Raw genomic sequence first — 71,701 nt, forward strand, 5'->3', positions numbered from 1 at the left:
AATACTTATTATTTGCTTGTTACTCAATTTGGAACTTGATTAATAAGCATAAATGCACTTACCAATATGTTCATAAAAAGAAAAAAATTGTTAGTAGTGGTTGGGAGTGGAAAATATATTACTTCATATTTCCTTATTGTTCTGAATATTTTAACCACTAATACATATTACTATTAGTACCAGAAAAACACACACAAGAGATTCCTAATCTGAACTATTCTATATAACACAGATTCTCTAGGTCATTGTATTGATTCTCTATATCTGTGGTAGTAGTCACAGACCTCTTGAGACTTCTGTTTTTGGAAAGTAAATGCACACATACACTCAATAGCAAAATCTTGCATAGAATTTCACATGACCACAGAGGTGGCCAGTTGAGAATGCCTACTCTAGGTTAATCAGGTGGTCAGTGGGGATAGTCCTTTGGGGCACTGCATATATTTAGTTGTGGGGTCACCAAAGTGGGTGTGGGCTGCAGGTCATGACCCTGTAGCAAAGCTAGGTTCTCCATGAGTGCCCTGCAGTGAAGAGGCCAGAGGTGAGAGGAGGCTGCATCTCTCAGGCCAGGTGGTAGCAGCAGACAGTATAAAGAGCAATGTTAACTCTTGCACCTTGAATGAGGGCAGTGCAGGCAGGCCTGGGTGTTCCCCCAACAATCACTTCTCCAGGTTTTATGGAAACCCACAGCTGCAGGGGTAGGTGGGAACAACAATCCCTCCTATGCATTCCTGAGTTACCTGTGTGGGAATTTAGGGGAGAGAAGGATGGAAGAAGCCAATGACATTTACTCAGTTTGGTCACCTGAGTAAAGGTGGCATTTATCATCTTGGTCACCTGTTTATGTATACCTCTGAGTTAGCAACAGTCAGGTGCCTGACTGCAGGGGATGAGAAGCTCTGGCAGATAGGAGTGGGTAGAGAGGGAGCACCTTCCTCTGTCCCCTTGAGGATTTGACCATCTCTGCATCCCTCACATCAGTCATTTCCTTGGCCTGACAGCTCTTCCTTTTGCCTAGAGCTGAATCACAAAACTGTAAACTAATCCAAGGACAGGTGTTCAAAACTGTCATGGTTACAGCCACCAAATTATAGGAGGTTCACACAGAAGTCAGCAGTGGTTTGGGAACATTAAATAAATGTGCCCTCTAACAACAAGAGAGGATCATTTATTTGTCCAACTTAAAAGGTGTCCCAGAAAGAGAAAAAGAAGGATATTATTTGTCCAACGTAAGATCAGACAACTGAACACCTCTCCATGGGCCAATTTACAGATCATATGGAAACATGTTTATCAGAGAAATTCCATTTTTAAATGTTTAAATACATTAGCGTGTTTTGAAAACTATATTCCATGTGGCCAGTAGAATTCATTTTCTATGTGGTAAAAATGAACCAATATTAATGGTGCCTTCCAATATTAGTATGAAATCTTTTTTATAAAACACCCACTCTTTTTTGTTGCTGCTTCCCACACCGAACTCTTGTACTTACTATTATAATGAAGGGTGGTGATAGCTTTAAAAACAAAACCAAGGAATGTTACAGAAGTATAGCCCCACTCTCACCTCCTGTCTCCTTTCCTATACTCTGACCCTTACCTATACTGGAGTAGGGGCCCAACTACAGGGGAAGTGATGGGCACCAGGTGACCAGGAATTGGAGGTGGAGCCAGGGAAGAGTGTCCAGTTGCCTAAAAGAGAATGAGACAATTCCCCAACAACAACAGAAAAAGGTTAAAATTGTCAATAACCCCAGAAGATACATCTCCCTCCCCGGTAGCCAGAGAAAGGCAAATTCTAACACATGGAAAGGGGACTACTTTTGGCTTCTGGGACTACAAAGACAAAAAAAAAGAAATGAGTGACAGGACCTAATGTGTTAGGGTGAAGTGAGGGTGGGGGTAAAGGAGGAGGCTCGTTCTTTTGGTGGGAGTGGAAACTGGAGACTCAAGCTTACTGGCGACGCGGCCCTCACGTGACTAAGAGCTGACGTGGGCAAAGGTACTTAAAGCCCTGATCGTTGTCCTCCGTCCTCCTCTGGGTACCAACTCTATTTCGCTGCGCACTGCCGTGCGCTTAACCCAGGCGAGGAGGAGGAGAACATTCCCCCAGATCCGGGCAGGTGGGTGTGAGGGTGGGCATGACCTGGCACTCCTGAAAAGGGTAGTCCAGAGCTGCGGGAGTTTGAGGCCACGGGCACCACCGCCTCGCCTGCTCCTGGCCGGCTTTCCAGACCCCCCGCGCTCAGATGCATTTCATTTTGGTGGGCGGCGGGGAGTAGGGGAAGGGGGACATAAAGACTGATATACTTGGGGAGAATCCGCTTACTTCCTCTCCCAACCAATGTGTTTTGGTTTTGGTTTTGACACCCAGGCCCTGCACCCCACATCCCATCTTGTTTTGAGAGGAGCAGGGAAGGGAAATAAACGTGGCAGCGCAATAAGGCCTTGGAGAAGTTGGGAGAAGGTAACCGGAGGGAAACGCTTTTTGGAAACAATCTGGCAGGTTCACTCCCACGCTCACTTTGCAGTTACCTTCCCCCACCCCAGCATCATCCCTGAACCCTCCCCTTTTCCCTCAGCCCCCGCCGGCTGTGTGTCCTTTGGGGGTGCTGGGAATGGGTGTGCCAGCCTCTGTAGGGGAGATGGAGGGTTTGGCTCTGGGCTTCACAGGAGGGGGGGCCCTGAAAGAATCTGGTATTAAACCACGGTGCTAACTCCCAGGCTGCTTTCCAGACACCTCCGGCCCACACAGTCCTTCATCTCCGTTTCTGCAGTCCTGGAAAAGAAGTCTGATTACCCTGGCAGGAGAAATGGCGGTTAGCGTGGTATTTGGAGGGGCGGGGGGGGGGGGGGGCGGATCCCAGATGGAGCGGAGAAACTGGAAAATCACTACCCTCCGACACTGGGGCTCCTGTTCTGCAGGTTAATGCTAGGCCTGGGGGGCTGGGAACTGAAGGACTAATGGTCACGAGGGAGGGACAAGATTGCTTGTCAGTAATGCCTGGTCCCATGTCCCATCCAGCTCTCATTGCATACTCGCCCCGCCCCCTCCTACCGCAGCCCTGGAGAAGGGGTGTGGCAGTCTGTCCGGGAGAAATGGCGAACAGGGGGGCGGGGCAAAGGGAAGGAGGGGTTGAGTACGTGGGGAGACTACGCAGGAGTTGGAGATTGGGGTGCTAAGGGGGGAGGTAAGAAGAATTGAGAAAATTGGGAGGTGGACCCATTTGTCATTCTCCTTTGTAACTGCTAAAAGGCAATTGTGGGGACGCATCCTGGGTTTGTTATATTCACCATGCTCCAATGTCGACTGTGTATTTCTGCTCTGCAGTCTGCCCTTAAGATGAAGCTCTAACTGAACCGAAGGAGGTAGAAATAGTCCTGAATCTTTCAGGTTAGTGTGGGAATGAAAACTGTGGGAACCCCTGGTGTAGGTGTGGCAGAAATCAGAGCAGATCTGTGACCAGGGGAACCTCTTCCCCCATCTTCTTTACAAGACAGCTTTCCCTGGTCCTGTCCTTTCAGTAAAGAGAAAGGGGTGTGGCATCTGCCTTAATTAATGGTTAGCGAAGGAAGGGATACGGGTGGAAAGAAGAGGCCTGTGAGAGAGAAACTTGGCCCACAGAGGGTCAAATTAGAAAAGGAAGTAGAATCCAGCTACCAAAGACCCCAAAAACACCCTTTATGTGATCTCTTCACAGGTCTGTCTGCCTTTTGGGCCCTACAGAACTATAAGCCTGTTGGAAAAGGACAAACTGCTCCTTCTCACAGCAGATTGGTATGTGAATGAGCACCATTTGGAGACCTGTGGGGTCGTGGGGAGAGTATCAGTGCAGAATCTGGGATCTCTGAGTTACCTACTCTCATCCAGCTTTACTGATGTCAGTACTGCCTCGTTCCCCATTTAGGTGCTGGGAAAGTATGTATTTTGGCATTGGGCAGGGCAGGCTAGGGGTGAACATGTAGAAAATGTTGGATAACCAGAGTATTGAATCAGCAAACACAGGCCTGGACACCTGTATCTGAGTACTAGCCAACCCACCAAGCATTATGTCCCCCAAACTCTACTTAAAGTTAGGCCTGATTAGGCACAAAGTGAGCCAGAGCCCTAAGCCTCATTTCTATCCTTAACCTCAGGTCCTGCTTGGCTTGCAACCTCTGCAGAACTTGTGAGCCTTGCCCTGACGGGCACACATCCTGCTTGGGCAAGCCAGCTCCACGCCCTGATCAGAGAATCATTTGAGCTGCACCATGAGCCGAGTTCGGGATGCTGGCTGTGTAGCTGCTGGGATAGTGATCGGGGCAAGTGCCTGGTACTGTGTCTACAAATACACCAGGAGAAGAAACCAGATGAAGAAGAGACTGACTAAGCCCAAGACCAGGGCTCTGGCAGGGACTGGAGCCAAGGCTAGATCCGGATTAAGGGCTGGATTCACAATTGACCTTGGGCCAGGATTCCATCCTCCAACTCAAGTCCGCACTGGAGCAGAGGACAAGGCCCAGGATGAAGCCTCTGCCCTGTACATAGCTGCAGCTGAGGTAGTGGCCCCGGCTGCATTCAGTGCTGAGGCTCAGAGTGGGGCTGGAAGTCAGGCCCTGGAAACAGAAGGGGCCTGGGTTGGGCCTCAGTCCGAATCAGTAGTTGGGGTGGAAGTGGCTTCTACAATGGCACCACCTCAAGGGGAGGCAGAGGCCCTCATAACTGCAGAGGTCCCCACAATGGCAGGGGCTCCCAAAATGACAGACACCCCTGGCACAACAGAAGCTCCTCGAATGCCTGCGGTGCCTCCCAGGACTCCAGCACCTACTGAGGCAGCAGCACCTACTGAAGCAGCAGAGGCTCCTGTACTGGCTGCACTTTCTGAGGCTGTAGAGGCTCTGGGGACCTCAGGGTCCCCTAAAACAGTGGCAGCCACCAAGAAAGCAACTCCTGGGTCTCAGACTGGGGCTATACCTAAAGCCGGGTCAGCGACTGGAGCTGTACCCAAAGGTGGAGCCAAGGGTGGAACCAGGTCCCGGACTGGAGGCAAGGGCAAGGGCAAGAAAAACAGCAAGGTTGAAGTAGACCAATTGGGGCTGGGATTCCGCCCTGGGGATGGAGCTGCAGCAGCTGCTGCAGCCTCCGCTAATGGGGGACAGGTCTTCCTGGCAGAGGTCCCTGATTCTGAGGAAGGGGAATCTGGGTGGACTGACACAGAATCAGAGTCAGACTCTGAGCCTGAGACCCAGCAAAGAGGAAGGGGGAGGAGACCCGTTCCCATGCAGAAGCGCCCCTTTCCTTATGATATTGATGAGATTCTGGGTGTCCGTGATCTCAGGAAAGTACTTGCTTTGCTTCAGAAATCGGATGATCCTTTCATCCAGCAGGTAGCTTTGCTCACTCTGAGCAACAATGCCAATTATTCATGCAATCAAGACACAATTCGCAAATTAGGAGGCCTCCCAATTATTGCAAATATGATCAACAAAACCGATCCCCACATTAAGGAAAAAGCCTTAATGGCCATGAATAACCTGAGTGAGAATTATGAAAATCAGGGCCGGCTTCAGGTATACATGAATAAAGTGATGGATGATATCATGGCCTCAAACCTGAACTCAGCAGTACAGGTAGTTGGACTAAAATTTTTAACAAATATGACTATTACTAATGACTACCAGCACCTGCTTGTCAATTCTATTGCAAACTTTTTTCGTTTGTTGTCTCAGGGAGGTGGAAAAATCAAGATTGAGATTTTGAAAATACTTTCAAATTTTGCTGAAAATCCAGATATGTTAAAAAAGCTGCTCAGTACCCAAGTGCCATCATCATTTAGTTCCCTCTATAATTCTTATGTGGAATCAGAAATTCTTATTAATGCTCTTACTCTATTTGAGATTATCTATGACAATCTCAGAGCAGAAGTATTCAACTACAGAGAATTCAATAAAGGTTCCCTTTTTTACTTATGCACTACATCTGGGGTGTGCGTTAAGAAAATTCGAGCCTTAGCAGATCACCATGACCTCTTGGTGAAAGTGAAAGTTATAAAACTAGTTGATAAATTCTGATTGGCTATGTGCTCTCAAAAGACTTAAAGACATTTCTTGGTTTTGCAGTCTGGAAGCAATGAAAATTGAAAGTTACTGCTTCTCTATTTGCTCCTATAGTAAAGTGATCCTTTCAGCTGCCAGTTTTGAATAATGTATCATCCAGAGTGATATTATCTGTGACAGTCTCCAGCTTTAAGCTGAACCATTTGATGAATACCAAATAAATAGTCCTCTTGTACTGAAAACACACTTGTGACTAATTATGCTGCTTGAATGGAAATATTTTTATTGGCTCCTCTGTGAATTGACAGTGAACTTGTCCATTATTAATAGCCTACACTTCTATCATTTGTTTTTATTTGAATCTATCCACCAAAGACTTCATTTGTGTAACATCAATAAAGTTGTATGTTTTGGCTAACAAAAAAAATTGTTCTCGTGCTTGCATTTAAAATCTAACTGGAGAGATAAGGTGCATAAATACAAAAGGATTGCTAACAGTATCTAAGCACATGCCCATTGTGAAATATGCTGTCTGGCTAAATGAAGCAGAAGTTGCTAGAAAGCTTCAAAGAAGAAGGGCACACTTAAGCTGGGCCCTGGAGAACAGCATGAGAAAACAGAAGGGCATCCAGGAAGTGGGAAATAGCTTGAATAAAGGTACAGAGGTGAGAAATCTGTTCCTGTGATAGGAGGTAACCAGATTGACTGGAATGGAAGCTGTAGGTAGAGCAGTAATAAGAGAAAAGGTGGAAATGTAGGATGAGAAAAGCTTGGGTAAGATTCTAACCCCAAGTTGAGATATTTAAATATTATCCTGTCATATTCTGAGAGTTACTGGATATTTTTGACAAAAAGAAAAATAATCTGGTGACAATGTGCAAAATAGATTGAAGCTGGGCTGGGGTTATATGTGGAGACTGGAAACAAGAACATTTGTTAGGAACTTATGATAAATCAGGCATGAGATGATGAAGAGTAAAATAGGGTGGTGACTATAGAAATGGGTAGGGAATGATGGTAATAAGAGACTCTTACCAAAGGAATACCAAGATCTGCTATCTTATTTGACTGTAGGTTGACAAAGGAAGGATTGTATAATCTGGTGCAGGTCCTAACAGAGAAAATTATCTTTCTTGGGCAATTCTGGTGACCAAGTAATGCTAAAGTGAGTTATCATTATTAATGTTGAGAAAAAGCAGTGTGACAGATAGAATGACTTTGGATGCAAAGAGTGTTTTTCCCCTTTGGGTTAGAGGTCTAGGGCTGCCTTCTTTTAGAAGAGGGGCATGTGGTGACACTTTTATGGGAATTCTACTCGCACTCCTGAGTTCACTTAAAAGCAGATCCATCTTCCTTCTTCTCCTCACTGGCCCACTGAAACAATGAAAGAAGAAAATGGAAAAGGTCCCAGAAATTTAAAAAACCCAAGACCACTTTCTTGCCACTCATTACAAAATCCTCATTTGTGTTCAAGTGTGTGGTTGGCTCTGGCAGGGATAGAGATAGGGACTCTGGGGAATTGGGCACATAGAAAAGGGACAGATTTGCTTTATATAGTGGTACAACTTATCTGGAAGACCATTTGGTAATCTTCATAAGAAGTTTTAAAGATGTACATGCCTTTCAACTAAGCATTGCACTGGTAGGATTTTTTCCTAAAGAAATAATCAAATAATTGTACACGGAAGAATATATAAAGATGTTCATTTGAGCACTGTTTCTAAGAGAGAAAAATTACAAGCAACTTAAATGTCTAACACTATGGAATTGTCTAAATAATAAGTGGTATGCCCACACAATAAAATATTATGCAACTATTAAAAACTGCTGTACTTCTAAAATTTGGAATGAAAAGACATTTGTTTGCCAATTGTAAGAGTCTGTGGATGGATTCACAGGCAAGTTTTACCAAACATTCAAAGGAGAGCTGCACCTAAATCCTCAAACTATTCCAAAAAAAACCAAGAGGAAGGAAAACTTCCAAACTCTTTTTATGAGGCCAGCATTATCTTAATTCCAAAACCAGATAAAGACACTGAAAAGAAAGAGAATTACAGGCCAATATCCCTGATGAACATAGATGCTAAAATTCTCTACAAAATATTAGCAAATCAAATCCAGCAATATATTTTAAAAAATCATACACCATAACCAAGTGAGATTTATTCCAGGATGCAAGGCTGGTACAATATTCACAAATTAATAAACATGATACATGACATAAATAAATTGACAGACAAAAATCACATGATCATATCAATAGACACAGAAAAAGCATTCGACAAAATCCAACACCCATCTATAATAATAAAAGCGTAATATGCTAATTAGACCAGACATCCTTTCAGATGAAGGCCGGGCTGTGAGGGAAGCCCAGTTCCCGGGTGCCAGAGGGAAGTCAGTGCTGGCAGCGGGGGAAGGAAGGCCTACTCTTGCACAAATTTTGTGCATCGGGCCTCTAGTTTTTGCTAAAAAAAAACTCAGCAAAGTGGGAACAGAGGGAGCATATTTCAACATGATAAAGGTCATTTATGACAAACCTACAGCAAACATCATACTCAATAGGCGAAAACTAAAAGCATTTCCCCCAAGAACAGGAACAAGACAGAGATGTTCACTTTCACCACTCTTATTCAACATAGTACTGGAAGTCTTAGCCACAGCAATCAGACAAGAAGAAATAAAAGGCATCCAAATTGGAAAGAATGAAGTAAAACTCTCATTATTTGCAAACGACATTATATTGTACGTAGAAAACCCCAAAGCCTTAGCCGGTATGGCCCAGTGGATAGAGCATCGGCCTGGGGACTGAAGAGTCCTGAGTTTGATTCCTGTCAAGGGCACATGCCCAGGCTGCTGGCTTGATCGCCAGTATGGGGTGTGCAGGAGGCAGTAGTCAATGATTCTCTCTCATCATTAATGATTCTATCTCTTTCTCCCTCTCCCTTCCTCTCTGAAATCAATAAAAATATTTTTTTAAAAGAAAACCCTAGAGACTCCACCGAAAAACTAATAGCTTTAATAAATGAATTTGGCAATGTAGCAGGATACAAAATCAACACCCTAAAATCAACAGCTTTTTTATACACTAATAATGAATTCACAGAAAGAAAAACTAGGCAAATAATTCCATTTACCACTGCAAAAAAAAATTAATATACTTAGGAATAAACTTAACCAAAGAGGTAAAACTCTGAAAACTACAGGACATTGAAAAAAGAGATAGGAGATATAAACAAGTGGAAGAATATACCATGTTCATGGATTGATAGAATCAACATCATTAAAATGTCCATACTACCCAAAGCAATCTACAGATTCAATGCAATCCCTATTAAAATACCAATGGCATACTTCACAAATATACAACAAATACTCCAAAAAATGTATATGGAACCAAAAAAGACCCCAAAGAGCTGCAGCAATCTTGAGAAAGAAGAAAAAAGTTGGAGGAATCACAATACCAAATATCAAGTTATACTACAAAGCCACTGTAATCAAAACAGCCTGATACTGGCACAAGAACAGGCATATAGATCAACGGAACAGAACAGAGAATCCAGAAATCAACCCAAGCCAATACACTCAATTAATATTTGAAAAAGGAGGCAAGAGTATACGATGGATTCAAGACAGTCTCTTCAATAAATGGTGTTGTAAAATTGGACAGATAGCCCTAACCAGTTTGGCTCAGTGAATAGAGCTTTGGCCTGCAGACTAAAGGGTCCCAGGTTCAATTCTGGTCAAGGACATGTACCTTGGTTGTGGGCACATCCCCAGTAGGGGGTGTACAGGAAGCAGCTGATCAATGTTTCTCTCTCATTGATGTTTCTAACTTTCTATCCCTCTCCCTTCCTCTCTGTAAAAATATCAATAAAATATATTTTAAAAAAAAACAAATTTTAAAAATTGGACAGATACATGCAAAAAATATGAAACTAGACCACCAACTTATACCATACACAAAAATAAACTCAAAATGGATAAAAGACAAATGTAAGTCATGAAACCATAAAAATCCTAGAAGAAACTATAGGCAGCATAATCTCAGACATCTCTCATAGCAATATGTTTATTGCTATGAGAGATACACCTCCTAGGGCCGTGGTCAGCAAACTGTGGCTCGCGAGCCACATGCGGCTCTTTGGCCCCTTGAGTGTGGCTCTTCCTAAGCCTTAGGAGTGCTCTAATTAATTTAATAACAATGTACCTACCTATATAGTTTAAGTTTAAAAAATTTGGCTCTCAAAAGAAATTTCAATCATACTGTTGATATTTGGCTCTGTTGACTAATGAGTTTGCCGACCACTGTCCTAGCGCAAAGGAAACTAAAGAGAAAATAAACAAATGGGACTACATCAAAATTAAAAGCTTCTACACAGCAAAAGAAACCATCAACAAAACAAAAAGAGAGCCCACTGCATGGGAGAACATATTTGGCAATGATACATCTGAAAAAGGGTTAATACCCAAAATATATAAGGAACTCATACAATTTAACAAAAGGAATACAAACAATTCAATTAAAAAAATGGGCAAGGGCCGAAACCGGTTTGGCTCATGGATAGAGTGTCGGCCTGCGGACTGAAAGGTCCCAGGTTCGATTCCGGTCAAGGGCATGTACCTGGGTTGCGGGCACATCCCCAGTAGGAGGTGTGCAGGAGGCAGCTAATCGATGTTTCTCTCTCATCGATGTTTCTAACTCTCTATCTCTCTCCCTTCCTCTCTGTAAAAAATCAATAAAATATATTTTAAAAAAAAAATGGGCAAGGACCTTAGCAGGTTTGGCTCAGTGGATAGAGTGTTGGCCTGAGGACTGAAGGGTCCCGGGTTTGATTCCAGTCAAGGGCATGTACCTCAGTTGCAGGCTCCTTCCCAGCCCGGGTCCTGGTTGGGGTACAACAGGAGGCAACCAATCGAAGTGTTTTTCTCACATTGATATTTCTCTCTGTCTTTTCCTCTCTCTTCCACTCTCTCTAAAAGTCAATGAAAAAATATCCTCGGGTGAGGATTTTTTAAAAGTGGGCAAAGGACCTAAGTAGACATACGGATGGCCAAGAGGCATATGAAAAAAATGCTCAAAGTCCCTGATCATCACAGAGATGCAAATTAAAACAACAATGAGGTACCACCTCACACCTTTCAGATGGCTACCATCAACAAATTAACAAATGACAAGTGCTGGTGAGGATGTGGAGAAAAGAGAGTCCTAGTACACTGCTGGTGGGAATGCAGACTGGTGCAGCCACTATGGAAGACAGCATGGAGTTTCCTCAGAAAATTAAATATGGAACTCCCATTTGACCCTGTGATCCCACTTCTAGGAATACATCCTAAGAAACCCAAAACACCAATCAGAAAGAATGTAGGCACCCCTATGTTCATAGCAGCACAATTCACCATAGCTAAGATCTGGAAACAGCCTAAGTGCCCATCAGTAGATGAATGGATTAGAAAACTGTGGTACATCTACACGATGGAATACTATGCTGCTGTAAAAAAGAAGGAACTCTTACCATTTGCAACGGCATGGATGGAACTGGAGAGCATTATGCTAAGTGAAATAAGCCAGTCAATGAAGGAAAAATACCACATGATCTCACTCATTCATGGATAATAGAGACCATTATAAACTTTTGAACAATAATAGATACAGAGGCAGAGCTGCCTCAAACAGATTGTCAAACTGCAGCGGGAAGGCCGGAAAGGGTTGGGGGGCAGGAGGGAGGGTGGTAAGAGATCAACCGAAGGACTTGTATGCATGCATATAAGCATAACCAATGGACATAAGACACTGGGGGGTAGGGGAGGCTAGGGGACTGTCAAGGGCGGGGGGAAAAAAAGGACACATATGTAATACCCTTTGTAATACTTTAAGCAATAGATGAGTGAATAAAAAAATCTGTGGTACGTTTATATCATGGAATACTATGCAGCAGCAAAAAAGAAGGATCTCTTACCCTTTGAGACAGCATGGAGGGACTGGAAAGTATCATGCTAAGTGAAATAAGTCAGTCAGAGAAAGACAAGTATCACATGATAGCACTCATATGTGGAATCTAAGTAACAAAATAAACTGATAAATGGAGTGGATCCAGAGACATGTAAGCATGGAACAGAGTGAGGAATCTCAGAGGGAAGGCAGGGAGGGTAGGTGGGTAGGAGGTAAACAACCAAAGACCTAGTGTGCACATATGCATAACCCATGGATACAGATAATAGGGTGGAGAAGGCCTGGGGAGTGGGAAGGGGCAGGCTGGAAGGGGTCAATGGAGGGGAAAAAGGGACATATGCAATACTTTCAACAATAAAGATTAATTTTAAATCAATCAATCAATCAATCAATCCATGTGTTTGGAAAGTTTAGAACATGTTTCCAAATAATTCATGGGTTAAAAATATAGACTCGTGGAAACTTTAAAATATTGAGAATTGAATAATAATTAAAATATTAAAGATCAAAATCTGTGGGATTCAGTGAAGACAGTACTTAAAGGAAAACTTATGGCCTTAAATTTGTATGTTATATGATATGTCCAGAATAGGCAAATCTATGGAGACAGAAAGTAGAATCATGGAGGATGGAGGGGCAGTGGAGGGGAGATGGAGAGTGATAGCTAATGGATACAGGGTTTCTTTTGGGCGTGATAAAATATTTTAAGGTTGATTGTAGTATTCGTAGCACCATGCTGTGAATATACTAAAAAAATATTTAATAGTATATTTTAAATAGGTAAGTTGTTTAGTATATGAATTGTCTCTCAATAAAGCTGTTATTTTTAAATCTTATGTTAGAATAAAATAAAGGCAAAATATGAATAAGCTAAGCATCCTAATTAAGAAGTTATAAAAAGACCAACAGAATAAACCTAATAACAGAAGAATGAAAAAGACAAGAGCAGAAATAGATGAAATAGAAAGCAAAAATACATTAGATAGTATCAACAAAGCCAAATGATGGTCCTTCCAATGGCATCAGAAAAAAAGGCAAATCTTGGTAAGAGTAATCAAGAAAGAACAGTGTAAATAAACAATATTAGCAATGAACAAAAAAGCATAATAATTAATAAACAGATATTTTAAAGATATGAAGATACTATGGTTAACTTTATGACAGTGAATTTGAAAACATGGATGAAATCATGGATGGATTCCTTGAAAAACAGAACTTACCAAAATTGACTCAAAATAAAAACCCAAAGGGTCTTATAATGATTGAGGAAATTAAATCAGTTTAAAAGTCCTCGGCCACCCAAATAGGCTCCGATTGAAAAGATAATCCCAGTCTTATACAAATAACAAAAATCAATATTATTAAAAACATTTTATGGAACTAGAGATAACCTTAATATCAAAACCAGACAAAGTATTTTTTGGGGAAAAAAGCTATACATAAACCTCACTTATAAACATAGATGTGAAAATTTTAAGCAAAATACCAGCAAGTAGAATCCAGCAATATATAAAAAATATGGCATGATCAATGTTGGAATGTATAATTGCCTTAACATTTAAAGAAATCTATCAAAGCTTGATTGACACATTCTAGCATTTATATGGAAGTATTAAGAATCAGAAAGAGCTGTGTCAATTTTGAAAAAAATAAGTATAAAGAGAAGAGACTAATTCTACCAGATAGTAAGATACCCTACAAAACAATATATAGTAGCCAGGGTAACAATAGGCTATGCTGCAGTACCCAATAAACCCCAAACTTTTAGTAAAGTAAAACAAGTTTTATTTCTTGATTACATAAAAGTTCATGAGTTGTTGGGCAGCTCTTCAGTCTTCTATGCAGTTACTCAGTGATTCAGGCTTCTTCTATCTATCTTGTGGCTCCTCCATCTCAAATGTGGCCTTCAAGCTGCTTTGTCTTAGAAGTCATCAACATTACTTTTCCTTATAGTACCGTCTTCAGATCTAGTCACATGGCCCCAATCTAAATGAAAGGCAGGCTAGGGAAGTAGAGAAGTACAAAGATCATTTGGTGAGTACTAGCTGCACCTGCCATATCATGCTAACAAAAGTAATATGGAATAAATACATAAATGGAAAGTCTTAGATACAAAGACTTTACTTAATGTAGCAACTTAATATACTATAAAATTGGCACCACAAACAAATGGAGAAAAGATGAACTATTTAGTATATGGTTTGGGAAGAAGGGCTCACCATTTGAAGAAAAATAAAACTGGACCCCTGCCTACCACCAAATACAAATCTGAACTCCAGAGGACAAAAAAAACAAAAACAAAAAAAACAAAAACAAAACAAAACAAAAAAAACTAAATATGAAAACTAAAATTATGAAGTTAATAAAAGACAATATAGGAGCCCTGGCCAGTGTTGCTCAGTTGGTTGAGCATAGTCCCATTCACCAAAAGGTGACTGGTTCGATTCTGGGTCAGGACACATGCCTGGGTTGTGGGTTCGATCCCAAGTAGAGGGCATGCTGGAGGCAGCCTATCAATGTTTCTCTCTCAGCAATGTTTCTATATCTCTCCCTCTCCTTTTTCTCACTCTAAAATCAATAAAACATATTTTTAAAAAGATAATATAGGAGAATATCTTTGTGACTTAGAATTGAATAACCATTTCTTAACTAAACCTTAGAAGTACATGCCTAAGGCAAAAAAAGATTAATAGTTTTGATTACATAAAAATAAGAATTTCTGTTAAATGAAGGACACTATAAGCAATTTAATAGATGACAGAAAAATGATATTTGCAGTATCTTAGACTAGCAAAGGATTAATATCTAACATATGTAAAGTACTCTTGCAAATCCAAAAAGACAGGAATACACCACCATAAATTGACAAAATATATGAAAAGTATACTCAGAAAGAAAACCAAAATGCTTAGGAATACATGAAGAGATGCTCAAACTCATTATTAATGAGATAATTGCTAATTAAAAGACAATTACAAATACATTTACACTTATTTGGCTGGCAATTAGAAAGCTGGGGCATGTCAATTGTTAATGACAGTGCAAGATATAGAAATTCCAACATACACAGTTGATTACATTTTATTCTGAAGCTTCTATTCCAAAAAGCAACCTAACAGTACTTAATTAAATTAATTATACATGTGCCCTATGGCCCAACAATCCCATTTATTTTGTATATATTCCAGAAAGCTTCTCACACAAGTCCATAAGGGGACATGAATGAAGACTTTCATCACAGTGTTTTAGGTAGTAGGGAGTTGGAATTCAGTCTAGATTCTGTTTCTAGGAAAATGAATAAGTAAATTAGAGTCAGTAAACACTATTATATATCATACAACAGCTAGAAACTAAATACTACATGTACAGAGTAACATGTAACATTTTTTTTAAAATACCACTAAATGGAAAATAAACAGAATGAGAACCACAGCACCATACTTAAACTAAGTCATGCATAAAAATAATATAAAGTTTAAAAGAACTCAGACAAACAAAAATATACATATCAAATATATTATTTTTTTATTAAGTTATTACATATGTGTCCTTATCCCCACATTACCCCCCATTCCCCCCACTCATGCCCTCACCCCCCTGTTGTCTGTGTCCATTGGTTAGGCCTATATGCTGGCATATAAGTCCTTTGGTTGATCTCTCCCCCTTACCCCCACCCTCCCCTACCTTCCCTCTGAGGTTTGATGGTGTGATTAATGCTTCTCTGTCTCTGGATCTGTTTTTGTTCATCAGTTTATGTTGTTCATTATATTCCACAAATGACTGAGATCATGTGATATTTACCTTTCTCTGACTGGCTTATTTCACTTAGCATAATGCTCTCCAGTTCTATCCATGCTGTTGCAAATGGTAAGAACTCCTTCTTTTTTACCACAGCTTAGTATTCCATTGTGTAGATGTACCACAGTTTTTTAATCCACTCATCTACTGATGAGCACTTAGGTTGTTTCCAAATCTTAGCTATGGTGAATTGTGCTTCTATGAACATAGGGGTGCATATATCCTTTCTAATTGGTGTTTCTAGTTTCTTGGGCATATCAAATATATTAGAACAGCTGCCTGTGGGGAGGAAAAAATTGAGGAATAGAGACGAAAGAAAATAAAGTAGTGGAAAACAGTATGGAGTGTCCTCGAAAAATTAAAAATGGAACTGCCATTTGACCCAGTGATCCCACTTCTAGGGATATATCTTAAGAATCCCAAAACACCAATCAGAAAGAATATATGTACCCCTATGCTCATAGCAGCACAATTTACAATAACTAGGATTTGGAAACAGTCTAAGTGTCCATCAGTAGATGAGTAGATTTAAAAAAGCTGTGGTACATTTACACCACGAAATACTATGCAGCTATAAAAAAAGAAGAATCTCTTACCCTTTGAGACAGCATGGAGTGACCTGGAGAGTATTATGCTAAGCGAAATAAGCCAGTCAGAGAAATACAAGTATCATATGATCTCACTCATATGTGGAATCTAGTGAACAAAATAAACTAATGAACAAAATGGATCCAGAGACATAGAAGCATGAAACAGACTGATGAATCTCAGAGGGAAGAGGGTGGAAAGAGATCAACGAAATAACTTATATGCATATATGCATAACCCATGGACACAGATAATTGTGTTGTGAAGGCCTGGGGAGGGGATTGGGAGCAGGGTGGAGGGGGTTAATGGGGAGGGGGAAGGGATATCTGTAATACTTTCAACAATAAAGATAATTTTTAAAAGGAAATAAAGTAGTAAATAAATGAATAAAGAAAAGAGGAAAAGGATTTTATTAGACCAATGTAGATGTTATGATATGAAGGAAGGAATATGATTAGTGTAATAATCATCATTACCTAACTGGCTAAAACTGTTATTAGAAAAGACTCAAAAATAATATGACTTTATTTATTTTTATTGAATTTATTGGGGTGACATTGGTTACTAGGATCATATAGGTTTCAAGTGTGGATTTCTATGTTATAAGATTTGTATATTGGACTGTGTGCCCACCACCCAAAGTCAAACCATCTTTTGTCATCATATATTAGAGAAAATAGTATGATTTTACAAAAATTATTTCTCACTCACAAAAGAGTCTCAAGTTAATGTCCCAGCTCAGGAGGGAGGTTCTGCTTCATAGGACCATTCAGGATCCGGGTTCATTTTATCTTGCACTCCTCTCTCCTCTAGGTACTTAGTGTTCTCTCCATTTGGCTGGTGCATAAGAAAAGAGAGAGCACAGATCAAGCATGAAGACGTTTTATGAGGGAAAATCTGGAAGTGACAGACATCACTTCTGCCACAATTTATTGTCTAGAACTCAGTTCTATGGCCACATTTATTATAAAGGAAAGTGACCATTCTCATATAGCTGGGTACCCAGGACAAAATAGACAGTATGGATACTGGAGAGCACTAACAGTTTTTGCCACCATGGGCAAGAGCTTTGTGGAAGAAATTATAAAGTGTTATTAAGAGAAATTAATAATCTAGGATGTTGGTTTTAGCATCTGCTTTCTCTGACTATGTGCAACAGTTTTCAAATGTTTTCAGCCTCATTAATACCTTTCTCATGGCTGGTCCCCTCCACCTTTAATCCCACAGGAGGGAGGAATCAGGCAGGGATTGGAGTAAGAGCGTGGGCAGGAGGTCAATAATAGAGTCAGGGAATAAACATGAGATTTGTACTTCCTCATATTTTCTGATACTATTGCAACCTTAAAAAATAAGGATTTCCCAGCCAGTGTGGCTCAGTGGTTGAGCATCAACCTATGAACCAGGAGATCATGGTTTGATTCCAGGTCAGGGCACATGCTGGGATTTCGGGATCAATCCCCAGTGGGGGGTAGGGGGCATGCAGGAGGCAGCCGAGCAGTGATACTCTCTCATCATTGATTTTTCTACATCCCCCTCCCTCTCCCTTCCTCTCTGAAATATATATATATTCAGCATGCAATCATTTTGCCATCAGGAAAAAGCAATAAAGTTATTTTCACTAAAAATAACAAGAAATAAATGTTAAGAAAAATTGATCATTACAAATATTTCCAACTTAAGAGAAGGCTTCATGCAAGTTCATTAGTCCAATTAAATTTTACAGTTGCATTTTTTTCTACATAAGAAGTGTCTGTAAGCATTCTAAGGTATTTGTTAGGTTTTTAGACTGAATCCTTCTAAACAATGAAATTCAACTCTTGGCAAAGGGAAGAGCTATGAGGCCAAGGCAGCTGAGAGTGTGAGGGATGCAGAGACAGTCTGATCCTTCCTGTCTTGCCAAGATGGAGGGAAGGTGCTGTCTTCTGATCCCCTCCCATATTCCAGAGCCCCTTATTCTTTTCAGTCAGGCATCTGACTCTGTTGCTCACTCCAAATATATATATATATATGAACTAGAGGCCTGATGCATGAAATTCGTACAAGAGTAGGCCTTCCTTCCCCCGGCGGCCAGCACTGGCTTCCCTCTGGCACCCAGGACCTGGGCTTCCCTCTGGCCACCGGCAGGCACCAGGGACCCAGGCTTCCCTCGCAGCCCTGGCTTCATCTGGAAGGACGTCTAGCTTAATTAGCTTATTATGCTTTTATTATTATAGATATGTGACTAAGGTGGTGACCTGAGTAAATGCCTTTGGCCACTTACCTCCCTCTCCCAAATTCCCATAGAGATAACTCAGCTCCAGCACAGATGGGAGCACTGGTCTCACCAATGAAAACCAAAATGGGATTCCTCCTAGACCCCTGAAGCTGAAGGTATCCATGAAGACTGGAGAAGTTTTGCTCTGAGGAAGAGCCCCCACACACACACACTTGATTCTTCTCTATTTTTATTCATGGTGTCTCCCTGGACCATGTCTGCTGCCTCCGATCTGGTCTGAGGAGTGCCGCCTGCTAGGTCTCTTATCTCCATTTTCCAGGGAACTCAGAAGGAGCCTAGCCTGACTACAGAGTTGTTGCCTGCCAGTCCACCTCCTCCCTGTTGGCCCCTCAGCCAGGATTAGTCCAGTATCCAAGAAACTCACACCCACTGACTGTGCTGATTGCCCTAGACCAGTTGTTTTCTGGCCAAGTTCAAAGACAACTGAAAGTATATATAAGGCTGTGTATTGTGAATGAAGGGATGCCATGTATGTGGGTTTTTCAGGAGAGAGAAGCTATAATTACCAACACATTCTTAATGGGAAGTGTGACCCTCAAATATATTAGAAATCACTGGCCCAGAAGGTCTATGCTCATATTTGTCCTAAATAGGATAATTTATTATCTTTTAATAATGAAATTAATAGTCATGAAAAGGAACCAAAATGGCAGTGCAGGTAAACACTTATACTTGCTGCCTCCCACAACCACATCAAAATTATAACTAAAAATACAGAACAACCATCATTCAAAACTGCCTGAAAGCTAGCTGAATGAAAGTTCTACAACTAGAGAAGTAAAGAAGAAAGCACATTGAGGCTGGTAGGAAGGGCAGAGGCTCGGAGGTACGGAATGGACTGGTCTGGCATCCATGTGTGGCATTTCTTTAATAAGGAGGGATATCTCCCAGGCCTCCTGTGAGAAGCAGAGAATCCCAGTCCCACACCAAACCCTCAGCCCAGGGCTCCAGAGCTGGAAAGAAAAGTCCCCCCATAACTTCAGTCTGTAAAAATCAGCGGGGATTGTTGCTGAGTGACACAGAGGCTGCTGGAGACCCTGGTGTCCTTCTTAAAGGGCCCACTCATGAACTTAAACAGTCTCGCTTCCTCTGAGTTCCAGCACCGGGTGGCGGGTTTGGGGGAATCCAAGGACATACTGGGGGAGGAACTGGACTCTCTGGCATTGGGGAAGGAACTCAGGGGTGGCTTTCTCCCAGACATGGGTGCTCCCAGAAGTCATTGTTCCGGTCCTGGGACCTTCCTTATCACAGAGCTGATTGGCAGCCATACTTGAGTTTCCATCGGCTTGGCCCACACTATTCACTCCACCCTGGTGATTCCCTGAGACCCTACCCCATTCAATTTGCAGCCCCACTCAAGCTGTTTTGCAGCTATTTTTCCATATGAATGACCTGTCCTTGCTCAGGCTTCAGGCTTTGTGAAAACCTCTTAAACAAGCAGCAGCTGCAGTCACTGTGCCCAAAACCTATCAATAAAAGACCCAAGACTCAGAACTAGCACCAACTTGCCTTGCTTCACAACTGGACCTCACCTGGGCACTTCCTACCCCAACATAAGTAGCAGCCATCTGTAGCTCCTGCCAGGTGGCCCCAAGCAGTAGCTGACTTTACACCTCCCAGGAAGCACCAGAGCCAGTGCATCTGGTGGACAGCTTCAAAACATACTAGATTACAAATCTACATACCCATAATTGCCACATTCAAGGGGCAGACCCAGTGAGCACCAATGCCACACTGAAGCAAGTCTTGCTCCACAGGGGTGTCTCCTGCACAGCAGCTCTTCCACTGTACTTGCAGCTGGTCCTCACAGCCAGTTGGCCTGGGGGTCAATCCCTTCCAGTGATGCCAAGAGCAAGCAAGGCTCAACTACAACAGGACAGTGTACACAGCCCACACAGGGGTGCACCTAGATTGTCCAGCTCAGGTGACTGGGGAAACTGAGCCACTGGGCCTTACAAAACACCTAATATACAAGACCAATCTACCAATTCCAGGAGACATAGTAGCTCTTCCTAATACATAGAAACAAACACACAGAAGCAGCCAAAATGCTGAGACAAAGAAACATGTTAGAAAAGAACATGTTACAAAAGAAATGGAAGCAAGCAAACTACTGGATACAGAGTTCAAAACAATGGTTATAAGGTTACTCAAGGATCTTAATGAGAGCTTCAAGGAACTTAATGAGAGCTTCAAGGAAATTAATGACAATGTTAAAGGACTTAGTGAAACTTTCAAGGATCTTAGTGAGAATTTCAAAGACATGAAAAAGGACCAGTCAGAAATTAAACATACACTAACTGAAATCAAGAATAATTTACAGGGATTCAACAATACAGTAGAGGATTCTGAGAATCAAATCAACTATTTGGAATATGAGGAAGCAAAAAACAATCAGAACAGCAAAAAGAAAAAGAGAATAAAAAAATATGAAGATGGTGTAAGGAGTCTCTGGGCCAACTTCAAATGTATCAATATTTGCATTATGGGGGTGCCAGAAGGAGAAGAGAGAGAGCAAGATACTGAAAACTTATTTGAAGAAATAATGACAGAAAACTTCCCCTACCTGGTGAAAGAAATAGACTTATAAGTACAGGAAGTACATAGAGTCCCAAACAAGAGGAACCCTGCTGAGACTGACAAGTAGACCCTGAGCAATGGATGAATGATTACTCTGACACACATTTCTGTGAAAGAGAGGGCTAAGGGACTGCTTGGCTAAAGTAATCAGATAGTCCCATTCATCTGCCTCCTTAGGCTTTTATCGTAACAACAGTTGAATTAAACTTAACTATTAGATACTATCACCAAGGTAAGTATCCTTGAGAAGACACATGCATCTGTAGTGTCCTTTAAGCAAAGACATCTAAAGAATAAAGATTCCAGCAAAACGCCCAGGGGCTCAGACTTGTTTGGAAAAGTCAAGGCAGGGGCTGCTGCCTTTGGCAAGGTACCCCTAGAGGCCTCCGACCTTTTGGAGAATCCTCCTTACAGACTTTCCAACCAAGTCTCATGCTTCCCCACAGAACCCAAAGAGGCCCACACCAAGATACATGATAATTAAATGCCAAGGGTTAAAGACAAAAAGGAAATTTTAAAAGCAACAAGAGAAAAACAGTTAGTTACCTATAAGGGAGTGCCCATATGACTGTCAGATGATTTCTCAACAGAAACTTTTCAGGCCAGAAGGGAGTGGCAAGAAATATTCAAAGTGATGAATAGCAAGGACCTACAACAAAGATTACTGTACCCAGCAAAGCTATCATTTAGAATTGAAGGTCAGATAAAGAGCTTCCCAAACAAGAAAAAGCTAAAGGAGTTCATCACCACCAAACCAGTATTACATGAAATGTTGAAGGGTATTCTTTAAGAAGAGAAAGAATAAGAACAAAAGAAAAAATATGAACAATAAAATTGCAATAAATACATATCTATCAACAATTGAATCTAAAAATCAAAATAAATGAACAAAAAATCTAATGAAGAAAAGAAACTGATTAATAAAATAGAATCAGTGGCATGGAAACATGGAACAGACTGATGAATCTCAGAGGGAAGGGGGGAGTGGGGAGTAGGAAGAGATTAACCAAAGATTTTATACGTATATATGCATTGCCTATGGACACAGACCATAGGGTGGTGAAGGATTGGGGCAGGGTGGGAACCTAGTGGAGGGGGTAATGGGGGGGGAAACCTGTAATACTCTCAACAATAAAGATTTAAAAAGAAATTAATACAGTCATTGCAAAAATATTAAAATAACACAGAAATGTATTCATTTAATAAGTACTTATTGAGTGCTTGTGCAAGGTACTGAGAATATAATGATGAGAAAACAAACTAGAGTTTTGCATTAATGAAGCTCACAGATTAGTGAGAGATAATCAAATAACCACACAAGTGTATGTATAATTCCAATACAAGAGTATATAGCAGAAGAACAAGACACACTTTGAGGGGGTAGATAGGAGACAGGAAAATATTCCCTAAGCAAAATATGAGCTGAAATAAGTAAAAGTATAGTTAACGAGGCAAAGAAAACAGAACAAATATCTTTTACTCTCGCCTACAGAATGTCATGGCTAATACAGTGTGTATTATGTACTTCCAATTGTTTTACTATCCATATACAAGCATGTATGTGTGTGTATTTATATGTAATTAGAATAATCTTAGTCTACAAACTCAAGTGTGTAAGACATCCAACTTTTATTTTCTATAGCAATACTCATAATTTCCATTTTGTCTTTTCATTCCATAGGTCTGACTGAAACAGTATCATTTTAAGACCTACTGTTTTTTCCATGGTTGTGTCTAACTAAGTTCAAGGATGCTTACAGAATGCCTTACAGTTGTTGGGAGGAAGGAGCCCATGTTATTCTAGCAACATTGTTCTACATAATTCACCACTCTCATTCTGTCCTTGCAGCCCCTTCAGATATGGCAGCTCACTATTTGCTTCTGTGTCATCCTTGAATAATCGACTTTCTCTGATGCTTCCCTGCCATTGCTATTCTGGGATACAGAAAGCTTGGTAGCATCCTATATTATCTGGCTTGAAGTAATATAAAGCAGCAGATGCATTTCCCCCACTCCCCAGATGTTTCTTGAAAGGTATGGCATAAGTCACCTACACAATCTAACAAACCTATCTGAGGAACTTTAAGTCAACAACAGAGTGAACTAATTTGGAAAGTTTCCCCCTTACCAATTGAAATTCACAGAAATGATAGAATGTACACTCCCCTCCCCTTTAAAATCTATACTAATAAAAGGGTAATATGCTAATTAGGGTGGACATCTTCAGGACATCCATCCGTACAAAGCCACAGCAGCTGCGAGGCCTGGGGATTGGGCCTAAGCCATCAGTAGGACATCCCCTGAGGGCTCCAGGACTGTGAGAGGGGGCAGGCCAGGCTGAGGGAATTCCGCCCCCCCCCCCCCGCAGTGCACAAATTTTCATACACCGGGCCTCTAATAGTAATATAGTCAAGCTCATAATCATAAAATGGAAATCCTCAACAAACAAGGAATAAACAACCTTCCTTGAGTGGGAGATAAAGACAAACAGATGGATATTGGCTCTAAGGATTAGGAACCAGGGTTTTAATCTCACATGGTGACAGTGTTACCAGAAAGGAGACCTGCCCGGAGCAGTTCTGCCTTGGGCTGACCTTCTCTTAACTTCCTTCAGGAAGATTTCACTACATGAGTCCAGGTGATTTTGAGAGTACGTTTATTACAGCTGGGACAGTGAAATAAGGAAGGGTTTAGAATAGAAGAAGCAATAGGAGAGAGTCTGGGTGTGGCTGCTTTGGCTCTCTAGAAACTTTATGAGAAAGAAGTGAGTGTGGGCAGGGCTTCTTTGGCTCACTGAGAAGTCACAGAAAAGGGGGCCTTAGAGACAGATTCAGGGAGTTAGCTCAGAATGAGATGTCACTGCCCATTGCTCCCCTGTTTGCAAGTCTCCTAGGGATCTCTTAGAGTTTAGGAGAGGCAAGCCTGTGGGGAATGAAGAAGGGGAAGGGAAAGGTACAGGCATACTCCTGGGAGGGAGAGGGCACACCTTTTGTTTTGAGGGTTTTTAAAGGCTGAGAGTTTAAGGGAGGTCTTAATGGAGGATCTTATGCTGATGTGCCCAAATGAGATTTATTCCCTTAACTTTATCTGCCCTTGGGTGTGGTTGGCAAATGGTACTAACTGTATTTCTACTATCTCCCTGAGTAGGGTGATTTAAATAATTTACCCTCTGGTTGGGGAGGAGAAATATAAACAATTCACTCCTTGGGTAGGGAAGATAAGATTTTGTGATTTACTAGATGGCTATAAACTGCTTGGCCATTTAACTGTCTCAGTTTCCCTAAACCACTTGTACTGGCTTACTAGCCTGTCTCAACTGGAGGCAATGCCTCTAGGCAGTGGAAGATGGGAAGCTGGTACTGAGCTCCTGTCTAAATTCTGATCCCCACAGAAGCACAGCCAGTACACAAAACAATGGCTAGAAAACCTTTTCTCACAGCAAAGATATATGACAAGAAAATGTGTTCTTTATGTGAGGTGAGTGAAGCAATCAGATCCTAAGTCAGTTCCACCCATAGGCCTGAGGTTGAATTCACAGTTCTTACATGTTAGTGAACCCAAAGTACATAAACTAACCTAAGATTAATCTGGAATTGGTGAAAGTTGCATGGCCCAGCAGAGGTAAACTGCAAAGCAAGGAAATAAGACATTCAAAGATAGATATAAAAAAATCATTGTAACAGCAGAGGAACTTCATTTCTTTAATACAACTTTTTCTGTAATTCAACCTAGATTTGTCTTGTCTAATAGCACCATGACATACTGCATGTCTAGTCTCTTAATCATTAAGCACTTAGGACATCAGGTTCTGGTCAGCATCACATTGTCTTAAGAAAAAGCCTCAGCCTGTTCTTGTGCCAGTACCAGGCAGTTTTGAGTCCAGTGGCTTTGTAGTATAACTTGGTATCTGGTATTGTGATTCCTCCAACTTTGTTCCTCTTTCTCAAGATTGCTGCAGCTATTCAGGGTCTTTTTCAGTTCCATATAAATTTTTGGAGTGTTTGTTCTAAGTCTGTGAAATATGCCATTGGTATTTTAATAGGGATCGCATTAAATTAATATATTGCTTTGGGTAGTATGGACATTTTAATGATGTTGATTCTATCAATCCATGAACATGGTATATTCTTCCATTTGTTTATATCTTCCTGTCTCTTTTTTCAACATCCTGTAGTTTTCAGAGTACAGGTCTTTTACCTCCTTGGTTAAGTTTATTCCTAAGTATCTTAACTTTTTTGTTGCAATGGCAAATGGGATTTTTTTTTTTTAGTTTCTCTTTCTGAGAGTTCACTATTGGTGTAAAACAATGCTGTAGATTTTTGGATGTTAATTTTGTATCCTGCTACGTTTCCGAATTCATTTATTAAATCTACTAGGTTTTTTGGGTTTTTTTATGGAGTCTCTAGGACAGTGATGGCGAACCTTTTGAGCTCGGCATGTCAACATTTTGAAAAACCCTAACTTAACTCCGGTGCCATGTCACATATAGAAATTTTTTGATATTTGCAACCATAATAAAACAAAGATTTATATTTTTGATATTTATTTTATATATTTGAATGCCATTTAACAAAGAAAAATCAACCAAAAAAATGAGTTCGCGTGTCACCTCTGACACGTGTGTCATAGGTTCGCCATCACTGCTCTAGGGTTTCCTATAGAGATCAATGGAACAGAACAAAAAAAACACACACAAAAACAAACAAACAAACAAAAAACCAGAAATCGACCCAAGCCACTATGCTCAATTAATATTTGACAAAGGAGGCAAGAACATACATTGGAGCAGAGACAGTCTCTTTAATAAATGGTGTTGGGAATATTGGACAGATACATTCAAAAAAATGAAACTGGGCCACCAACTTACATCATACACAAGAATAAACTCAAAATGGATAAAAAACTTAAATATAAGATGGAAAATCATAAAAATCCTAGAAGAAACCATAGACACCAAAATCTCAAACGTCTCTTGTAGCATTATGTTTACTTATACATCTCCTAAAACAATGGAAAGTAAGGAGAAAATAAACAAATGGGACAACATGAAAATAAAAAGCTTCTGCACTGCCAAATAAACCATCATCAAAATAACAAAAGAGCCCACTACATGGGAGAACACATTTGCCAGTGATACATCTGTTCAGGGGTTCATCTCCAAAATATATCCTAAATAGAAATTTCTTCAAAGTGGACATACAGAAAGCCAAGAGACATATGAAAAAATGCTCAAAGTCACTAAACATCTGAGAGATGCAAATCAAAACAACAATGAGATATTACTTCACACCTGTCAGAATGGCTATCATAAACAAATCAACCAATGACAAGTGTTGGAGAGTTTGTGGAGAAAAAGGAACCCTAGTACACTGTTGGTGAGAATGCAGACTGGAATAGCCACTGGAAAACAGTATGGAGTTTCCACAAAAAATTAAAAATGGAACTCCCATTTGACCCAGTCATCCCACTTCTAGGAATATATCCCAAGAAACCTGAAACACTCATCAGAAAGAATAGATGCACCCCTATGTTCATAGCAGCGCATTTACAATAGCTAAGACTTAGAAACAGCCTAGTCCATCAGCAGATGAGTAGATAAAAAATTATGGTACATTTAAACAGTGGAATACTGAGGAGCAACTAAGATGGCGGCATAGGTAAACACCGGGAAATTATTGACTCACACAACAATTGAAAATTACCCAAAGGACTGAGCAAACATCATCCAGAACAACAGGAAGGCTGGCTGAGTGTAAATTCCACAACTAGAAGGAAAGAAAAGCACGCTGAGAGCCAGAGGCGCTGCGGAGGTGAAGTGCAGAGGTATGGCGGCACGCGCGCGCGAGGAAAGGGGGTAGCACCTGAGGACGCGGCTGTCTTTTTGAGTCACAAACTCCCGACGGCTCTGAACTCCGGTTCCGGGAAGTCTCTGGGGACCCAGGTCTCATACGGGGAGAAGCTGGTCTGTCCGGCAGCGAGCGAACTTGAGGGCGGCTTTCCCTCAGAGGTGCTTGCAGCCGTTACCGGAACACTGAGACGCGCGACTCCGGGCGGAGAATCGGCCATGGCCGCTTTCTCCGCCCTCTGACTCCCTGAGACCCCGCCCCACCCAGGCTGCGGCAGAGGCTTTTGCATGTGAATGTACCTAACTGCAGCCGAGCCAGGCAGACCCGGAACTTCCAAGAGAAGGCCCAAGGCCCCGCAGCGGCTTGCATTGCTTCACAGCTGAGCCTCTTCGTGGCTCCTGCTGTGTGGCCTCAGGCAGAGGCTGAATTAGCACCTCCTTAGATCCAGGAGCCACTGTACCCAGTGGTCAGAGGGGGTCCATCCAGACTGCAACTCCTCAGATCCATAAGGGACGCACTCAGGGAGCAGACTCAGTGAGCACCAAAGCCCCACTGAAGCAAGTCTTGCCCCAGAAGGGTGTCTTCAGCACAGAAGTTCTCCCACTTTAGACACAGCTGATTCTCACAGCCAATTGGCCTGGAGGTCAATTCCTCCCAGTGATTCTACAACAACCAAGGCACCAAGAGTGCACCAAGAGTGTCCACCCCAGGTAACTGGGGAGGCTGAGCTACTGGGCCCTACAGGACACCTGGCGCACAGGGCCACTCTATCAACACAGGGAAGCTGCCAAAATGCGGAGACAAAGAAACAGGTCACAAATGGCAGAAATGGAGGAAAGCAAACGATTGGATATAGAGTTTAAGGCCATGGTTATAAGGTTTTTCAAGAATTTTATGGAAACCGCCAATAAATTTAATGAATCCCTCAATAAGTATAGGGAGACCATGGAGGACATGAAAAAGGACCAACTAGAAATTAAGCATACACTGACTGAAATAAAGAATAATTTACAGAGATCCAGCAGCAGAAAAGAAGATCCCAAGAATCAAGTCAAAGATTTGAAATACAAAGAAACAAAAAATACCCAACCAAAAAAGAAAAAAGAAAAGAGATTCCAAAAATATGAAGATAGTGTAAGGAGCCTCTGAGACAACTTCAAGCGTACCAACATCAGAATTATAGGGGTACCAGAAGGAGAGAGAGGGCAAGATATTGAAAACCTTTTTGAAGAAATAATGACAGAAAACTTCCCCTACCTGGTGAAAGAAATGGACTTACAAGTCCAGGAAGCGCAGAGAACCCCAAACAAAAGGAATCCAAGGAGGACCACACCAAGACACATCATAATTAAAATGCCAAGAGCAAAAGATAAAGAGAGAATCTTAAAAGCAGCAAGAGAAAGACAGTCAGTTACCTACAAGGGAGTACCCATACGACTGTCAGCTGATTTCTCAACAGAAACCATGCAGGCCAGAAGAGACTGGCAAGAAATATTCAAAGTGATGAATAGCAAGAACCTGCAACCAAGATTACTTTATCCAGCAAAGCTATCATTCAGAATAGAAGGTCAGATAAAGAGCTTCACGGATAAGAAAAAGCTAAAGGAGTTCATCACCACCAAACCAGCATTATATGAAATGCTGAAAGGTATTCTTTAAGAAGAGGAAGAAGAAAAAGGAACTCTTACCATTTGCCACAGCATGGATGGAACTTGAGAGCGGATAAATACCACAGGATCTCACTCATTTGTGGAATATAATGAACAACATAAGCTGATGAACAAGGACTGATCCAGAGACGGAGAGGCATTGATTGGACTGTCGGGACTTGGAGGGAAGGTAGGGGAGGGTGGGGGTAAGGGGGAAAGATCAACCAAAGGACTTATATGCAAGCATATAGGCCTAACCAATGGACATGGACAACGGGGGGGTGAGGGCATGAGCGGGGGTGGGGGGGGTGGGGGGTAGAGGGTAACGTGGGGACAAGGACACATATGTAATATCTTAATCAATAAAAAATATATTAAAAAAAAACAAAAAAAAAACAGTAAAAATTTATTTTAAAAAAAGAAAAGTGAACCCACTCCCAAAAAAGAAATATGGTCAAGGGAAACACAACACCATGTTAATTGATTGATTGGCACTTTATTCCTGGGCAACTAAACAAGAGTAGCATTTCTGTTTCTTATATAAAGACATTCAGAATTTTTTTGGAAGAACTTATAGGATGAGCAGTTGATTTTATAAACTATAAAAAAAATTTGTGAGGTCCTTACATTGAGGAGGCAGTCACATGCCCCTGACTTCCCAAATTAAAACAAAACAAAACAAAACAAAAAACAGTGGAATACTATGTGGAAATAAAAAAGAAAGAACTTCTTTTCCATGTGCAACAGCATGGATGAACCTGTAAAGTATCATGCTGAGTGAAATAAGCCAGTCAGAGAAAGATAAGTATCACATGATCTCACTCATATGTGGAATCTAATGAACCAAATAAACTGATGATCAAAAATAGATCGAGTCACAGAAGCATGAACAGACTGTTGAACCTCAGAGGGAAGGCAGGGGAGGGTGGGTGGGAAGAGATCAACCACTGAACTTGTATCCATATATGCATAACCAGTGAACGCAGACCATGGGGTGGTGAGGACTTGGGGGAGGAGGGAGGATTGGAATGGGCTGGAAGAGGCTAATTGGGGAAAAAGGAGAACCTATGTAATATTTTAAATAATAAAGAGTAAAGAAAAAGCTTTAGGTCTGTTTACCAAGGGAACAGTTTCAGTCAAACTAAAGATAGTATCTTGATCTCAGTTGTGTTTAGCCCCAGGCCCATGAAAACAGAATGACCCTAACATGATAACCCTTATAAAACTAAGCAGAATGATGCCACAGCTGATATCAGGACTTAATACAATGATCAACTACTTGCTACCCTGGCCCCAACTAATCAGTAGAGCCCACAACACCAACTCCATTACTCACCATGATTAATGATTTTTCCTGTATGTAATCTCTCCTAAGAGCCATCAGGGAGCCAGGTCTTAGAGCACTAGCTCACTGTTGTCAACCAACTTGGCACAATATCCTTAAATAAACCTTTACTTTCTGTGCTGCAAAAAAAAAAATCACCTAGAATGCAGCACAAAAAGGTGAAGTGGTATAAATATGCATAAGTTAGAAAACATAGCAGAAAAAATAGAAAGTATCAGAATATGCCTGGAGAAAGTTCCATAAATAGAGCCTAGAGCAGGGGTGGGCAAACTTTTTGACTCGAGGGCCACAATGGGTTCTTAAACTGGACCAGAGGGCCGGAACAAAAGCATGGATGGAGTGTTTGTGTGAACTAATATAAATTCAAAGTAAACATCATTACATAAAAGGGTACAGTCTTTTTTTTTTTTTTAGTTTTATTCATTTCAAACGGGCCGTATCCGGCCCGCGGGCGGTAGTTTGCCCATGGCTGGCCTAGAGAGAATTCAGAAAAGGCAATATTTGAAGAGATTGTGGCACAGATTTTCAACAACTGAAGCAACATATGAATTCTCTTACCGAACACAATCATAACTAGAGCATCACAATCAGTGTAGAGCATAACTTTATCTAGCATGATATTTTCATGTGTTTGAGTTTTGGGAAATCACAAAGCCCTTGCATGGCCTTTTTTCTGAAGAAAGGAATGGAGAAAATGAGAAAGTAAGAAATATTGTGGAAGAGAAAATCAAGAGCCTCTTTTTATATCTAAAACATAAAATTATATATGCATATATGTAAATGTGTATATGTTTATAACCTCCAGTGCAATATTAAATCTCTATTTTAAGAATAAATATGAAATCATCTTCAAGAAAGCAGCATTCTCTTTCCAGGATTCCAGTGAAAGAATACATTGAATGTTAAATAGTTTTTGGTGTCTATCACCCCATCCTTTAGTAAATATTTGTATCATTTTGTTCTTTTTGACTATTCAAAAGTTTCCCTTAGAGTCATAAGCAGGATGAGCCCACTGGGAAATGATGTCTATCAGCTCTTGTCAAAGTTACAATTTCTACACAGCTTATTTGCTTGTACCTTGTTCTCTACTATGGAAAACAGTATGGAGTTTCCACAGAAAAATTAAAAATGGAACTCCCATTTGACCCAGTCATCCTACTTCTAGGAATATATCCTAAGAAACCTGAAACATTCATTAGAAAGAATATATGCACCCCTATGTTCACGGTAGCACATTTACAATAACTAAACTTTAAGCTACAAGTAAGGTAATCAACATATCCTATCTAATAAAAGAGAAACATGGTAATTAACCATACCTCCACTACCCTTCTCATTCGCTACTCAGGGCGATATGCAAATTAACTGCCAGCCAAGATGGCGCCGGCAGCCAGGCAGCTTAAAGCGAACATGAGGCTTGCTTGCTTCAGTGACGGAGGACTCCAACGTTCCCCGCCTGCCTTGCCGGCCTCTTAGCTTGCAGTTTGAAACATTGTTACAAATATAGAAGCTAAACAAAACCCCAGAAACCTGCTTTCAGCCAGCCGGGATCTCAGAGCTGGAGTTGAAACAGTGTTTCGGTTATAGTACCCAAACAAACCAGATACCTGCTTTCAGCAGCAGAGGCCTAAGAGCTGGAGCCAAGCCTCAGAGCTAAAGCTGGCCCAGAATAAAAAAAAAAAAGGAAAAAAAGGAGAGGTTGGGAGCTTCATTCATCCGCCAGCCTGAAAACAGCCCTCAGCCCCTCACCCAGGCTGGCCAGGCACCCCAGTGGGGACCCCCACCCTGATCCAGGACACCCTTCAGGGCAAACCAACTGGCCCCAACCCATGCACCAGGCCTCTATCCTATATAGTAAAAGGGTAATATGCCTCCCAGCACCAGGATCAGCGGAGCCGAGAGGCCTCCCGGCACTGGAATCAGCGTGACAGGAGGCAGCGCCCAAACCCCCTGATCTCCCTGCGGCTCTGTGTGTGACAAGGGGTGGGACCACAACCTCCCTATCCGCACTGCTCTGTTCATGACAGGGGAAGGCACCCCAACCCCCTGATCAGCCCTGCTCTGTGCCTGATAGGGGGGAGCTCCTCAACCCCCTGATCGCCCTGCGGCTCTGTGTGTGACAGGCTGCAGTGTCCCAACCCCCTGATTGGCCCTGCTCTGTGTGTGACAGGGTGCGGCGGCCCCCCCCCCCCACGGGCCCTGCTCTGTGTGTGACGGGGTAGAGCCATAACCTCCCCATCGGCCCTGCCCCGAGTGTGACAGGGTGTGGCTCCCCAGCCCCCTGATCTGCCCTGCTCTGTGTGTGACAGGGAGCAGTTCCCCAACTCCCCTATGGGCCCTACTCTGTGAGTGACAGGGGGGAGCTCCTCAACCCCCTTATGGGCCCTGATCTGTGCGTGACAGGGGGGAGCTCCCTAACCCCCTGATTGACCCTGCTCTGTGCGTGACAGGGTACGGAGCCCCAACCTCCCTGATGGGCCCTGTTCTGTGAGTGACAGGGGGCAGCGCCCCAACTCCCCAATCGGCCCTGCTCTGAGCCCGACCAGGTGCTGCACCTAGGGATTGGGCCTGCCCTCTGCCACCCGGGAGCAGGCCTAAGCCAGCAGGTCGTTATCTCCCGAGGGGTCCCAGACTGCGAGAGAGCACAGGCCGGGCTGAGGGACCCCCCCTCCCCCCACGAGTGCACAAATTTTTGTGCACCGGGCCTCTAGTAATACAATAAAATAATGGTAGCTGGAGCACTGAATTATAGGTAACAGTCTAAAGATATTTTCTGAAAAATCTTAAATCTACTATGTAGGTAGGCATCACTAGGTATGTCTAAGAAACAATGTGTGAAGAAAATGCCGATATAGTGAAGAATAACATAGAATCATAATACTGATTTCAATCAAATACGTACAAGGAGATCTCCCAAAAGACCTTCCTTGGAGTTTTATAGTCTCCAAATTTCTCCAGTCCCTTTTATTATCTCCATATGTGACTATTCATATCATTGTGCACTTCAAAATTTAAATTATTTCCCACTGAAATAAAACTATTGAAAGAGTCAGGAATAATCTTTAGCAAAATAAGTAATAAAAGCACTGAAAAGAATACAATTGAAACAGGAAAAATAATTTCTGGAATTGAAAAACATGTTTTCAAATTTTAAAAATCAGATTAAATGAAAAAGGGAATACAGCCTAAAGAAGACAGAATTTCTAGGCACACCCTCTTGTGTTAACAAAATAAAATTAGAAATAAGTAATAAAAGATCATTATAAAAGGTAACTGCATGATAATACAGCACTGTTCACCAAAACAACCCCTGGATCAAAAAGGAAACCTAAAATAAAATTATAAGCTATAAGGAAAGGGAAAAAAGATTACAAATTATATCAAAGCCCATGGGACATGTCTAGGGTAGTACTCAGAGAAAAATAAATGGTTATAATTACCATTACTACTCAAGAAGACCATAAATAAAGAAAATAGCATTTTTCTTGAAGAATTAGAAAAATATGATGGAACAAATTCAAAGATAGAAGAAATTAGTAAAGTTAAAAATAGTGACGAAGAAAAACAATCGCAGAAATGATAAATAAAAAGCTGGTTCTTTTAATAGTTCAATAAAATAAACAGACTTTTCATGAGTATAACTAAGTAAAACATAGAGAAAGTAAAAGTATACAAACTATGAATAATAAAGGGTTGAACTACATAAATAGATGTGATTAAAATAATTATAATTTACATACAAATCTATGACATCACATTTTAAAATTTAAAGGTAATGAATGGTTTCCTAATGGAATAGAAGTTACCAACATTAACTCAAGAAATATAAAATTTGACTGGACAAATTACTAGAGATAAGATTAAAATATGTGATTATAGATTTCCCACCAAAAAAGGAACCAAGGCTTGCGGTCCTTGTAGCATGTCCATGCCCCTCCTATTCTCAGGCTTGTATTTTTGCTCTCTTTCTCCTAAACTCTAAGGGGCCCCACAAGAAACTTGCAACCAGGGGAGCAGCAGGCAATGGCAGTTCGGCAGTTCATCCTGGGCTAACCCTTTGAATCTGTCTCCAAGGCCCTCTTTTCTTTCACTTTTCAATGAGCTAAAAGCACCCCCACCTTGACCCATTTCTGTCACTGTGACTTTCACTTCTCAGTGAGTCCAAGCAGCCCAGTGTGGCTCACTTCCTTCCTATAACATTTCTAGAAGGTCAAAGCAGCACCACCTATGCTCTCTCCTGTTGCTTCTTCTATCCTAAGCCCAACCTTTGTTTCACTATCCCCAGTTTTAATAAATGTAATCTAAAAACAAAATAAAAAGAAACCAGGATCAAATGGTTTTGCAGTTCAGTTTTATCGAACCTTTAAGGAAGAGATGGCAATTATTTAAACTCTACCAGAAAAGAGAAAAACAAATTGAAAGTCAAGTAATGAATTTCATAAAGCTAGCCAACCTAAGACCAAAACCTGTTAAATACAGTGCATAAAAAATAACTATAAAATATTAATAATAAGTATAAAATCAAAATAAAGTATTAGCAAATTGTAAAACATATAAACAAATAGAACCCAGAAGTTTGGCAAGAAAAAGCTATACTATGACCTAGTAAGGACTGATCCACAAAGACAAAAGTAGTCAAAATAAGGAATTCTATCAAGATAATTCATTTCTTAAAAAAAATTAAAGGGAAAGAGTACATTTCTGTCAATAGATATTGAAAAGCTATATTAAGGGAAAAAAATCAGAAGTTATATCTAATGGATACAAACAGGAATAAAATGGAATGACTTGAATATCAAAAGGGCTTTTTAAACAATCAAGAGCAGTCCTCATTCTAACCATGAAATGCCAAAGTCACTTCCACTAAAACTGGGAACAAGTCAAGGTCACCCACAATCCCCATTTTTTTATTCAACAGTATTTTTTTTGGAGATTAAAGTTATTGCAATAAGGTAAGAAAATAAATAATTAGTGTAAATTGGGGAAAGTTAAAATTAATTTGTATTTACAATTGATATGATTGTATTTGTCTAAAACAGAAAGAACTATTTAAAAATTACAGTCAATAAGCAAATTAGAAGAGGTGGTGAGACATAAGACAAACACACAAAAATTAATAGCTTTTCTCGCCAAAACCGGTTTGGCTCAGTGGATAGAGCGTCGGCTTGCGGACTGAGGGGTCCCAGGTTCGATTCCGGTCAAGGGCATGTACCTGGGTTGCGGGCACATCCCCAGTGGGAGATGTGCAGGAGGCAGCTGATCGATGTTTCTCTCTCATCGATGTTTCTAGCTCTCTATCTCTCTCCCTTCCTCTCTGTAAAAAATCAATAAAAAAAAAAATAGCTTTTCTCTATTCCAGAGAGTTTTAGGGAGTATTGCACTATAGGGACTATGTATTAGCATTCTTTCTTTTGGCTTAAAAGGACATATATTCCTGATGAAAGTAGTATCATCTATCATAATCACCTATATATAGAATCTTTTCACCAATTGCTACTTCAAGCAATTGTTTCAGTTTTAATATTTTGCTGATATTTATTTCATTATTTTTTTAAATTTATCTTTATTGTTGAAAATAATACAGATATATCTTTTTTCCCCCATTGACCCTTCTCACCCCACCCCAGACCTTCAACAGACTATTGTCTGTGTCCATGGGTTATGCATATATGCATATAAATTCTTTGGTTAAGCTCTTCCACCCACCCACCTACCCATCCCTGCCTTCCCTCTGAGATTCATCAGTCCATTATATTATTTTTTCAATTTGTACCTATGTGTGTTTTATAAATTTATTTTTTTTATTGCTTAAAGTATTACAAAGGGTATTACATATGTGTCCTTTTTAATTGTTTTATAAATTTAAATTCATATATCTTCCAATTTTTTGATAATATTATTTTATCTTGTAGGTGTCCACCAAAATGTCTTAATTTATAGTGCTCAAACCTTCTAGAACTGATAGTTCATTTCATGTGTCAAAAAGATCATTTTCTTTACTCTGGTTCCAAGGCACACATTACAATATATACTAACTCTTCTGCTTGGAAGATTGAATTAGCTGGCAGATTTTCAAACTCTCAAAAATACACTGATTAGCTCATGCATTGTCATGCATCCCAGAACAACATTAAGATTGTTTTGAGCACAAATTGTTATATTTTTATAGCCCAAAATGCATTATATTTATCCTTTAGATGTTTTAAATGTTTTCATAATAGACACATAGCAGAATGAATTAGTCTCAGAACCCAATACTATTAATTCCATCTTAAATAAAACTGGTTCTGTTACATAGGACTTCACCAAGAATCCTCAGTGCATCATGCCTCAAAGATAGCAAAAAGAGCAATGTTTTCATTTATAGAGAAGAATAACATTTTGTAAGTAACCTATGACTAACAGTGTATGAAAAGTTCTTGCAAAAGTGGAGGAAAAGATGGCTTATTCAATGTCTGGATCTGGGGCGGGGGGCGGTTAAAATTCATAACACACAAAGTATGAGAGAGAGAGAGAGAGAGAGAGAGAGAGAGAGAGAGAGAGAGAGAGAGAGAGTTTTAAAGCTTGAATAAAATTATATTAAATCCCTGGGCTAGGAAAAGGCTCCCTGGGTATGTCTCAAAAACTGGAAAACCCAAAGAGAAAGGGTAATATTACTACCAAAAAATATAAATCATTAACAGGGAAAGACACAATGTACAAAATTAAATGAGGTAAGATATTCATAGAAAGGTACACACAATATATTTTAAGTGAAATAAAAGTTGTAAAATGAAACTATATATGGACTATAAGTTTATTTTATGATAAAAATTTGACTATATGTATATCATTTATGTATGCATAGAACACATTACACTGGTAACAGTAAGTGAATGTAAAAATGGGTGAGAAGAGGACAGTTTTATGTTTTAATTTATATGTTTATGTTTTCATTTTTAACAGGAATGAGTTACTTCTATGGTTTAAGATTACACAATAAAGAAGATTAAAATAGAGTTCATTGTGGAAAATAACCTCTCAGGAGGCTGGTAACTCACGAATCCTTCTCAAACTGGTAGTCATATGCCCACCAATGCATAGGCTAAAATATGGCCTTCCTCCTCAGACCCTTTCTAAGTTTAAACAAATATATCTAGGACTTCTATCAATAGTTTAAAAATAGGTGAAAAGCTATCCCAGAGTGTTACTGATATCTTTTTTTTAAATATATATTTTATTGATTTTTTACAGAGAGGAAGGGAGAAGGACAGAGAGTTAGAAACATCGATGAGAGAGAAACATTGATCAGCTGCCTCCTGCACACTCCCTACTGGGGATGTGCCCGCAACCCAGGTACATGCCCTTGACCGGAATCGAACCTGGGACCCTTGAGTCCACAGGCCAACGCTCTATTCATTGAGTCAAACCAGTTAGGGTGTGTTACTGATATCTTAATATGCCCCCAATTATAACCACATCCACCTAAAAAAATGTGACTATGTGTGACATATATTTATATACATTCACAAGCTATAACATTTACAACATAAAGGTTTAACCTTTATACAAGAATAAAATCAATCAGAATTTATTAAACTTTCATAAGTCACATAGTATAATTTTAATACTTCAAATTTTTGGCTACAGATTACATAGACAAGCTTAAGAAGAGGTGATAATTGATAAAGTTGTATGATAACTGGTTATAAAGAATCATTCTGCAAATTAGTTTGAATGAATTTAAGATTTATAAAATATTGATTATTTTTATTTGTCTTGCCTAGATACCATCCTTTCTAATATCAAAAAAAGAATCCACTCAACTTAGTTTAAATGATGGAAGAAAGTAAAATTAAAAGTTTTTTATGGATCTATTTCATTATGTCTAGATTTTCATTACGGCTTATTGAAAGAAAGCCACAAAAATTAGCATGAACATAGCTAAATCATATTTTAGTGAACAGAAGACTGAAATGAAAATGGAAAAGTAACTAAGCAAGTGACAATTCATTTTGCTTGGGTTTCAAAAATTTTAATAACAAGTTATCATTATTCATCAAACAAAAAAAAATCCAGAAAAGGGGAGACTAATCAACAATTAAAGGAGAATTCATTGCAAATACTAGAGATTTCCACTGCTGTAGAAGTATACACCCCTCAAACTCTGAATGAAAGCTAATTGATGGGGTTGGGGGACATATAATACTTTCAACAATAAAGGTCAATTAAAAAAAGAAAGCTAATTGATAACACATGTTAATAGTCATAAAACAACCATCCACTGATGCTCTGCCTTTGGTGAAGGGGCATCTAGGCAGACAAATGTATAATTGTGTCTAGTGAGAAATGTTCTCTAGCTCTTGAATACAAGTATTTTATTTTAGCAACAAGCCAATTCCCACGGCAGATACACCAGGCTCTCCTACTTTGATGGCATTAATATTTAGCTAAGTCAGCTTGCTCTGATTTCCCAAGCATTAAATAAACAACTTTCTGATGATAATTTTGTTTCTGATATAGACTTATCTCAAGAAGAGAATGTTCTGAGCAGCAAATACTAACATTCTGGTCTACATGGTAACTGTTTTTTATAATATATATTATCATTCTGGTTTTTTTATTTTCAAAAAGAAATTCCACCCTACTAGTATTTGATAAAATGTTACATCCTCTGTAAACTTTGAAATGCTCAATAAACAGAAGGCTTTATACTTAAACAAAGATGCTTTTATTATACCTGCGCTTTCATTTTTAAAAATGTAAATGGTCAACAAGGCCAGAGAGTTATACTTAGCCAATATCAATGGTGGATTGAATTACAAGTGCATGAACTTGTTGGATATAGTTACCCTTCTAATAAAGCTTCTTTCCCTCCCCCTTCCTTCCCCCTATGTCATCCCTATCTCCAAATACAGCATCGCCCAGCCTTTAAAATAAGGCCTGAGACCCAATAGAAAGGATCAAGTGTGGAAGTATACTATTCTGAAAGTAAATATCCACTATTCTTCCTAACACCACCCCCTAAAGACAGGGCATACCAGGGGCCAGTATCCTAGTTCTGCACCCCTGGATGGCAGCAAGATGATTCTGGTGTAAAGGCAAGGAAGAGTCACAGTTTAAACAGAGAAACCAAAGGAAACCTTCACCCTAGAATGTGATTTAAAATGAGTATAAAAAGATAGCAACAAATCAACAAATGACAAGTGCTGGACAGAACATGGAGTAAAGGAGACCCTAGTACACTGCTGGTGGGAATGCAGACTGGTGCAGCCACTATGGAAAATATTATGGAGTTTCCTAAAAAAAAAGAAAAAAATGGTACTGCCATTTGACCCAGTGATCCACTTCTAGGAATATATTCTAGGAATCCCAATACACCAATCAGAAAGACTATAAGCACCCCTATGTTTATAACAGTGCTATTTACAATAGCTAAGATCTGGAAACAGCCCAAGTGCCCATGAGTAGATGAGTGGATTAAAATAAAAAAACTGTTGTACATTTGCACAATGGAATGCTATGCAGCTATAAAAAAGAAGGTCTCTTACCCTTTGAGACAGCATGGAGGGACCTGGAGAGTATCATGCTAAGCAAAATAAGCCAGTCAGAGAAAGACAAGTATCACATGACCTCACTCATATGTGGAATCCAATGAACAAAATAAACTGATGAACAAAATAGATCCAGGAAGAAGCATGGAACAAAATAGACCCAGAGACAAGCATGGAACAAAATAGATCCAGAAACAGATTGACAAATCTCAGATGGAAGGTGGGGGTGGGGTAGGGGGTGGGAAGAAATTAACCAAAGAGCTTATATGCATACTAGGAACTGTGGGCCACGAGGCTGCAGAAGGCACAGGGGTGGGTCTCGACCCATCATCCACGACCCTGCCCAGCCCCTCCTGTCACAGCCCTGGTCCCCTGTCTGCCGCAGCCCTGCTCCTGCCACCGCCCTCCCACATGCTAATGGCCCCCCGCTCACACCCACTGACGAGGTGGAGCATTGGGGCTGGCGCCAGCAGCAGGTGCAAACAGCAGCTGCTGCCCCAATCACCCCTCAGGAGCAGGGGGAGGTAGAGAAGCCCTCAGGGATGATCAGAGCCAGCAGCTCGCACCCACTGATGGCGCCGAGTGATTGGGATTGGCGCCAGGCCCTGGCAGCGGGTGTGAGCGGCAGCTCCAGTGCCGGCTGTGAGTGCAAGCAGGGCCGGCACTGGCAGTGGGTGCAAGTGCCGGGCTGGACCACGGCATGCGGGAACAAAGAATTTTCAGTAACCACCAGAGGCTTGTCCTGATGACAGTGACTGGCGCCCCGCCTGGTTTGGCACCCCCACTCACCTGCTCCACCATCCAACCGCATCCAATGCCCATCATGTTCCGTACACGCTCCCTGGTAGTCAGCGCATGTCATAGCAACCCACTGTTCAGTTGTTCAGTCGTTCCGGTTGTTCCGCCATTTGGTCTATTTGCATATTAACCTTTTATTATATAGGATATCCATAACTCCTGGACACAGAAAACAGTGTGGAGAAGCCCTGGGAGGGGGGAATGGGTGCAGGGTGGAGGGGTCAGTGGGGTGAAAAAACGGGACATCTATAATACTTTCAACAATAAAAGTAAATTTAAAAAAATAAAATAAAACTGCTTTCAGAAAAAAGATAGCATTGAAAATAATCCTTCTTAGAGAAAGCAAGAAAGAAACATCTATGTGAGAGAGACCCAGGATACATTGAGTGATTGCCTCCCTCACCACCCTGACCAGAGCAGGGGATTGAACCTGCAACCCAGGTACTTGCCCTTGACCAGAAATCAAACCCTCAACCCTTCGGTGCACAGGCCAACACTCTAACCACTGAACATACTGGCCAGGGCTTGGAATGTTTTATTTTAAGGCAAGTAAAACATGAATTAAAAAAAAAACACCTAGTTTCCTGAGCCAAGCAATAATATGTTTAGGGCGTCAATTTATAAAGAACTATATACTCCATCTTTGTAAAGTCGACTTTGAACACATTTGACTGAAATAGACCCACTTAAATTTATACAACTATTACATGAGGACAAAACCCAAATAGAAATATATTCTGAGTTTCTAATCTCCTTGGTTTCCCAGGAGTTGCCACCCTAGCTAAAGAGAGAACACTACCTCCTCCCTGTTCCCATAAGCTGCCACGATCATGGCCACAATCCTAGAATTGTGCCATTCACAAAATGATGAGTGGCAATCTCCCATGTGAAAACATCAGGACATGTTCATTTGGCTTGGCTGGCCTTGTGGCCTGCCTAAATCAGGCAGTCACATATGTATTTCACACAGCACTTCTTAAAGTCTGAGTGATTTTGTTCTAAATAATACAGTACCAGGTATGGGACATCAAAGTACATACAGGGCACACAGAGCTGTGCCATGCTAAGACTAATTCCTTCTCAGTCTCTGTTCAACAAGGGTTCCAAAAACTCTTCTCATTCAGTGTCACCCAGAGTCGTCATATCACCACAGCAAACACCATTATCATTCTGTATTAAGTGTCCCCTGGTGCATGACCTAGTGTCATGGGAATTAAATGCTCACTCCAAAAGACAGAAACACAAAGAGACTACTGCCAATTATCCAAGAAGGAGGAAATAAAGAGAAGGAAAAAGAATGGGAAGAAAGAAGAGGAGACAAAAGACCTGCAAGAACAGATGGGCGCTGGTCAGGCCTATGCCCCTGCCTCATGGTGGCTTTTTTTACTTAAAGTTAACCTCATTTTCACCCAGGGCAAGAAAGTCATTCAGTACCCCAAGTTCAGCATGGTTTAATTTAAATATTTCTTAAATCTTCAAGCTATATAAGGGGGCAAGTTTGTTCTCATTGTTTCCATTTTCTCAAGTAACTCCAATGAATATAATTTAGGAGAAAAATAGAAAAACCTTCAATCAGGCTCTGGAAATTTATCTACAGTGTTGTTCAATTTTATGTATAGAGTATATTGGTATATGGATAGCAAAAGTTTCTGGAAGTATATATACTCAGTTTCAATTCTGTGCTTCTCTCCCCAGCTGCCACAGTCCCTTACATCGTTCTTTGTGCAGCCCTCCACTCTTACATTCTGCACCTTCTCTCTGGGGGTCCACTCCCATGTCTTCATCCTCTGGTGGTTTCTAAATCTTTATTTGCAGCCTTGTCTTCTTCTCTGAGAGCTTGATCAATACTTTAAAATGATAATGGGTGTCTCCACATGGATGTAGCAGTTACCTCAAACTCAATTTTAACGGATTAGCCTTCCCCTCCCAAATCTTTTTCTCCTACCTAATAATAGAGCAAGAAAAGTGTTACTTTGCTTTTTCCTCACCCCACACTTAAAGCTGGTGTCCAATGGATCTCCACATGTGCATGATTTGGTAGAGTCATCATGCCCAAAAACTTTAAGCCAACCAATCACTCGGTTTTTGTTTAATCCATAAAACATTAGAGTAAGTATATGGAAGCCTGGGGCTAAAACCAGATCATAACTAAACAAAGGATTTTACCCTTTCCTGGTCTCATATATAAGACAGCATAACATCGCCAAACTGACTAAGAATATATTATGAAAGCTGGTAAAATCATGTCTAAGGAAACACTTTAAGTCCTTAGAAATAAGAACTTAAAAATAAGAACTATTCCTTTGATAAATTATTCTAACAGTTGCCTTGCAGGAATGACAGAACTCTACACAGTAGTCAATAAATGTTAACCTTTATTGTTGTTATTATTTTTTAAATGACACTGACATGTGGCAGAATGCCCCCAGCAAAACAAAGGTCAACCCAAAAGAAAAAAACAACAAAAAACTATTAACCCTGCATTCTAGGAAATTAAAAGTGCTTGCTTTTCTTAATTAACTGCTATGTGCCAGAACATTCTAGGTATTTTGCATGTATTACTTCATTTAATCCTCCTGACAAGCCTCATCGTCACCACTCATCTATCATTTCAGAGAGGAAACTTCAACCTATCTCATGTTTAATCTAATTTTTCCACTCAGTACATGCTCCAATCACCTGCTTTATTCCCAACACTTTCCTTTTTCAAAAATTTCCCAAAAATCAATATTCATTTTAGATAAGTAAGAGCACATAGATGATTAAAACATAAAAAGTAAAAAGGTAAAAGATCACTCATTGTCCTTCCACCCAAAGATAACCTCTGTTGATATTTGGGTGTCTATAATTCAGAGTTTTAGTGTCTACTTAAACATATGTTTTATTATTCTCAAAGAAATGAAATCATACTATGAATACTACTACCTAACCTGCCTTTCTCACTTAACAATGCATGGTGAATATCTTTTCCTGGCAATATGGATTTAAATCAACATATTTATCATATACCATGTGAACATTCCTTAATTTATTTAAACAATCCAATGTGCTAGACACTTGTTTCCAATATTTACTATTTTAGACAGTGCTAGGATGCATAGCCTTGTTCATGTAGCCTTTGGTCAATTTCTCAATTATTTTCTTAGGACAAAGGGCTTACATATTTTAAGGCTTATATGTGTTATCAAATGGCCTTCCACAAACCTTGTGCCAGTATAAATTCATTCCTACCACCAGGGTTTGAAAGTGTCTGTTTTGCCACACCTTCATAGACATTGCACAGTAGGTGAGAGAGGGACTTTTATATGAATTCCAATTATTATTTCTAGTCAAAAATATTTAGTGGCTTTTTGTATTCAGTGGAATGATGTCCAAACAACTTTCCACAAATTGGCTTCACCTAGTTTTCCAAATTTATTTACTTCCATTCCTTACATGCTCTACTCTAAGCAGACTAGTTTCTCACTGTCATAAGGAGAACATTCCTACCTCCATGCCTATCTCACATCAGTGCCCTCTCACTTCCATCTCATTCAGGACTCTTTTTAAATGGTCATTTCCTCCATAAATCCGTAGTTGACTACTGTACCCCACAGTAGCCTTTGCTTCCTCTGTGCTCTGAGAATGAATATTTGACAATGAGTCCAGAAAGTCTCAGTTATTTTGTTTGTATGTTTCTAATCTCTCTAACAAGATTATAAATAAAAGGGCAAAGATGCTTTCTTTCTTTCTTCTTTCTTTTTTTTCTTTCCAGCATTAACACACAACTTTATTGATGATACACAAATGAAGTTAATGCAAATGACAGGAGGGAACTTATTTAGGATGAATTGGTTCACTGTCATTTATACAGAAGAAATAGTAAAAAATATTTCAGTCTAGGCAGTGAGATATAAAGCAACAAACATGTTTTCAGAACATGTAGTGACATTCATTCATCCAGCTTAGACCTAAAGATCAACTCGGATAAATATCAGCATTGATGATACAATATGATATTCAAAATTGGTAGCTGAAAGAATTCCTTTACCATATAAACAAAGTGGAGAAAAGGAATAGCTTACAATGTGTGTTGCTTCTAAACTACAAAATCAAGAAGTTATTCCTGGCTGTTTGGAAACATATGCTCAGCCAGTTTGGCCATGAATTTTCCAACTTTTACTTTCACCAAAAAATCATGGTGACTTTCTATCCCCAGAATCTTATCAGCACACACTTGAAATTCTTTTAAAAAGAAAAAAAGTGAACCTTGGCTAAACTGACTCTGAGTAGGTTCATTTTCTTCCCATTTAAAATTGTCATTTATGTTCTCAAATACGACCAGAAGTTTCAGAATAATCTCTTTGTTCTCCTTCTTATTAAAGAGGGAACCCAGTGAAGATGGTACTTGGGCCCTGAGAAGTTCTCTAGTCATGGCTGGATTTTCAGCCAAATTCAAAAGGAGTTTCAAAACCTGAAATTTGGTTTCTTCATTTCCTGCTGAAAATAAACGAAAAAAGTCTGAAATTGAATTAGCAAGCATGTGCTGATACTCATTAGTAACAGTCATATTTGTAAGCAATCTTAGTCCAGCCAGCTGCACAGATGAGTTCAAGCGAGAAGTGATTGTGTCATCACACACTTGATTCATGTATATCTTAAGCCTGCGCTGATTTTCAGCATTCACACTCAGGTTATTCAGGACAATTAAAGCCTTTTCCTTAACGATGGGATCCCGAGTATTGAGAATCTTTGCAACAATTGGGAGACCACCCAGATCACGAATAATATCTCTGTTAAATGCATAAGCAGCATTGTTACCCAGAGCAATTAAAGCTGCTTCAAGAATATAAGGCTTTTCAGACATCTCAACCAAGCAAAGAACTTTTTGCAGCTCTTGAGGGGACAAAATAGTATCATCTGAGTTGGGAGAAGCCCGTTTCTGAACAGCCCTTCGAGCCCGGGTAGCCCTGGCCCTTGCTCTGGCCCTAGCTCTGGTCCCGGCCTCAGTCCCAATCCGGGCCCAAGGTGGGTACCATACTATTCCCTTGCTTTCACTGTTATCATCATCATCATCAGACCAGTCATTGTACCTGGCCCCAGGACAATCCCCAACATCATCCACATCCCCAGGCCCACCCTCAGCCATTTTCTCTTTGTTCTGTTTTCTTCCCCGGGCCAGTCGATAAATGCAATAGCAGGCGCCAGCCCCAATCACCAGTCCCGCAGTCACCCAGCCTACTTTCCTGGCGTAGCCCATGCAATCGTCCCTGACAATAGCAGGGACCAAGGAACAGAGTAGTCACGCAGGCTTGGGGAGAACTATGGGCTTGGGTGCCGGTCTGTGGATGGTATTTGTCTTCAGCCACTTCAGGGCCACAGTAGCTGATACCCGAAGTGAACCTAGAGGTGGAGGAAGAAAATGGGGTTTGAGTTTCTCTTCTTTTTGTGTTGCCCCATGCATGGACTTGCACAGAGGGACAGAAGAGTAGTAAATGAGTACTTGGTAGGAAATGTAAATTGTTAATAAACTCTCTCTATCCCCCTCATTTTACCCTCCACCTACCCTCCCGAGGCCAAACTCTCCCCAGCCTAGATAAAGGCAATGGAGCCCATAGTCTCTGCTAGGGCCTCAGCCACCCCGACCTAGGGTGTCCCCAGAGAACATCACCTTACACTCACCTCCTCCAGACAGGCAGTTTGCCCCTTCTTTCCTCCCCTAGAATTGTGCCACACCCAACAACCCTTGCAATCTGCAGAGAGACCAGAACCAGTGAGAACTGAGGGCTTGATTGACTTCATTCGTTGCTTTCCTGATTTACTTTCAGGTTGTCAGATTTTAAAAAAACAAAAACAAAACAAAACAAAAAACCCTCTATGTCATCCAAAACATGTACATGCCTGCCCCTTCCTTAGCCTGAAATGGGAGGGATGTTGGGGAAATAAGGTAGGATTGGGTGAGCCTGTCCAACCATGGCTGATTTCCAGCCCCTCCCCCATTCCAGTCAGCCCCCACGCCCACACCGACCTCTACAGATCCAAGGAAACTTCCTCCCTTGCTTCAAGTGGTGCCACCTGCTACAGCAAACCTACAAGATGACAGATCGAAAACATGGAGACTAACTACTGTTGAGAGAGGAGGATTATGAACAAACTATCTGATAGGTTTCCCTTCTATCATTCTCTCCCACCCTATCTACCCCCGCTCCACACACACAGCACACAACGCATGCCATTTTGCCACAGCCCCAGGAGTGCTACAAACATACTCAGACTTAGACCTAACCTAGATTATTGCCATCTCCGGTTTCTCCCCCCGCCCCCCCCCCCCCCACCGCCACTCTTAGGGTCCCCAGATGGCCTTACCCTCAAATCGACCTTCACTGATCAGGGTTAATTTCCTTCCTCTTCACTTGTCTGGCGTAGAGCCACAAACTACGGAAAGACTGGCAACCTGGGAGAGGCTCGGATCCACTAAACAGCCAGGACGACAGAGCTACAGTCAGAAAGACGGGAAACAGCAGCTACCGAGTGCTTGGTGGACGGACCAGTCCCCAGAACATGAAATTCCTTCCTAATTCGGAGGCCTGGTTTTCAAAGGTTTCCCACCCCTATCACCCCACTCCCGGTTCTGCTGACACATCACGTTGCACCCCCACCTCACTCCCCATGCCCAACCTTTCCAGGTCGGCACTGTCCTGGAAGACAGGGGGCCAATGCCAAGGCCACAGCTCCCTTTCCGGATTATGGTCTCGGCTTCCAGCAGATTCCCACCTTCTGATCTCTGGGCTGCTCCCCAAACTCCTCCCTGGGCACTATTTCGCAGCATTGAAATGGGCTGCAGGCAGGATAGATATCCTGGAAAGCCAGTGGCGAGTGGGAAAGACTACGGAGGCGCCTCAGGACCCGCGACGGTCTCCGCCCAACGCTCTGGACCGCCCCCACTTTATGGAATCTCCCAGGCACTGACCTGCTGTGATCCGGGACAATTTCCTTCTCCTCCTCCTTCTTCCCTCAGCCACAGGCCCGCTCTCCCTCAGAGCAGTGGGTAGCTGGTACTCAGACGGAACAACGACCAGAACAAGAAGGACTTCTGCACACGTCAGCTCTTGGTCACGTGAGAGCTACGTCATCCACCAACTCTGGTCCCCAATTTCCCCTCCCACCAGCAGTGCGGCAGAAGAGGACCCGCCCCCCTACATTCCCTCCCCCATACCAGGCCTTGTTACTCTTTCTTTGCTAATCCCATCTCCCTGTGGTTGAGTTTGCCTTCCTCTGATTGCCAGAAACAGACAGCATCTTCCCCTGGGACTACTGGCCACTTGTACTTTTTGAAAAATTTGCTTCTTCGTTCTCTAGGCTCCTGGGACAGCAGCAACCTCTCCTTCCACCTCCCCTCCTCCCAGCTATTAATGTCTACCATTTCCTCTGAAATCTAGTCCCAGATCTGAAACCAAAAAATAACTTTAGAAAAGGAGACCTGGAGTGAGAGTAAGGTTTTTACTTCCTTAATATTTTTTTGTTCTGCCCTTTCTCGCCCCCTGCCTGCATTCTTTTCATGAGAAAAATTACTATAAATCTATTTTCATTTGAGAGAAAAAAGAGTGGGAGTTAGGGAGTGGGGTTGGGTGGATGGCCTCCAAAAGTCCCGCATTTTCTCATTTGTGAGCAGTGTTATACACTTCACTCAAAGCAATCTTAATGTCTTCTGGGGCCTAGCAGATAACACAACCCTGTATAAGCTAATCAGTGTGTCTGAGAATGTATAAATCTTCGGACTAGGCAAGTCTTTTAAACAAGAGAGCTACAGACTATCACTTGCATCAGTTAGCAAAGAAGGGGCATGGAGCCCTCAGAAGCCAATAACAAAGAAAATATTGAGTAGAAACCACAACTGTGTAGTGGTTATCTGTCAGATAAACAGGCATGCACAACTGACAAAATGAGTGGCATACAAAGAACATTACAAAATATATTTGGGTACAAATAGAGAATATCATCTTTAACATAGGTGTTGGAGGAACACTGAGAGCAAAACAAAATTGGCTGAATTAGCATCTATCAATTACTGGGGAACCATTTCACTGACTGATTTAATGAACTCAGTGATTCACCTACAGCAATTATTGAACATTTTTATATTGGGTAAAGTAACAAAATAATGTCAGAATATGGAGTCTGCTGTAGGCTATTCCCTAATAGTTCAGATATAAGGTTATTATCTGAGTATAACTGTTTAAATCCTTAGACAATATGGGAGTAAATCAAGAGACTGAAAGTTTGGGAATAGGCAAAACTCCAGGGAAATTCATATAACTGTAACTTTTGGGAGGCAGTACTAGAAAAATGACTGAAATTTAGTAAAAAGAAATCAAATCAACTATATTATTCTGTGTTTAAAGAAATATCATGTGTATTGAAGGGGCTTATTTAGGCATGGAGTATATGAAAAGGAGAGTCAGAGGAAAGTATTGGTAGTTCCCACCCAAGCACAGTCTGGAGGAGAGGGAGTCTTGGCTAAGATGACTGGAACATTTAGCTTTTCTTGGCAGAACTATCCCCATGATGTGCAAGAGTACTTCAAGCCTCCTTAGCTGCGAGCCATCTCTTAAGGTGAACCAATATTCTTGCTCTGATTGCAGGCTCACAGCAACTTCCTGAGGTATGATTTCCCAAATAGTAGTTTGCCTACAGGAAATGAGTGGGCTGGTAAAACTGACAGAAACCTCCAGTACCCCTGACAAATTTATTTCTCAGGGTAAACTATTCAGGCCTAACTCCTATTGAGACAACTTCCCTTATGGCCTGATTACAGGGAAAGGATGCAGAGAGCCATGGTTTGGACATTCAGATCTAGATTTATATACAAGTCTCTATGAATGTGGGTCTTTTTTTGACAGAAGCATCTGCTCTTAGCATACAGACAAAATCAGTGGTTGATCATGCAACAATGAGGACAAGACCCTGAACTGTAGATGCAACTCCGTGGAATCCTCTCAGGGAACCAGGTAGCTTTGGCTTAGAAGACAACCTGTGCATCACCATTTTAGAATTGTACCTCTTTAATGTTCAGTTAATGTGAAAATTAAGGTATGCTGTGGTAAATAGGTTCCCAGCCCTCAGTCACAGCTGGACAATGGGTTAGTATCCAAAGTTGCTAAAAGGCTCCTGCAAATCAACAACATCTGAAACAGTTTAAATTTCTCTCAGAAAAGAAAGTATTTTACATACTCTTCATTTTCTACAGCAAAAGAGTGGGCATTGTACACAGTACAGACCAACTGAAAACTAAAATTTATATCTTGAACCTTGATAAAAATTGCAAGTTGGTGGAACTATGGCATCCTGAAGATGCCATAGACCCCACAGAGCTGATCCTGGTTTTCAACATCTTCTCATTGTTTGAGTTCACCAGGTTTGGTTTCTGTTTTTTGCACCCAAACAAGATCAACTAATACACAATGTAAAAAATAACAAAATCCAAAATATAGATTAAGATAACAATATTCTATAATTTATTTTTCTCACCCTCTATAATGTCTTTAGTGTTACCATCTGCCTATCTTTTTTTTCCAGACACTTTGTAAGTTACAGGTCACATATGACCACATACTGATCAAAGCCAGAAGGGTCCTTTAGATACTGACTTCCCACAGCCTTTTGCAAGCTCAGGAACTTTCAACAGGCATGTCTGAGGAAATGCTTAAGGATTTTCCTTTTTCACTTTTGAAATGGTCAGGCAAATAATATGCCCTTAAATATTTGTTGGTGAATGTATAATGGAAAGCAAAGTAGATTTTAAGTGCTAGTCCCAACATTCCTTGGTAGGAATTGTAGATCAAAATGACAAAGAAGAGAATTGAAAGGGTTATTATTCCCATGGGGTTTAGGAAGTTTTATAAAGGGAGTGGATTCAAACAGGAAAGGTCTGACAGAATGGGAAAATGGTGGTCAGGGGTTATACACTGGAACAATTGGAAAATATGCCAAAGGAGAGAGTTATTGTATATTAGTAAGGAGAGGTAAGAGTGGAATGTTTGTCCTTGAAGCTTTGTTAAGCTTTACATACTCCTAAATTCTTTCTCATGCATATACTTAAAACAAATAAAAGCCACTTACATAAGTATTTAGTAGCCAAAAATTGAATGATGGACAGTTGAACCTTCAAGTTCTGTTTGTACAGCTTAATAAATAGAATTCACTTGTCTATGATAAAATAAAGGATGAGAGAAAGAACAGTATAAGGCAATGATGGCAAAACAAATGAAGTAGGGGTTTAGAGAAAGGGAGTACAATTGGTGAGTGAGTTTGCACTATAAAAGTTTGAGGAAAACCAGAAAGTTGTGACCTGTTCTTGACTTCTGAATATTCACCAGCAAGGCACTCTGGGCTCCCTGGCTAATCTCCTGAAAGGGCCTCCCCCCACAGGGCCTCTCACTTGGGGAGCTTCCTGCTGGGGTGTCATATTTCAATGTTCTAAGAAGGAGGCTGCCTTAAGGGTCTATATTTAGCCTATGACTCCCCAGCAGAGACAGCTGGATGTCTGGGGACTAATTTCTGCATACTCTGTCCCTGAGTTCTGGGATTATTCTGGGGGGCTTGTAGGGGTGGTTCAGTGAAATTTTAACAAAAGACAGCAAATGAAAAGGTCTCTTTCTTCTGCAAACTGCTTGGGATTCTGTGAACTGTGCTTTTTGTGAGGGGAAACTACATGGATCTCAGGGGTGTTGCAGTGATTTTCAGACACCCACAGACCCTCATTACTATCTCTACTGGAAGATTCAAAACACTAACCACTGCTTGAACGACATAGCACATGAATGATAGACACCAGAGATATCGCACGAGGCTCATAATCAAATGAAAAGTCCATCTATTGAATCTCACTTTTATCAATGGGATAAAAGGGAATTCTCTAATTTCTGGATGGGTTACACCATGCAACTTCAGAATGGATTTTAAATAAAGACCTTTGAATGAGAAGCAGGCTAATCTGTGAAGTTACTAATTTGTAAGGTACATTTGAAGATATACGATTCATTCGAATTTGGGGGTCTACATAAAGTCTGTCCTTTGAAAGCCATCCAGCAATCTTCTCAACCTTCCTAATGCTGTGACCCTTTAATACAGTTCCTCATGTTGTGGTGACCCCCAACCATAAAATTATTTTCGTTGCTACTTCATAACTGCAATTTTGCTACTGTTATGTAAATATCTGATATGCAGGATGTATTTTCATTGTTCATGACCCACAGGTTGAGAACCGCTGTATGAAGATCTCAGTAATCTGATGCCTAATACTATGAGTTCAGCCAGGAAGAAGGGATAGTAGTTCACTTATCTAAAATACAGTGGGGCCTTGACTTACGAGTGTCCCGACTAACGAGTCGTTTGAGATACCAGCTGTCAATCGGCAGAATTTTTGCATTGAGTTGATAGATTAATTTGAGTTAACGAGCTCCTTAACAAGCTCGGTCTCAGAACGAATTCAACTCAGAATTAAACTCGTAAGCCAAGGCCCCGCTGTAGTCATAATGAAAATGCTGACCACCTCACTATAGATTCATATTGTCCATCAATTTATAAATATCAAAAACACACTGGTTTTGTTTATTAGGATATGTTTTTAAATTTTAATATGCAGTTTGAAAGTTGCTATTTCCTGTGCAGTCAGAGAAAATATTCTTAATGCAGTACAAATTAACAACCAAATCAATGAGGCCTCCCTGTTAACTGGGAAATCTTTATAAGTATAGATACAGATACTTGAATTCTTTTTTTTTCCTAAGTGGCATAACTTTATTGTATTTTCTGATTACAAAATAATGTAGCTTGAGTCAATAAAAAAAAATGAAAGGAAGGAACAATTAGACTATAACTGAATCAAAAATATTAATAAAAACATCACTACTACTTGGGCTTCCTTTTTTGACTACACACACACACAATTTTGGTGCAGTGATTGCATGTGTAAAAGGGTAGAAATTAAGGGAGGGGAGGCGAGAGTTTTGGAGCCAAGGAAACGGATAAAACATTTCTCCAAGAAGTATAAGTAAACGGTAGACCCAAGAAAAGGTGCTGCCCCTTCCTGTAATTAGAGAAAGGCCAATTCAAATACCAGAAAGCCATAACCACTTCTGGTCTCTGCTATTGTTATAGAGGAAAAGAGTGGCGGAGACCAGTTTGATAGGGGGAGGTACGGGGCAGGCTGGCGCCTGCCGCACAGCTTTTGGGAGTGGAAATTGGGGGCCAGAGCTCACTGGTGACGTGATCATCATGTGACCAAGAGCTGCCTAGAGCTCAACTCCTTGCTAGTCGCTTCTGTCTGGGTACCAGCCCCCTATTACTCTGCAGGCGTATGAAGGAAGGAGGAAACTAGCCTCGGATTGTGCAGGTCGGTGGGAGTGTGGGCTCAGCTTGGAGAGAGGTGGGGGTGGGAGAGGGCCAAGAATGCCACCGATCCAGGTTCGGGCAGATTGGGTCTGTGTCCCTTTCTTACCTACTTTCTAAAGAGCACCCCCAACCCTTCCATACCGTGCCCATTTTAACAGAGAACTGTCGGATGCAGTGTGTGTGTGTGTGTGTGTGTGTTTGGGGGTGGGGGGGGGGAGGAAGCTGGGGCTGAGGGGAGTGAATGGCGGTTACTGAGACTGCAAAGAAAGAAAAGGCACACAATCGGGGCACTCTTGTTGTGAGTGCTGCTCAATCCACCAAAAACTCCGTCTTCTCAGTTCCCTGTCTGTCTGCAGATTTTTAGGTCTGTTGGCCCATAGATCGCCACAAAAGTCGCGGAGGGAAGCAGCAAACTGTCTTGGAACTCTGCAGGTCGGTGTGAAAGTGGGATGAGCCCTGGACCCTTGGTGGCGAAAGGGGTGGTGGAGGAAAGAGTGTTGGGATTAGAGCCGGCCAGTCCCAGTCGCCCTCTCCAGGCCCCTTCTTTCTCCACACCCCCTCCCATTTCGGTGCAGGGAAAGGGGTGTGGCAGCCTTTGCTGGGGAAATGGCGGACGACAAGGGGGAGGGGGCGGGGAACCCCGCATAAGGAAAGCTGGAAGGGTGTGAAATATTTTCAACTCAAAGGCTGAAAATTCAGAAAAGCAAGCATTGTGAACTTTGTTCTCAGTGCTGTTCCATCCACTACACTTTCAGTTCTTCATTGCTGGCTGTCTTTCCATCTGTCATTCTGCTAGACTGTCCATCAAGCACTGTGGAAGGAGCACTGACAACAGAAGACAAGAAGAAGAAAGAATTTACCTGACTTTGGCGGAGGTTGGTGTGGGAGAAACTGCCTGTGAACCTTTGGGGATAGGGGTGTGATGGAGGAGGAGACTACCTGAGGGTTAGCCTCTCTATGTCATCTTACTGGCTATCATAGCACAACCCCAACTCTTGCCCTTCTCTGCAAGGCCTGGAAGAGAAATAGTGGGTCCTGAGGGTAGAGAGAAGATGATGCACACACAAACATCGAAGAAATAGTTTCCTAATAAACCACCTCTCTAAACCAAAACTCAAAAATCCGTTCTGTCTATTTGGTGAGGCACAAACTTAGGCTCAGCCCAAGGTACTGAAATTACTTTTTCACCCATAGATTCATCACAAGACAGCTACAGGAGTCTGAGAGAGGCTGAAGATCACTGCCCTCCACCATTACAGAACCTAGCTCTAAAATTCCTCTTCAATCAGGTGGAGAAGGGCCCTCTCCTGTCCTTCCACAAGGCTGGCACAGACTTGAACATGGGCCGGGCTCGGGAAGTGGGTTGGATGGCGGCAGGACTAATGATTGGAGCTGGTGCCTGCTACTGCGTTTACAAACTAACCATAGGAAGAGATGACAATGAGAAACTGGAGGAGGAGGAAAAGGAATGGGAAGACAACCAAGAGGTGGATGAAGAGGAGTCCCAGATGTGGTTTGATTTCATAACTATGGCTCGGCCCTGGAATGAGGATGGGGACTGGACTGAACCAGGGGCCCCTGACGGAACAGAAAACAGGCTCTCAGGTGGGGGCAAGGCCAATCGAATACATCCAACAAGACAGCGTCCATTACCCTATAAATATAAAAATACTTGGAATGCAGAAAGCCTTAAAATTTTCAGTTGTGCTCTTGGCCTCTCCAAGGGTCCTTTCATTCAGGGAAAAATGTTTGCTCAGCCCGAGGATGCTGGTTTTTCATTTAGCCACAATATCAATAGTCATTTGTCCAGCCTCTCCATTGTTGGAAACACGATCCCCACTCCCGACCCCACTGTGAAGCAGGCTTTATGTGCCCTGGATCACGAGAGTGCCAGTGTGGAAAATCAGGGCCAGATTAAGATGTCCATCAGTGAAGTGTGTCGGGAAACTGTGTCACATTGCTGCAACTCATTTCTGCAGCAGGCCGGATTAAATTTGTTAATAAGCATGACAGTTATTAATAACATGCTTGCCAAATCCGTTTCAGACCCGAGGTTTCCTTTGATATCAGAGGGAAGTGGATGTGCTGAGGTTCATGTTTTGAAACAGTTGATGGGTTTGTCTGAAAAACCAGTCTTGGCAGGGGAATTGCTGGGTCCCCAAATGCTGCTCTCATTCATGTCCCTCTTTATCAGGAACGGAAACGGACAGGTTCTCCCGGACACCCTGGCCTCTTAAAAGACCATCCCAAACAGAATGGGACCAAATCTACCCAAAACCCGTTTGGGGAGCACGCACTTGTGTTCTCATTCAAAGACTCTGCAGAGGGTGCTATAGAAGACCCAGCCTTAGCCATCACCACGTCATGGGGTGAAAGTCACACTTGCTAAATCGAGGACCACGTTACTATTGGCGGGGCGGGGGTTCCCACTGAGCTCTGAGTAACTTCTGGTTGTGCAGTCTACAGGTAATGTGCATTGTAAATTACTTCCTTCCTTCTTCCTGTGGTAAAGGGCTCATTGCAGCTGCCAGCTGTGGACAAAGCATCAGGAAGGATGCTTGCCTTTGGTGGTCTCCCTGTCTAAGCTGGACTGTCTTGTGGAGACCAGACACATATCGGAGCTTGTGCTGAAAATGCTGTTGTTGCTGCATATGTCGAATTCTTTTTCGTTTACTCTTTCTTCTACACCAGCCGATGGATGGTGAGCCCATTCATCAGAAAAGTGCACTCCCTTTCCATGTTCTGTGCTGACTTAACCTCATCCACCCAAGTCTACATTTGTGTGTTTCATCAATAAACTTGTGTGCTTTGACTGGCGAAAATGAGACATGGTACTTGTCCTTGAGTTGACAGTGTGAATGAGGAGAAAGACAAAACTGCAGGATAAATGCTAACTGGGTCAGGGAGGAGGGAAGGGAGGCATTTGCTCTGACAAATGCACTCTTATCAGTGCTCACAGGAGGCAGGGGTAGAGATGGGCGGCAGTGTTCAGGAAAACCTCAGCAAGGGGTTGGGGGCTGAGGGAAGGTGAGGGCATGGAGGGGGTTTGGTGGAATTAGGATAAAATGTTGGGAGGACTGAAAGAGATAACACCTGTGAAGCAGGCAGCACAGTGCCTGGCACCTGGCACCTGGCACCAAATAATCCCTTGATGAAGGTGTCTTTCCTTGACTGCCAGCCTAGAGAGGAATGTCGGTATCCTTGGGTTTGTCTACACATCCTTGGGGGCCACTGGGCCACCCATCCCTGCACATTTAATGGACGATTGCAGCAATAATGGTTTCCACTTGCTGAGTGTCTACTTTGTGTCATTCTCTTCTGGGAAGCTGCTGTTAAACCTACTTCCAGAACCCCTCATTTCCTTGGGGTCCCAAGACCAAATTCCTGGCAGAGTGAGAAGAGTTGGCTGCCCCTGCTTCTCTTGGTGGAACTACCTTTCTGCACCATCCCTGGAACCTTCGGTGGGATCCAGGAAGAGGAGAGTGGAGTTCTCCACCAACTTCCTGTGGGGGTCATAAGGCAGACGCTGGGGGTGCTTGGAATGGCTGTGGCTATTCCACTGATCAAGAGACACATCCTCCCCTCCATCCAAGCTCCCAATACCCCTTAGAGCAGCAGTTCTCAGCCTGTGGGTCGCGACCCCTTTGGCGGTCGAACGACCCTTTCACAGGGGTCAACTAAGACCACCATGCATTTCAAATATTTACATTACGATTCATAACAGGAGCAACATTACAGTTATGAAGTAGCAACGAAAATAATTTTATGGTTGGGTCACAACATGAGTGAGGAACTGTATTTAAAGGGCCAGAAGGTTGAGAACCACTGCCTTAGAGGAAAGGAAGAGCCCAGCTCTAACCACTGAACCACTTCATTGAAATGGGCAACTCGTTTCCAGACCCACGTCAATGGGCCTTAGACCCTGTGTCTCCAAAGCCGGGTTCCCTGCGTGTTTTGGATGTGTCAGGCAATGGCCCTGTTCCTCAAAGCTCTGGCCAGGTCAGTGGACAAGAAGCTTCCCTTGGGCAGTAATGCTTCTGTGCCCGTTGCCCTCTGCTGGTCTCTTGGGATGCTGCTCTGGGTCACTGTGCCCCAGGCATCAGTGCTCTCTAAGTGTTCTGCCTCCTGATTATGCTCCACAGGGAGTGTAGTTTTATTTTAGTTTTTCTCCCTTTTCCCAGAGTTTGGTTTGCAGGTGGGTTACAGCTCTCCTGCCTGTTCCCATTGCCCTATGCTTCAGGCTGTCTAGTGGGCATTGGTGCTTGCCAGGTCCCCGGGGCCATCTCAGGGATCCTCCACACAAGAATGGGGATGCGACCTCTTCCCAGGTCTTGGGACCTTGGACGGCTGGCACATGATTCGAGGTTGCAGTGACACCACACGCCCAATAAGGATCAGCGCCCTGGGGCTTTTTTGCTGGCTCTGGAGCCCTGTCTTGTTTCCTAAGAGCTGGTAATGCGACCATCTTTTTCTCCCAAGCAAGCCTCGGGTGGCCTGGACAATCTGTTTTCCAATCTTGAGGGTTGCCCTGCAGACAGTCCCTGCATCCACCTGTCCCCGTGGTGCAGTCAGCATGGCCCATGCTGTCTTCAGTGACACCCTACGGCTCGGCCTCTTAACCTCAGCACAAAGGCAGAGGGGTTTCTCCTTCCTCCTGGCTCAGGATCCCAAATTAACACACGCCTCCCTGCTTCTCTGCACTCTGCTGAATTCCCCTTGTGTTATGCATCAAGACGTTTCCCCCCAGGCCTGAGGAAGGCACTTGGTGCTTGCAGGCCACAGCTGACTCCCAACACAGGGAGGGCCTCGGAGACTTTCTGCCCATCTCTGTCACAGGGGAGCCTGCCTGCATTGAAGTGTCTCCATGGTGTGGCCTTGGCCCAGTCAAGAGCCTCCTCTCCACTTGCTGGCACTGCCCTTCCAAAGATTCTCCCTGTGTCTGGAAGCTCAGCCCTCTGGTATGCCCTTCATCCCTTGGTGGGTTGCTGTGCCAGGGCAGGAGCCCAGTTCCCAGTGGATTCTGCCTGCGGACATGGAGGGGAGTCCAGAGCAGGCCTGCCAGTCATGGTCCAATTAAGATATTCAGATACTAGCCCAGCCTGTGTTGCTCAGTGGTTGATCATCGACCTATGAACCAGGAGGTCACGGTTCGATTTCTGGTCAGGGCACATGGCTGGGTAGCGGGTTCCATCCCCAGTGTGGGGTATGCGGGAGCCAGCCGGTCAGTGATTCTCTCTCATCATTGATGTTTCTCTCTCTCTCTCTCTCTCTCTCTCTCTCTCTCTCTCTCTCTCTCTCCCTTCCTCTAGGAAATCAATAAAAATATATTTTTCAAAAAAGATATTCAGAGGCCGTCAGCACTGGAAAGACTCTGGCGCCCCCTCCCATACTGAATTAAAAATGAAACAGTAAGAGACCTCCAAGCACAAAACTTACCTACCTTCCCTGCTGCAACTAACAGGGATTCTTTCTGGGTTTCCCAATGGTAAACATTTGACATGGTCATCAAAGTTTGAGCTTGTCACACTCTGTGGGGAGGTGTCCTGCCCTAATGGGGCTGCCCCAGCCTAAGCTGTCTCTTGTGTAAATATGGAGCTGCTGCCACAGCCTGGCTGCCTTCTAGTCCCAGAAAGGGCCTTGGCTTTTCTTCTTATTCATCTCATCATTACATCTACATTTGGTGCTGTAGATACCACATTAACTCTCAGTGCCCTCCCAGCCTGCTGCCTCTCCTGGGGAATCTGTGGTTTTACAACCTGCATTTCTCTCCCTCCTCACCGCCCCCGCCCCCCGACACACACACCATAAGTGCAGGCAAGGTTGCAGACATCCAGCTTCCCAGCTCAAGTATCATCCAGCTTCCCAGCTCAAATATCCAGTCCCAAACTCTGCATCCTCACCGTGGCCCTATGTGCCACTCTGAAAGTAGTTTCAACCACAATTCTCTCACTTTGAAGTGCCACCCACAGTCAGGCACAGCACTCACCAAGTCAATCTCCAAGCTGCCATAGCACCATTTGTCTAAGAGTGACAGCTGGGTGGAGGACTGGCTCCCTGCTCCCTTCTAGGGGCCACTGATTGGTATGGGATCCAGGTGGGTGCCACTCCAGAGTCCAGCACAGCCTTGCAGAGGATTGGCCAAGCCCGTGTCTGCTACACATGCTGCGTGCAGCACCTCACACTCTGTGGCAGGTAGTGATCCAACTTTACTCCTTTTTCTAAATGGATAACCAGTTAACCCAGCATCATTTATCACTCCACCCTCATGCTGCAGAGTAGCACAGTCTGGGATCCTCATGCACCCAGCTGAGCATCCCTTCTGTGGCCTCCTGGTGTTCAAGTCCCTCCTGAGGCACGCCCCTTTCTCCCAGGAACCTCTAACTTAGGAACCTCAGATCCCTGGGTGACCAGAAGGTGTGTGTGTTGCTGGGGAGGAGTGTGTTGGTGCTTGTGAGCAGGCTTCTGTCCTAAGTTCCTTCTCAGGACATACTCTGGCCCACAGGAAGCTTGGGAACCCTCACCCTGCCTATTTCTCACCATTGGAAACTGGGGACTGGTTTCTTCCCTCGCCAGAATTACTTTATTTGTGTGAGAGAAAAGGAAGGTTTTTTTTTTTTTTATGTATAGACTTGCCAGCCATATGGTATCCATTAACCACATTTGAAATATGGCTATTTTCAGGCAGTGGTTTCTCTCAACTCTTCCCTTGAATTTTTTAGTGACATATTTGATCAATCTAGAATTTTACATTTCCTGTCAATATTTTCCTGTTAGACTTATATATTTTCATTTTACTTAGGACAGTCTTTCACCCTCCAAGTTTAGTAGAAAACATTTGCCTATATTTACTTCTAGCATAAGTACAGTTTCCTTTTTAGAGTAAGCCTCTTTAAACTACTAATAGTATGTGTGTGCTTGTTGCCGTGTGTGTGTGTGTGTGTGTGTGTGTGTGTGTACACGCACGCGTGTGTGTGCATGCGCATTTGGTTTGACATGACTTTGTACGTAAATTTTCTCTAAATTTATAATTAGTTGTACTAATGTCACTTATTGCAGAATCCATTTTTTAGAATTGATTGAAATTACATTGAGTTCATAGATTAATTGGCAGATATTTGTATCTACAATTTCCCATTTATTCATATTTATTTAGATATTTTTTTGTTGCTCAGTGTTGTTTTCTTCATAATCATCTTTCACATTTCTTTTGGGGATTATTCCTGCATATTTGTTTTATTGCTTTTGTCAGTGGATATGGTCTTTACCTCCTCCTACAACGCTATGCTACTTCAACTTGCTGTCCTTACCATGCGTGCCAGTGTACACTGGACATATCTCTGGTTTCTGCTGCTCTTGGAACAGCAGTAAAAAAAAAATGGAGGTGATCAAGTGCCTCTGCATCATTAATCCTAAACAGGAGAGAAGGGGGAAAGGATAAGGCATTCAGCCCTGTTGTTCCACAAATGCTCTTTCTCACAACTCTCCCTATAGGTGCTTTAATTTCTTTCATTTTATTTTTTAATATAAATTCTTTATTGTTTAAAGTATTACATATGTCTCCTTTTCCCCATTGACCTCTTCCCGGCCACCCCCACCCCTCAGCACATGCCCCCACCCCGTCTGTGTCCATTGGTTATGCTCATATGCATGCATACAAGTCCTTTGGTTGATCTCTTAACCCCTGACCCCCCACCTTCCCTCATAGGTTGGACAGTCTGATACTTCTATGACTCTGGTTCCATTTTTGCACATCAGTTTATGTTGTCCGTTATATTTCACAAATGAGTGAGGTCATGTGATATTTACCTTTCTCTGACTGGCTTATATCACTTAGCATAATGCTCTCCAGGTCCATCCATGCTGTTGCAAATGGTAAGAATTCCTTCTTTTTTACAGGTAGGATTCCAATGTGTAGATGTAGCACAGTTTTCTAATCCATTCATCTGCTGATGGGCACTTAGGCTGTTTCCAAATCTTAGCTGTTGTAAATTGTGCTGCTATGAACATAGGGATGCATATATCCTTTTTGATGGTGTTTCTGTTTTTTTCTGGGGTTTTTTTTGGGGGGGCGGATATATTCCTAGAAGTGGGATTACTGGGTCAAATGGAAGTTCCATTTTCACTTTTTTGAGGAAATGCTATTTTACTTTTGTATTTTCTTTTTCCCTTTCACCTGGTCATGGAATAGTTCAAACTGGTTCTTCTGGCTTATTCAATCATGTTTAGTTAATCCTGGCAAGGTCTCTACTAAGTTCTTTGTTCTTGAATATCTGAATATGAAACGATTTTGAAGGAAGGAAAGGCAGTTAATGGCTCTAGTTATTGTCACAAATAGGCCCTTCAAATAACCATGTTACAAGAGTCCCTCTACATAAATATTTGCGTCTCACAAAGACCAATTGATAATGTGCAAATATATATCCAGAATTCTATATTTTTGTTATATAAGCCTTTAATTTGTGTAGTAGATGGATTTGGTGACTTTCTCAACTAGGGAAGGCATGTGGAGGAAAGGGGAGTGTTAGGGGATGTTCCAATCAGCCTTCTCTCTCAGCCTCTTCTACCCTGCCATCTGGGCTGTCCTATGTTGGACTCCACATGTTTTGCAGCTTGTGTCTCTGGAAGTTAGAAACTAACCTTAGTGTTCTGTGATTTTTCCGATATCTTCTCTAGTTATTTCAAACACCTCCCCCCAGGGTTTTAATCCAGGAATCAATTAGAGCCAGGAGATGTATGCTTGGCTGTTCTTCTTGTGTCCTCTCTTCCTCCATAAAGTTCCTCTCTAATGAACACTTCCTTTAGATCCCAAGTTCTCATTACTTACATGTTACAGCAAAGATCAATGGTCAGAGTCTTCCAGACCTGCTTTCTGATATGTAATGAAAGCTTTTAGAATTTAAAAAAACCTAAACTGATAACTATGCATTTTTTTCTTTATTGATTAAGGTATTACTAGTACATATGTGTCCTTATCTCCCCATTGCACCTTCACCCCCCCCCCCACTCATGCCCTCACCCCCCTGGTGTTTGTGTCCATTAGTTAGGCTTATATGCATGCATACAAGCCCTTTGGTTGATCTCTCCCCCTTACCCCCACCCTCCCCTACCTTCCCTCTGAGGTTTGAAGGTCTGATTGATGCTTCTCTGCCTCTGGATCTGTTTTTGTTTATCAGTTTATGTTGTTCATTATATTCCACAAATGAGTGAGATCACGTGATATTTATCTGTCCCTGACTGGCTTATTTTGCATAGCATAATGCTCTCCAGTTCCATCCATGCTGTTGCAAATGGTAATTCCTTCTTTTTTTTACCTCAGTGTAGTATTCCATTGTGCAGATATACCGCAGTTTTTTTAATCCACTCATCTGCTGATGGGCACGTAGGCTGTTTCCAAATCTTAGCTATTGTAAATTGTGCTGCTATGAACATAGGGGTGCATATAGCCTTTCTGATTAGTGTTTCTAGTTTCTTGGGATATATTCCTAGAAGTGGGATCACTGGGTCAAATGGCAGTTCCATTTTTAGTTTTTTAAGGAAACTCCATACTGTTCTCCACAGTGGCTGCACCAGTCTGTATTCCCACCAGCAGTGCAGGAGGGTTCCTTTTTCTCCACATCCTCACCAGCACTTGTCATTTGTTGATTTGTTGATGATAGCCATTCTGACAGGTGTGAGATGGTACCTCATTGTTGTTTTGATTTGCATCTCTAGGATGATTAGTGACTTAGAGCATGTCCCACACATCAGGTATGACTCAGCGCCAGAATCGCGGCCACCTCTCCTCGACCCTCTCTTCTGCCCAGCCTCTCCCCAGACTCCACAAGTCTGCAACTCCACCTGCAACTCAGTGACCGGAGAGTGTCTGTATTTGAAAGGTCCTATGAACTAGGTTCAGCAAACAAAAGCAAAGACCAAATAGAGGGGAAAGAGCTGCACTACTGCAAGCCCCTCTCCCCCTGACAGGGCGTGGCCTGGGCAACTGTACAGGCTGCCCCTCTGGGCTCAGTCTCTCATGACTGTGGACACAGATCTAGAATCCCCTGCTGCCGGCAGTCCTGTGGACCTCCTTTCAGAGGCTATGCCTGTCCCAAGGGACGCAGCCTCGGTGCTGTGAGGTTTCCCTCTGACCCTTTTTGCTTAGAGGTCTCACAGTTCTCTCCAGCCCAGATCCCTGATTTTACCATTCTCTAGGCATCCTCTGCCCTTCCTGGCTGCAAATTGTCTCGCCAGCTGTGTCTACTTCTCCAATTCGGGTGGATGTTATTTGATTTAGTTGCTTGTTCTATTTGCTCCGGGACAAGGCTCAGGACACATCCGTCTATACTGCCACCATTTTGTCTCCCTTGATAACTATGCATTTTTAAAATTAGCTTTGAGAACTCTTAAATATCTTGAGCCAAGTACAGGCAATAGTTTGCTTCTCATTGTGTGAAGTTATAATCCTAATAACTTCATCTTAATGGTGAGTGGGTTATACAAGAACATTATTTACAAGGGAGATTATATATAGTTTGGTTAAATATTTTTATAACATTGTTCTTGTTAAATGCTAAAGGGACTGTACCAGGTCAGGATTAAAAACGGGCAGGGACAGAGGGGGTCCAGTGGGCAACCAGAACACTGACCTATATGTTTGCCCCAGTCCTCAGGAAGGCCAGAGGAAAGAGACGGTATCAGGCATCTCACACAACATGATAGCCACAAGGCTGGGCAAAAACAGATCAACCAATTCTTTAGATTTTGTCTTAAATTTAATTTGTTTAGAATATAAACATACTAGTGGTTGATAATTCAAAATATAACAAAGAATATAAATTGAAAATATCCCTCTCACCTCTCTGTTGCCACACACTAGTTGTTCCCACCAGAGGCAGTGTTATCAGTTTCTTGTGCAACATTACAGAGAGGTTATATATATATTTATTTTCACACATTCATAATAATCTTAATAATCCTTTGGTATTACTACATAAAAAGTTTGCATTTTGGTTTCTAGCTTAATAGTATTTTATTGCATAACTATGACATAATTACTTACTCAGTCCCCTCTGTGTGGATATTTTCCCCCATTTTTTATATTAATTACAAATAATGAATCAATGCTTATACATATTTATTTTCCTTTCCCTTTCTCATCCACCCAATTTTAATTGATTAAATTAAATTTTTTGTGTTTATTTTTGTACTAGTCAGTACATTTTGACCCCTATTGCCAGCTTTGTCTGCTTTAGATATATATATTTTTTTACCCCTGCTACTAAGGATAAGAAAAAGCAACATATTTACATTACTTAATGCCTTCTTTTTCTTTCCTCTCCTAATTGTTGTTAATTATATAATTTCTACTCCATCTAGGTTTATCACCATTACATTTGCTCTGTAACTATAATCATGCCATTTGTTTTGGTCTTCTTCCTAAATTTACATAGATTTGACACTAATTGCTAAACTTTTGCTATAGTTTTTTCCCGTGTGTTTCTGTCACTTTTGCCTTCATTTCTGTGAATGTTAAATTTCTTCTACATTTTCCCTGAGGACAGACAGCTTATATTTCAGCTCATTCTTGTCTTGCCATTCCTTTCTGGAGCTCTTGCTTGATTTCTTCATTAAAACTTCCTAATTCATGGTGACAATTTTACCTACTTTTTTCCAGATGAGTTTTATTTATCTGCCATGTATTTTTCAGGTCCCTTTTCTCCTTTTTTCATGCATTACCTGTGTTTGCCTCTTGTGCTAGTTCCATTTTGATTCTCAATCTTTAATGGGTTTCATTGAACCAGTTATTTGCAGGAGGCTCATCTATGACAAGGGCCAGGATTGTCTTCCCTGATACCAAGAATTCTCCTTATGGACCAAGTCATTAGAAAGAAGTAGCTGTGGGGTTGTTGAAAGTGAAGTCTCTCCTCTCTGCTGCTGCTTGGGGGCAGACTCATTTCCAGTGCTACCTTTGGGACAGATTACTTTCTGAAAATATGACCTGTCTCTTTGACTCCTTATTTGGACCAACCCCTCTATGCTTCTTCTTAGGGATCTCCTGCTCATGGTGGCTCCTACTGTCACCTTGTACATGCTTTTTATCTTTTAAAAAATATATATTTTATTGATTTCTTACAGAGAGGAAGGGAGAGGGATAGAGAGTCAGAAACATCGATGAGAGAGAGAGACATCGATCAGCTGCCTCCTGCACACTCCCCACTGGGGATGTGCCCACAACCAAGGTACATACATGCCCTTGACCTGAATCAAACCTGGGACCCTTGAGTCTGCAGGCCGACGCTCTATCCACTGAGCCAAACCAGTCAGGGCTATCTTTAAGAAATATACAAATTTTGCTCAGGCAGCATGTTTCAGTGGTTGATCATTGACCTATGAACCAGAGGTCACAGTTTGATTCCCAGTTCAGGGCATATGCCAAGGTTGCAGGCTCGATCCCTAGTGTGAGTTGTGCAGGAGGCAGCCAATCAATGATTCTCATCATTGATGTTTCTATATATCTCTCCCTTTCCCATACTCTCTGAAATCAACAAATACATGTATTTTTAAAAAAGAAATATAGAAATTTTTTAGGAAGGTGGATTTCACATTAAGTGCTCTTACCACAATAATAAAAAAAAAAGAAATATATACAGTCTCTCCTCTTTGTGGGATTAGGTGATGTCTAGTGGCTGACTTGAGAATGCAGAACCACAGTTAGAGAGTTCCTGGAAAATTAACAGAACAGACTGTCAAGCATAAAGTCAATTTACAAATTCATGGAGATGCTCTCTGTGAAGGAGTTAGAGCCCAGTATAACTGCCAGGCTCAGTTTGGGCAGAGTTTCTAGTCAAGTTCAGAAAGGCAAACAACTCCAAGTTCTCTGCCAGCCTTCCTGAACTTTCTTACTAGACAGCACAGGGGGAAAAGGAGCACACAGCACAGTTTTGTTCTGTCCTTGCAACTGAACTTGTACATATTAAGAGAAAAATGAGTGAAAATGCTTAAATCAAAACTGTTGCATCTGTAGTTGACGTGGCTTTTCTTGATTAATCTTCTTAGCATTCATCATGCTCCATTGTATTTTCCATTTCCTTTGCCTGTCTTCTGAACTAGATGATAAGGTTTATGAACACAAGAATGATACCTGTTTTGTTTACTATTGAATCTCCATATGTCTCTCAAATAATTAGGGCTCAGTGTCTACTCAATTTAATTGTCTAGCAGTCATGCTCCAATTCTGGTTCTGGACAACAGTTTGTGCTTATCTATATATTTTTGAAATATCTTCAATAGATATGCATTATGTTTACAAAGAGAAATTGGTTTTTAAAAATGTGTTAAACAGCCCTAACGGGTTTGGCTCAGTGGATAGAGCATCAGCCTGCGGACTGAAGGGTCCCAGGTTTGATTCTGGTCAAGGGCATGTATCTTGGTTGCGGTCACATCCCCAGTAGGGGGTGTGCAGGAGGCAGCTGATTGATGTTTCTCTCTCATCAATGTTTCTAACTCTCTATCCTTCTCCCTTCCTCTCTGTAAAAATCAATAAAAATATATTTTAAAAAAATGTGTTAATCAATATTTACAATACAGTGGTAATTAACTTAAAAGGGCACATGCATGAAAAGGACCAGAACATTACACACTCAGTATTTTGAGGTCTCTTCACCTTCTTCATTTTTCAGGAATCTCATCCACTGCTATGGCTTCAATTATCACCAATATGTTAATGACTCACAAGCCTACATATCCTGAGTTCAAGATTAATTTATTTGATGCCTACATATTACATATCCCACAAATATTTCATTTTCAAAATCCTATATTTCTCCTTCATCTTATATTGCTAGCTTGTTTCAAAGTCCCATTGATTTTACGTCATTAATGTTTTTGTAGGTGTTAATATTTATAAGAACAATACATACACCTGACAGCAAAGCAATTAGTACAGAGTTTGTGATGAAAAGTAATAATTTCCCCTCTTGCTCTTCCCTAAACTCAGTACCACTCTCTAGAGTTCAGAGGCAAGTTTTCTTAACTTTTAAAATTTTAACTCCTTCTCATGCAGTGGTTCTCAACCAGGGGTACCTGGGTACAGTCAACAATTTTTATGGAGTACCATTGTATGCCAGACACTATTCAAGACATTTAGAGTTTGGTGGTAAGCAAGACAGTGATAGCCTTTATTAAGCTTGCTTTCTTGTGGGGGTAATAAACCATATAATCAATTAAAATAAGGTAGCTAAATTTAACTTTAAGTGATATACATAAACCTTTGTTTTGTTTCATAAACTTCTACCAGGATGTGTTCATACCTCACATTATAAAATGAAGATATCAGCTCTGTTATCCCTTCCTTATCTCTCATCATCTTCTATATCCCATGTTCTGTCAGTTATATTTTATTAAGTCTCATGTTTGCTTGAAATCTCATCCTCATGAGTGATATGTGAATCATTTTCTAAAACTATACAAAATAAATTCATGTGTTAGGACACTACTTGGCAATGAGCAGCATTTATATAGCCATAATCATCTAAGTATTGTTATACAATTTCAATGTATAGAGTTGAAATGGGATATTAAAGATGCACTGTTCAATTGCTATAGAAGATCATGTAAAAGTAAACTTGAATTTACTAGATAGATAGATAGATAGATAGATAGATAGATAGATAGATAGAAGACTATATAAAGCAAAAATCTCAGCAGCATTCTTTCCATGAGAAAGGCAAGGCCACCTTGCTTTCAAGACCCCATGAAGGCATCCCTTTGATGATGATAGCACCTGACTCCCTCAGGTGCTTTCACAAATTCAATCTTGGTCTTTCTTGGGGATGTGGGAGGGTTACCTTTATATTCAGTTGGTCACTTCAGACTGTTCTGGGAGCCATGTAACCATTGTCTACTTATATACTGTCTTCTGGTGTGGTAGAGCTAGGTGTAAGTTGTAAATTAATTTTATCAGGGTATAAATGTATCTTACCCTGCAAATATTTACTCAGTAACTTAGGAGCTAGTTCAAACCTACCCCTTCTTATGTGGCATAATCAGATCTCTGAGATACCTGAGATTATTAGCTTTTGATTTAATCTAGGCCACTACAGTGCCTTAGAAATGTTCTGGAATCCAAGGTCAAAGCTCTTGAGTCACTTGGGGATACTGTTGGTAGATTCAAGATTCAATAGATTATTTTTCCTTATATCCCATCAAATTCTGAATTTACTCTTTAACTTAATTTGCTGCATATTAGGAGCAAGTACACATTTTTTTGTTTTGTTTTGTGTACCTGTTATCTATTGTTTCATAACAAACTATTCCAGAACTTATTAGCTTAAAACAACCATCTTATTTGCTCATTATTTTGCAGATCAGAAATTTGCACTGGGCTTATCTGATGGGTTCTTCTGCTAGTCTTGCTTGAGGTCATTTATATATAGCTGGAGTTAGCTGGTAGATCAGCTGTGGGATGATTTTCCTGTAGCCAGAGTTGCCAGATATAGAAAATAAAATTATAGGATGTCCAGTTAAATTGAGTTCCAGATAAATAATTAATAACTGTGTTTAGTATAAGTATTTCCCATGTAATATTTGATACAGACTTACACTGAAAAATATTTTGTGTTCATCTGAAATTCAAATTTAAGTGGGAATCCTATATTTTATCTGGCAGTTCTTTCTTGGGTCCTCAATTTGAACAGTACATGTCTGTTCCATATGGTCTCATCCTCCAGCAGGTTAGCCTGAGTTTTTGTGCATGATGATTTCAGAGCAGAAAGAGGACAAGCACCACTGAAAATGCACTGTTCCAAACTCTTCATGAGTTGTGTTTGCTAATGTTCAAACTGGCCAAGGCAAATCACATGGCCAGGCCCAGAGTCAATGTGGGAGGGAACTACACAATGGTATGGACACAAGAAACATGCTTCTTTGGCAGCCATTAGTATAATATTTTCTTAGAGGTTATTTATTTTTAATTTTTTGAGAGAGAGAAAGAAAGAAAGAAAGAGAGGGAGGGAGGGAGGAAGGAAGGAAGAAAGGGAGGGAGGGAGGAAGGAAGGAAGAAAGGGAGGGAGGGAGGGAGGAAGGAAGGAAGGAAGGAAGGAAGGAAGGAAGGAAGGAAGGAAGGAAAAAGAAAGAAAGAGAAAGAAAGAAAGAAAGAAAGAAAGAAAGAAAGAAAGAAAGAAAGAAAGGGAGGGAGGGAGGAAGGAAGGAAGAAAGGGAGGGAGGGAGGGAGGGAGGAAGGAAGGAAGGAAGGAAGGAAGGAAGGAAGGACGGAAGGAAGAAAAAAGAAAGAAAGAAAGAGAGGAAGAAAGAAAGAAAGAACCATCAATATGAGAGAGACACCTCGACTGGTTTCCGCCTGCATGCACCCCTACCGTGGCCAGGAATGAACCTGCAACTGAGATACATTCCCTTGACCAGGAATCAAACCACAACCCTTCAGTCCACTCTAACCACTGAGAAAAACTGGCCAGGGCTTAGAGTTTCTTCTAATTGTCTTTTCTCCCTTATTTGCCTCTAGTTTTTATAACCTCTCAATTCATTTTACCCAGTCCTCTTTTGTTCATGAATTCACCCACTATCCCAAATCCTCTGTCATCTTGCTCCACTTTGGTCTGGTCAACCATGCCTGCTGTTCAGCTGACATCTTAAAACCAACCTTTATTGCTTTCTCAAGTTGGGATCACAATTTCTTTGATACCATACTTACCTTTGATGTAATCACTTACCTTTTTTTGTTGGAGTGCATGTTCAAATAACTTCCTAAGAGAAGGTCCACAAGAGGTAAACTTTCTGAGTACTTTAAGTCCTGAAAACAGCTTTATTGTCACCACGTACCTATTTGATAGTATGTTTAGAGGTAGAATACTAGAGAAAGGCATATTTTCTAAGGATTTGAGAGCATTTATACATTGACGTTTAGGATACAGAATTATGAATAAGAAGTCTAATGTCAGTGTGATTTGTAGATGACTTTTGCCTTACCCTCAAAAGATTTTAGGATCTACTTTTAGTCTTTATTACTCTAAAATTTCTTGAGTATATGTCTAAGTGAGGATCCTTGTTATTAAATGTATTGGGCACACAAAGCACATTTCCTTTTCATTAAAAAAAGAAAAAATAGTGAGGATCTATGTATAAATCATCCACAATTCACAACAAACATTAACACATTGTTGTATTTGTTTAAAATATTTTTATTAATAGATAAAATTGGGCTACATTGTTAAAGTCACATTTTCCTCCAACCCTTCCCACAGCTAATTTATATTGTAAAATTAATGTGCACTTTTTCGGTACCCATTTGTAATTTTACTACAAAGATATGTATCCATAATAATATATAGTATTGTTTCATATGTTTAAAATTATATAAATGGCATCATATCTTTTTACAAATGCTTATTTGACACAACATTGGGTTTCTGAGAATTGTCTAGACTGATATACAGAGATCTAGTCCACCATTTTTACACTTTATCAATTCTGTTATATAAATATATGACATATTACTTATTCAAAAACCTACAGCAAGCATCAACTGTTCAATAAGCTAAAACATCAACCATTAAAATCAGCAAAAAGGCAAGTATGCTCTGTATCATTAATACTGATGTTCTGGCCCTGGCTCGCTTGGCTCAGTGGATAGAGCGTTGGCCTGCAGACTGAAAGGTCTTGGGTTCAATTCTGGTCAAGGGCATATGCCTGGGTTGCGGGCTCGATCCCCAGTAGGGGGCAGGGGCGTGTGAGGGAGGCAGCCGATCAATGCTGCTCTTTCATCATTGATGTTTCTATCTCTCTCTCCCTCTCCCTACCTCTCTGAAATCAATAAAAATATAATTTAAAAAAATACTGGGTAAACACCAGAAATTGCTGCCTCCCACAACAACTTCAAATATACAACTAAAAGACAAAACGGACATCATCCAGAACTACAAGAAGGCTGGCCAAGTGGAAATTCTACAACTAGAAGGAAAGAGAAAACCACACTGAGACTCAGAGGAGGTGCGGAAGTAAAGCGCAGAGGTATGGAGGCGCACGCGGCAAGGGCTGGCAACTGAGGACACGGCTGTCTTTTTGAATCGGGAGGGAGTCACAAGCCCCTGACTGCTCTGAACTCCAGTTCCGGGAAGTCTCTGGGGACCCAGACTCATACAGGGAGAAGCTGGACTGTCTGGCAGCGGGCAGAACTCGGAACTCTAGGGCAGCTTTCTCCCAGAGGTGCTTGCAGTGATTACTGGGACACTGAGACGCGGGGCCTCTTAGGGCAGGGCTGAGGATCAGCCATAGCTGTTTGCTCCACCCTGTTGATTCCCTGATACCCCGGCCCACCCAAGCTGTGCACAAAGGCTTTTGCATATGAATGCCCCGGCACTTTGCAATCTGAAAATTACCTAACAAACTGAAGCTGGGCCAGACAGACCCAGAACTTCCAAGAGAAGGCCCAAGGCCCCACAGCAGCTTGCATTGCTTCACAGCTGGGCCTCATCTGGGCACCTCCAAACCCCAAATAAGGAAGGGGAATCTGCAGATCTCTTTGTAGCTCCTGCTGGGTAGCTTCAGGCAGAGGCTAAATTAGCACCTCCTTAGATCCAAGAGCCAGTGTACCCAGTGGTCAGAGTGGGACTATCCAGATTACAATCCCTCAGATCCATAAGGGACACACTCAGGGGGCAGACTCAGTGAGCACCAAAGCCCCACTGAAGCAAGTCTTGCCCCAGAAGGGTGTCTTCAGCACAGAAGTTCTCCCACTGTAGACACAGCTGATTCTCACAGCCAATTGGCCTGGAGGTCAATTCCTCCCAGTGATACCTACAACAATCAAGGCTTAACTACAAAAAGACTGTGCACAAAGCTCACAAAGGGGTGCACCAAGAGTGTCCACCTCAGGTAATTGGAGAAGATGAGCCACTGGGCCCTATAGGGCATCAAGCACACAAAACCACTCTAC

At 41.5% G+C, this 71,701-nt stretch overlaps 3 protein-coding genes and 1 long non-coding RNA gene across 12 annotated transcripts; 2 read left to right on the top strand and 2 right to left on the bottom strand.

Moving 5' to 3' along the window:
- The first annotated feature begins 2,038 nt into the window (after nt 1-2,038).
- On the top strand, nt 2,039-6,450 carry ARMCX2 (armadillo repeat containing X-linked 2). Of its 3 annotated transcripts, none has more exons than XM_036306211.1 (6): nt 2,039-2,123; nt 2,375-2,467; nt 2,725-2,819; nt 3,332-3,394; nt 3,702-3,778; nt 4,138-6,450. In XM_036306211.1, exon 6 carries the CDS (start codon nt 4,252-4,254, stop codon nt 6,049-6,051), a length of 1,800 nt encoding a protein of 599 aa, XP_036162104.1. In that variant the 5' UTR covers nt 2,039-2,123; nt 2,375-2,467; nt 2,725-2,819; nt 3,332-3,394; nt 3,702-3,778; nt 4,138-4,251; the 3' UTR covers nt 6,052-6,450. The 3 variants fall into 3 exon arrangements, with proteins under 3 accessions (XP_036162104.1, XP_036162105.1, XP_036162106.1); XM_036306212.1 differs by having other exon boundaries at nt 2,737-2,819; XM_036306213.1 differs by lacking the exons at nt 2,039-2,123; nt 2,375-2,467; nt 2,725-2,819 and having other exon boundaries at nt 2,893-3,394.
- Nucleotides 6,451-13,516: 7,066 nt separating this feature from the next.
- LOC118654013 lies at nt 13,517-40,566 on the bottom strand. Its single transcript, XR_004966953.1, has 3 exons — nt 40,393-40,566; nt 17,087-17,212; nt 13,517-13,991 (listed from the first exon to the last, which is right to left on the bottom strand). It is a non-coding gene; the product is annotated as an uncharacterized LOC118654013 (long non-coding RNA).
- Nucleotides 40,567-42,756: 2,190 nt separating this feature from the next.
- ARMCX3 (armadillo repeat containing X-linked 3) lies at nt 42,757-47,502 on the bottom strand. Of its 4 annotated transcripts, none has more exons than XM_036305104.1 (5): nt 47,351-47,502; nt 46,747-46,854; nt 46,409-46,469; nt 46,063-46,133; nt 42,757-45,783 (listed from the first exon to the last, which is right to left on the bottom strand). In XM_036305104.1, the coding sequence occupies exon 5, from the start codon at nt 45,638-45,640 to the stop codon at nt 44,501-44,503; it is 1,140 nt and encodes a 379-aa protein (XP_036160997.1). In that variant the 5' UTR covers nt 45,641-45,783; nt 46,063-46,133; nt 46,409-46,469; nt 46,747-46,854; nt 47,351-47,502; the 3' UTR covers nt 42,757-44,500. The 4 variants fall into 4 exon arrangements, with proteins under 4 accessions (XP_036160997.1, XP_036160998.1, XP_036160999.1 ...); XM_036305105.1 differs by having other exon boundaries at nt 46,747-46,876; nt 47,351-47,500; XM_036305106.1 differs by lacking the exon at nt 46,063-46,133.
- A 5,148-nt stretch (nt 47,503-52,650) lies between these two features.
- On the top strand, nt 52,651-55,585 carry ARMCX6 (armadillo repeat containing X-linked 6). 4 transcript variants are annotated; one of them, XR_004967032.1, is made up of 4 exons: nt 52,651-52,774; nt 53,130-53,205; nt 53,570-53,648; nt 54,968-55,585. XR_004967032.1 is itself a non-coding variant. In XM_036306161.1 (4 exons), the coding sequence occupies exon 4, from the start codon at nt 54,114-54,116 to the stop codon at nt 55,008-55,010; it is 897 nt and encodes a 298-aa protein (XP_036162054.1). In that variant the 5' UTR covers nt 52,651-52,774; nt 53,130-53,205; nt 53,529-53,648; nt 53,968-54,113; the 3' UTR covers nt 55,011-55,585. The 4 variants fall into 4 exon arrangements, 3 of the variants coding, with proteins under 3 accessions (XP_036162054.1, XP_036162053.1, XP_036162056.1); XM_036306161.1 differs by having other exon boundaries at nt 53,529-53,648; nt 53,968-55,585; XM_036306160.1 differs by having other exon boundaries at nt 53,968-55,585.
- The last annotated feature ends 16,116 nt before the right edge of the window (nt 55,586-71,701 follow it).

This window comes from Myotis myotis, unplaced genomic scaffold (genome assembly GCF_014108235.1).
Source record: "Myotis myotis isolate mMyoMyo1 unplaced genomic scaffold, mMyoMyo1.p scaffold_m19_p_4, whole genome shotgun sequence".
NCBI classification, from domain to species: Eukaryota; Metazoa; Chordata; class Mammalia; order Chiroptera; family Vespertilionidae; genus Myotis; species Myotis myotis.

Bases quoted from the DNA above. Each gene is read 5' to 3' on its own strand.
- ARMCX2 (XM_036306211.1), top strand. From the start codon at position 4,252: ATGAGCCGAGTTCGGGATGCTGGCTGTGTAGCTGCTGGGATAGTGATC.
- ARMCX3 (XM_036305107.1), bottom strand. From the start codon at position 45,640: ATGGGCTACGCCAGGAAAGTAGGCTGGGTGACTGCGGGACTGGTGATT.
- ARMCX6 (XM_036306161.1), top strand. From the start codon at position 54,114: ATGGGCCGGGCTCGGGAAGTGGGTTGGATGGCGGCAGGACTAATGATT.